Source organism: Abrus precatorius, unplaced genomic scaffold, assembly GCF_003935025.1.
Source record: "Abrus precatorius isolate BTA unplaced genomic scaffold, Abrus_2018 Scaffold7, whole genome shotgun sequence".
NCBI lineage: Eukaryota > Viridiplantae > Streptophyta > Magnoliopsida > Fabales > Fabaceae > Abrus > Abrus precatorius.
In genome coordinates this window covers 4,192,512-4,264,600 of record NW_020874417.1, presented here as the reverse complement: position 1 = coordinate 4,264,600, position 72,089 = coordinate 4,192,512, and the positions used below count along the sequence as shown (strand labels likewise).

The 72,089-nt window shown below is 29.0% G+C and overlaps 4 protein-coding genes and 1 pseudogene across 7 annotated transcripts; 4 read left to right on the top strand and 1 right to left on the bottom strand.

The window, feature by feature from the left end:
- The first annotated feature begins 12,983 nt into the window (after positions 1-12,983).
- On the top strand, positions 12,984-15,786 carry LOC113870803. Its single transcript, XM_027507271.1, has 6 exons — positions 12,984-13,320; positions 13,470-13,553; positions 13,665-14,078; positions 14,191-14,319; positions 14,425-14,865; positions 14,954-15,786. Exons 1-6 carry the CDS (start codon positions 12,984-12,986, stop codon positions 15,784-15,786), a joined length of 2,238 nt encoding a protein of 745 aa, XP_027363072.1.
- Positions 15,787-30,291: 14,505 nt separating this feature from the next.
- Positions 30,292-34,702, top strand: LOC113871274 (cytokinin riboside 5'-monophosphate phosphoribohydrolase LOG3). Of its 2 annotated transcripts, XM_027508265.1 has the most exons (8): positions 30,298-30,652; positions 31,408-31,505; positions 31,680-31,710; positions 32,290-32,389; positions 33,591-33,624; positions 33,709-33,823; positions 34,059-34,202; positions 34,328-34,657. In XM_027508265.1, exons 1-8 carry the CDS (start codon positions 30,533-30,535, stop codon positions 34,421-34,423), a joined length of 738 nt encoding a protein of 245 aa, XP_027364066.1. In that variant the 5' UTR covers positions 30,298-30,532; the 3' UTR covers positions 34,424-34,657. The 2 variants fall into 2 exon arrangements, with proteins under 2 accessions (XP_027364067.1, XP_027364066.1); XM_027508266.1 differs by lacking the exon at positions 33,591-33,624 and having other exon boundaries at positions 30,292-30,652; positions 33,753-33,823; positions 34,328-34,702.
- Positions 34,703-42,058: 7,356 nt separating this feature from the next.
- Positions 42,059-45,555, bottom strand: LOC113873627 (BTB/POZ domain-containing protein At5g03250-like). Its single transcript, XM_027511830.1, has 4 exons — positions 45,497-45,555; positions 44,654-44,723; positions 43,250-44,464; positions 42,059-42,469 (listed from the first exon to the last, which is right to left on the bottom strand). The coding sequence occupies exons 1-4, from the start codon at positions 45,553-45,555 to the stop codon at positions 42,059-42,061; spliced, it is 1,755 nt and encodes a 584-aa protein (XP_027367631.1).
- Positions 45,556-46,889: 1,334 nt separating this feature from the next.
- Positions 46,890-51,577, top strand: LOC113872845 (annotated as a pseudogene).
- Positions 51,578-63,873: 12,296 nt separating this feature from the next.
- LOC113871174 (auxin response factor 18-like) lies at positions 63,874-67,938 on the top strand. 3 transcript variants are annotated; one of them, XM_027508048.1, is made up of 4 exons: positions 63,874-64,736; positions 64,864-65,998; positions 66,373-67,292; positions 67,384-67,938. In XM_027508048.1, the coding sequence occupies exons 2-4, from the start codon at positions 64,892-64,894 to the stop codon at positions 67,451-67,453; spliced, it is 2,097 nt and encodes a 698-aa protein (XP_027363849.1). In that variant the 5' UTR covers positions 63,874-64,736; positions 64,864-64,891; the 3' UTR covers positions 67,454-67,938. The 3 variants fall into 3 exon arrangements, with proteins under 3 accessions (XP_027363849.1, XP_027363850.1, XP_027363848.1); XM_027508049.1 differs by having other exon boundaries at positions 63,901-64,736; positions 64,823-65,998; XM_027508047.1 differs by having other exon boundaries at positions 63,950-64,736; positions 64,875-65,998.
- Positions 67,939-72,089: the final 4,151 nt, after the last annotated feature.

Sequence of the window (72,089 nt, the reverse complement as noted above, 5' to 3'; positions counted from 1 at the left end):
GAGAGAAAATTGAATGTTCGAGTTACATCGGTGCCGGCCAAGTAGGGCACAAAAATTAACCAACATTATGAGTATCGCGAATTGAACGTTAATCCAAGAGAGGACAGAAAACGACCCCTCCTATATTTGAGAATCTTCTCCAGAAAAGATAGAAAAGACCTCCATTTTTCTTTGATGCAGCATCAGGGTCCTCTCACCCAATCTACAAAAGTTAGTGTGTTAGTACAATCCAAAAACGCATGCTAGATAATTACGAAGAAAGAGACACTTGTATTGAGATTATATGATTATATATATGTTTCATAAGTGTATTACAAGTACATCAATTGTGCAAAATAAGGTGAATAGATAGTGTTGCTTTAAATAATTTGTGACCCGACTGGATACCAATTTCACAAATTCATCACTATTTAAACTTTATTTTATAGTGAGAGATCATATTATAATGGCTAAAACTAGGCTAACTTAAAGCAAAATGATATAGAATCCTCAAAAGAGAAATCAAAGTACGCATGGGAACAAAAAAAAAAAGGAATTTAAAATGCATAATACGTTAGGGTTTAAGTATTTTACCCTTATTCAAGCAATTAAGATTTTTAAAAACAAATTTGAAAATCGAATTCACGGTGCTAATTGAAATTCAATATTAGTTAATAGTCAACCTTTTTCTCCAGTTAAGAATCGTATTTTCATAGAAAATTCCAATAAAAATAAGCATAAGGACCAAGAATCCATTAAAATATCATAATTGACAATATTATTAGAGTATCATTAATGATGTTGTTTTAACTTCATCTTCAATCCTAATTTAAATTTTTATTGAGATTAAAGATCAAACATCGTCTATGAGTGACTAATGATGTGAAAAACAAAATTAATATTCAATAAAATCAAATGAACTTGAATTGATGTGAGATCCACGATTGCACAGAATTTAGGTTATGATTTCTTACCCTCTAACAAGAAAACAATCAAAACCTCATAATGAGAATAGAGAAAAGAAGACAAATACAAAACTTACATGATGAGTTCATGGAGAGATTGATGCTCCAAGATCTTGTTTCCACAATATTCAAACTGTAATGAGAGAAAAAAAAAAAAACCTTTAACAATTATAAATCCTCCATAAAAAATTAGTTATTACAGCTTACATATGCATTTATCTAAGCATGTTCCGACCGTAGTTAAAGTGACATAAAAACACCCGCAAGTTAGAAACAAAGCATTCGTCAACTCAACGAAGTCTAATTACATTATGTTCTGGGTGACATTCCGCTATGGCTCAAACAGCTGACTTCTTCTCTTGGCCATTCAGTGTGGCATATTCATAATATACATTGAGATACTACGACAAAGATAAATCCAGTCATCCAATCATTAGAAAAGGTACTATAGTTAAGTTTAAGTATTCATAAAGATTTGAATATATACACAATAGATAAAGATATTTCAAAATGACAGTGTCTGCCAAAAGCCAACAAATTCTATGCAGGTATTGGCAACAATATTATCAACATTCAACCATCCCCTTAGGATGATATGGCTTCAAAGTGCTCAAGTAGGTAATTGCCTGAAATGTTAGAACAATATTATCAAAGCGCTCAACTAGTATAATTCTAAAAACTTTCTTACATTTAATATAAATCTTTTATTTAACTTACATTTAACAGGATATAATTTATATATGTGTTATAGTATTTAAATTTTTTTTATAGGTACACTACCTAATAAATTTATACCAATTAAAAAGAAACACGTAGCAAGTTAAAAATATTATTATATATAATTTATTTAAAATTATATTTATATTATTTGCTATATGATCTTATTATATATATATATATATATATATATATTTATTGTATATTAATTTTTTTATTTTTCTATTATTTTTATAAATTTTTAGTTTTAAATAAAATATAATTTATATTTAAGTAATTTCTATTTATTATAAAAAATTATAAATATTATATTAATTTAATAGTTAAATATTAATAATAAAAATCTATTAAAATAATATTATTTTTTTAAAATTTTAATTTATTTAATTTTGACTTAAATACTTTTCAACTTATTTAAATGTAATAAATATAATAATTTATTATTAAATAAATTTATTATTTAAATACGTATTGAAATATTATTGGTTAAAATTTTTTATGTACGATACCCTAAAAAAAATTTATGGGTACCATAGAATTTACGTATAATTTATTACTTCATTGAATGTTAGATATAAGTTAAATGAAAGAGTTAGATTAAGTATAAGAGTTTTTAGACTTATACTAGTGTGAGAAGATCATCTCATATATATATAAAGATAATAAAAAAATGATAAAGAGTGTTTTCAAGACTTTTAAGTTAATTTTTAACTTGTTTAACTAATTTAAAAACTTATTTGACAGATTTAAGAGTGTGTGAGATAAGCTTGTAGGCAAGCTAGTTAAAAAAACATTAAAAAAATAAAATAGTTGATTGATTAAAAATATTTAATATATTAATTGTTTAAGTATCTGATAAGTATAAGTGACATGAATAATGGACATTAAAATAGAAATTATAAAAAATATTAGAGATAAAATTTGAAAAATAAAAGATCTTATAAGGTCCAATACTATATGAAATAGTTTTTCAAAAAAATGCAGTCAAAACACTATAAACTAATAAAAAATTTATCTCTACCAAAGAAAGGAAATTTAATCAAACATAAGTCTATTTTAGCCAAATAAGTTGAAAGCTAAATTGAAAGTATGCCAAACATACTCTAACCCTCGTTCGTAAAGGAACTAATTTTAATATCTTGCGGCATTTCGATATTATTATTATTATTATTATTATTTAAAATAGTAATTCATGTAGTTGGACTACAAGTTACTATCTTCTTTTATATTTTTCTCTCACTATCTTATTATTATTATTTTATGTTATTTTATATTTCTCATCTATTTCACTAGTTAATTTTATTAAATATTTTTAATCAATCAACAAATTTATTAATTTTTACTTTTAGTTAATTTTTCAATATTTAACTAATTATTTGTTTGCCTTGTTAAACATACTCACAAAATTACTTTTGAGAAAAAAGATAAAAATAAAATAAAAAGATAAAACTTAAAAACAACAATAGTTAAACCAAATAATAATAAAAGAGATACTTACAAAACTAAAGTTTTTTTTTAAATCTAAAATAAAAAATTTACGAAACAAAATAGAGTTTACAAAACAAGATATTCGACCCAATTCGGACCAGCCTACTGTGGACAACGAATTTTACTGAGTAATATAAAAAAATTTAATTTAATTTAGCTTTGCAAGAATAATATTTGAGTTTTATTTATTTTTCTGTTTAGTTTACCTATATTATGATTCAATTGGACTAAAACATAATTTAATTTAAACTTTAAAAATTAAAGTTTTAATCTTATATTTTATTGGAGAAGTTAGAGTGTAGGTCCACTTTACAGTTCTAAGAAAGATGCATGAAGAAAACTAAATTATAAACCAAATAATCTAATGTTTGCAATTTTGATTGTGTTTTGTTTTGTACATTTTTAATTGTGTCAAAATGTTAATATTGTATTTTCAATATTAATATTGAAACTGAAGTTTAGAGTTATAATATATGATTTATAGTTTGTTAACTGAATTTCTTCAACATTTGAATTTAATTTTCCAATAAAAATATGTAGTTTATTGAAGTAAATATATTTTATATTGTCTTACAATAATTAAAATCAATGAAAATAAAAAAAAACACTTTTAAAATACTATAAACATAAATATAATATAATTAAAAGTTATATATAATAATAGCTCTTTTTCTATTTTTTTTAAATTACAAAAGTATGAGTTTTTTTTTTTATTAACTTATAGACATGAATTTTTGGCACTTTTTAGTATTTTAAAAGCATTTTTTATTTTAAAAATTGTTATTAGTAATTTTTGAGTTTTTAAAAATTTTTTAATATATTTTTTTGTAAAATAGTAATTGATTTTTGAAATTTTACTATATTTTTTATCTTAAGATTTTTGTACTTACACTAAAAATTACCAATGATTATTTTTAAATTTCATATTAATTTTTATAATTTTTCAAAAATACCAATATCAGCATGTATTATTTCTAAATATCATGTATAAAAAATAATTTTCTAATAATATTAAAATTAATATACATTTATAAATATTTAAACGTGAAACAAATGTTATTGAAAGAATAGGAATGAAAGTAGGTTAGACTTTGCATAAATAAGCGTAATTTATTTAATAATTTTAAAGTTTAAACTTGATGTATTACTTGTAATATATTTTTTATTAAATTTAGTCGGACCTTTTTAAAAGTCTGATTTAATCTATTAACTTTTTTAATAGCCTACTTCATATCGTAACATTTAACAGGTGAATAAGCTTCTTATAAATATACTATTAAACTATTTAAATAGATATGTCTTTTAAAAATTATAAGATTTCTATCAAAATAAAATATTTAAAAAAATAATTCAACACTTTGAATATATATAATAAAATTATATATTAATATTTATTACTTTCAAACCACATATTAATAAAATTACTACACATACAAAAAATACAATAAAATAAATATTAATTTATAAATTATTAAGCAAATCTAGTAGTATAAAGTCTTATACATTAAATCAACAAATATAATATAATTAAATAAGTTTTAGACCTAAAATTAGCAAATGCAATAAACAAAAATCTAAAATGCACAAATAATAATAATTTTTTACAAAAGATATACAAAAAACTCCACAAATCTCCCTCTCTCTTAGAGAATATGTAATAGAGACATTATTCAATTTTAACAAAAAAATTAGACTAGTTAATTTAAGATTTTATTATTTTAAAATTCAATTGATTTAATGTATTATTATACTATAATTTTTATATAAAATTATTTAATATACTATTATAAATTTTAAATAAATTATTTTAATAGATCTAATAGACTTTTTTTTTAAATTTAAATTTGACTTATTTAATTAATTAAACTTTTAAAAAAATCTAAATTATACCTATTAAATAAATAGTCTGAGCGAAGTTAAGTTTTAAAAAAATTGATTATAAACCCTTGTCAGACTGACCTATTTTTATCCATAAGGAAGAATGCATTATTTTATTATGTCTATGAAATATATTTAGAGACATTTTGACATCGGAGATCATTTATTATTTTAACCATAATTTGACAGTTTTAATACGTAGTTACGTGGGACAAGACTTGTATATTTACTTATGAAATAAGAAAGTAAAAACATTAAAATTATAACTAATAGCATTAAAATAAATATAAGTTTATAAATATTTATATGTAAAACAAACATGTTATGGAAGGTAATTATAAGGATAAAACTCATATAAAATAAGCTGATTTATAAAATAAGAAAATTATAAACTATTAAATTAATTTAAAATATACGATATATTAATTCAAAACATTTAAAGATAAAAAATATTTTAATTGTCGCTTTATAAACAAATTTACTTTAAAGAAGTGTTGCATAAATTTTCACATTATATCATGGGGATGGAGTACACCAACCACAGCTACCATAATCAGATCATAATAGCCTTTTCAATTATATTGAGATATTAGTCGTAACCGGTTTGGTTTATAATAATATTAAACTTTTTAATGTTGAGATTAATTTACATACATATTTTATTTAATTTTAATAATTTAAAAATAATTTTATGGAAATTAATTTAATTAAAATATAAAAAATAGACACTACATCATCCACCTCTAGCTCTACTCACTCTCTGTGACGACAGATTATATGACTGAATTTTACTTATATGAGATTTGAAATTTAATAAGAGCATCGTATACTTGAAAAAACGTATTAATAGTGTATTCTCTTCTCTAACATGTTCTTCATTATAGGTTAAATATATTAAAAATTATGTAAATTCTACTTATTTTATTTTAATTTAAAGATTTTTATTCATATTTTTTATATATTTTTAATAAATTTTAACTAATAAATAAGAATTTTTAAAAAGAGCTTCTAACGTTACTCCTACTTGTATTAAGGTAGACATTTAAATAAGCATCATCATTTCAATCCCTGCAATTCACCAAAGGAGAGATGGATGGCCGATGCATGAGTCTGTGGTTGAAGTAATGGCATTGCATTAGGCAATGGAGCTTGTGGCTGCTTTAATTTATGTTTCTTTTGAGCTGAGTTATTTTTAGTTTCTGCTACTATTTTAAGGATTGAAACTAATTTGAGTGAACCTACCATACTTTCATTGTTTGGTTGAGAATTTCAAAGACAAAGCAAAGCTTTTACATTCTGAGTTGATTGTTCGGCAAAGTTAGCTTTTTACATAGGTATGAGATTGTTGTTGATGGATTCAGGATTTTCTTCATCAGCTTTCTTTCTTTCTGTCGCATGACTCTTCTTGCGATGTTAATATTAACTATTTCATTTTAACTCATTCTCAACTTCAAATGGTAATAATGATAATAATAATAATAATAATAAAATCTCATGCACTTTGCATTCCAACGCTAGATACTCAGCACCTTTTTTTTTTCCATAAAAATAAACAAGTTTTTAAACTTAGTCCCCACATTAATGTTGTTTTTTTTCTTTGGCTACTTTAATCGAAATAATCTAGCTCTGTTCCACTCATCATCTTGACTCCTCCCCCTTCACAAAAATATATAGATCATATGTAATATTCTTTGTTTAGAATTACGCTCTTGATCTAATATTTTTGTGAATCTCGTCTTTTGTTGCATGCGCATCAAGAATATTTTCAGTTAACATTAAAAAATTACTCGCTTTCACGACCAAAAATTGTTGAAGTAATTTTTATAAGCTTTTTTGGGTTAAAATTAAACTCTGATTTACTTAAAGAATTTAATTATTTAAAATCTGTTGTAAGCTTAGTTGGTTTGAGAATATCATCTTCGTCATAGTAAAAATTAATTCAAATAATCATGAGTTCAACGCATCAAATGGATCGCTTAGAACAACTCTAATGACAGTAATTTAAGTTACTTTTATCATTAGGAACCATACTTTCTCAATTAGAGCATTTGAGTTAAATTTCTAAAGATTCACACGTTATAAACAGTAGTTCCTTAAATAGCTACGATTACTTCTTCAAAATTAGAACAACTTGTGAGATAAATAGATAAATATTGATGGTATATTAAAATAAGACGTATATGATATTTATATCAGGATAAGGGATTAAGGTTCACATAAAATAGAAGGTTAAACAACTTTATTAGATTACACCACTAGTTAGAGATGTTAGTAGTATATGTAGAGCGTAATTAACAATGAAATTAATCAAAGTTGTATTAGTTGATCATAATCTGTGGATCATTTTCTTTTATTTTCTACAAAATCAGATAACTTTCTTCTCTAGCATTATAATTCTATAAATTTTACTAAATGAGTCTGATAAACAATCCTATTGCTTTAATTTTCTTTTCTAAAAACTTATGTGTATCTTAAATTTGAAACAATAACCTAGTTTTCATTTTTTACTATGACATTCTTTTGTTTGAAACCAAGCAAGGAGCCAAAGTTAAAATGTTCCTACAGTGACACGACGTAAAGTTATAACTAAAACAAAGAGGCGAGAGAATTAAAATGAAAAAGAGATTTTAAAGAAAGAAGATTGTCCTTTTGGTCATTGTCGTCGACTAGAGAAAGCTTGATAACTAACTACCGTGTCTCCCTTCAGCCACATTTGAAAACCCTTTTATTAATCACTTTGTACAATTTCATAGTGAGAGTGAGAACAGAGAAGCAAAAACAACTTTCGAAAAAACAATGACCCTAACTTATCCAACATCACTTTCCTAGTTAGTTTGCTTTTAAACTTGATTGGATGTTAAAACTTGAAAAAAAAAACTTGCTTATTGGTTCGGAACAAGGTCAAAAGGCACCAAATGACTCAATTAAACAAGAACCATGACTTTTATTAGTGAGCATTATCAAGACAATTTTACTCCTAATGTTTGCTTTATTAACGGAACAGACACAATTAGGAAGGCCTTTCTGTGGCTCCAACTTTATGCGACCACGCAAAAAGAAAATCATAATGAAAGACAAAAATGATCATTGCAAAATAATAATTTTATTTTGCATGATATTGTATACATATTATATAATATTTTTATTTATCATTTTAAGATTAGGTAAAATATTTTTATTAAAATTATCATTGCATTAAAACTTTTACACACCTCAACTTCTCTTTCTTTTTTCTATCTTTTTGCTTAGTTCACCATTTTTTTATTGATTAATGTACTTAAATACTCAAGCATTCAGATAAATTTTATTAAATCATCTTCAAGAATTTAAATTAATTAATTAACAGCAATTATTCTATCTTAATTTATAATCTCATTTTGAATATCAGTTAATATGATATACACTCAAAGAGATTGATGTAGTATCTAATTCGAATAAAATTATTTTTAATAAAAGATATAATTACAAAAACATATTAAATGACTCTTTCAATATATATATATAATGAGAGTATATACACACACGATAAATGAATAATAGTTTTTTTTTTATTACTGAATAAATAATAGTATATCGTAAAAAAAATAAAATTATAACAATAAAAAAATAAACATTATATCACCTAAAATTAAAAAATAAATATAATAGTACAGTAATAAAAAAATTTGTCTATGGTCAAAGGCCACGTGCTGTCCCCACAGCCAAAAAGCACAAAACTAATCCTTTTTTACGATTTGTAGCTAATGTTGGCTCCAAAAAATTTTTGCATACGGTTAAGTTTAGACACAACACTTTAAGCTAAATAAATTGATCACATACATATAAATGCAATAAAAAATAAAAAATAAAATATTTAGAAGATAATATCTCAAATGTGACAATATATAACATACATTTTTGTTAAAAATATAAATATTGACCATATTGCAAAAATTAAAAGAAAGGAAAAACATTTCACCAATTTAATAAAAAAATTGTTGTTGTTGTTGTTATTATTCACATAAAATTATTAGAAATATCTTTAAATATGAAAAAAATATAAAATTAATTAATCCTAACATTCAATGATTTTTTTTTATGTTGTAAATATTTAAAAACTAAAATTTAATTGTATAAATATAACAAAACTAATTAAATTGTTTAATTTAAATGACTAAATTAATATGTAAAGAATATATATATATATATGTCTTGTGCGTTCCATGCATTCAAAGTCTAGTTTTGTATTAAACTTCTTTATTTCTTTTATTAATTAATTATTTTTATTTTAATATAGTAATATAATCAACAAAAAGAATTAATATAATGTCTTAAAATTTTAAAAATAACATAAATAAAATAATTGTTAAAAGTGAAAAAGAAAAAAAAATAGAAAGCATCTTTATTTTATATAATTTGAACTACTGATATTTTAAAGAGGTCACAATTAACAAGATAAAGCTTATTAACTATTTAAATAAAAAACAAATTAGAAAGAAAAAGGAAGAGAAAAAAAAAGAGAGTAAAATCTTTAGCGTAACCAAAACACATCCCTTCTTGTTCGGAGCAAGAAGTGGCCAATCCAAAGCAAATTACAAATGCATGGAATTTGCAATTCAGCCATTGTGCTGTGTTTGTTCGTTTCTCAACCAAAGTAATGGTAATCTAAACTCTAAAGTGTTTTTAATGGATTGATTTTATTTTTTTTACAGTTTTAATAAAATGATTTTGAGTTAGAGTTATTTTAAATAGTTAGAAAGAGAGTTTGCCACTTACTAATGAATTTGAAGCAATTATGAGAAGTGGTTTTAGAAAAGAGTGTTTCCTCTCCGAACAATAATGGATAATATTGATCGAACAGAAAAACGATGTAGCAACCTAGAAATAGCGAAGGTAGGGCGACGTGTCAAGAAGGCATAAGCTAAAAAGGTGATTATGGAGAAAAGTAGGTGACGGGGCAGAGCAGCACAATGCGACAGACACCAATGAATGCATCTGAATCTGAAGGAACATTAACTTTTACCTGTTGTTACTTCCTGTCTCATTCAATGCTCATGAGTATGCATCATTACAACCTACTCCCAAAACACTTTCACAATCACAATTCATTACAAACAAACCCTGTTTTTAGTTTTTACTTCTCAGCTGTGCAACTTATTTTGTGAACGTATATCTTACTTACAAGTTTTATTTTATAATTAATTAGTTAAATCGTATATATTAATATCAATTATTTTAAAATTTTAAATATAAATCTATAATGATGGTTAATTTTTATTAAATTGAATATTATTTTAAGTAAATTTTAAATTTTTCACTAAATAATACTACAAACTCTTAATGAGTTAAAAATTTTTACTATCAAACACCTTTTTAATTTATTTTTTTATTAATACAAAATTATTTTAATAACTGATTATATTTATAGTTAATTATCATGGTAATTGATTATATAAAATAAATTTTATATTTTTATGTGTTAAATGAAAGGTTATTTTAAAATGATTTATTTCATTTGATTTATATAAAAAATTATTTTTTGAGTAAAATTATAAAAAAAAGATATAAAGTTGTGTATAATGGTAATTTATCGTTTAAATTATTAATACTAAACAAAATAATAAAATAAATATATAATTTTTAATCATAAACTTAAAAAATTTCTTATGTGAAATAAATTTTTTGTAAAAATGATAAAAAAAATTATAAGTTAATTTATAAAATTTACCCAACAAAATTAAATAGTGATTTTTTTTTCCAAACATTCAACCAATATAATTTAATCCAAACGCACAATTAAAGTGAGTATAGAGTTATTATTATTTACAACTATCAATTATTTTAATCCTGGTTTAATAAAACTATCATTCTATTTTTAAAAATTTTAAAACTATTTAATTTTATCATTGTATGAATGGCTATAAAAATTTAAATAAAAATAATTAAAATGAATCCGTTTTTGTAATATTAAAAATAAAATATAAATTAGGTTAAATTTATATAAAAAAGAGAGAATGAATAAACCTAAAAAAAATGTATTTTATCCTATTTATTAGGCATCAATGTTTGTTTGTTTACTTGTTATAAAATGATATTTTTTTATTCACGAGAAAATTATAAGGAAATTATTGGTAGGTAAGCATTATGTGTGTGTGTGTGTATGTGTAAGGTACAGAACAAATATTGCAAGAATAAATATCACAATAATAAAAATGGAATAAATAGGGGTAATATTTTAGTAGAGATAGAAAGAATAGAACAAATGAAGTGTATATTAAAAGAATAATCTTCCTAAGGTAAAAATAAAAGGTGGAACAAAAAGTTAATAATGAGTGTAGCTAACTTTTATCCTTTTTTTCTATCAAAATCATGCTACTTAATTACTAAATAATTACAATGAAATAACTAATAAGGGTAATGTTCTAAAAGAAATAGCAAAAGATATAAAACAGATGAAGGATATAATGAAATAAATAATATCTTCTTAAGGTGAAAATAAAGATAAAAGAAAATAAATAAATAATAGATGAATAATCTTTTATACATAACTAATATTTGTTGGTTTAGATTATAAAAAGTTTGGTTTTTTAATAGAATTTTATCTCTAAAGTGGAGCCTATTATGTTCGACGAAAATTATTAGTCGAGAATCTAAAGTTACATTTGAATGTCAATATCTCATTAAGACGGTGTTTGAAAGATTTCTAGAAAACTTATTTGAACTTATTTTATTTTATAAGAACTTAAGTAATGTTTGGTTAAATTTATGATAATGATTTATAATTTCTTATAAACTTGTTTAGTTCATTTTAATAAATTTTACTATACTTATACAGGTCCCAGCTAGTACTCATTTCCCATGTTATTTGTTTTCTTTGTAACAAACGATCTAATTATTGAATTATGTGCCTTCATTAGGTGCTGTTTTATTTAATAAATATTTAATTAAAATGTTTGCATAAATACATTTTAAGTCATTTAATCATTAAAGAAAATAGAAATAGTTTCCTTTTATTTTAACTGTTACGTCATAACATGTTGCTTTTTAACAAAATTTATAAATAAAATTAAATATATTTAGTTTTACTTTCTCAAATAAATACAAATAAAGGTACAAACCATAAAATAGTAAACAAATTATACTGAGAAGGAAGAGACTGAAACACGTTCAGAGTAATAATTTGAGTGGCTGTCTCTACTTACCCTATAAAACTTTTGAATGGTGTATATATACGGCTTTTTTGCCCTTTAAGGGTTAATTTAAAAAAAATTTATGTAAATAAGGTTTCATGGAAACAAATTCTTGGTATGGGGTTGCGAGCTATGTGGCAAGAGAATCGTCTTTGTTCTAGACGACACAGGTGCTGACGTGTCGAAATAAGAGAGTGTCGTCTCCTAATGGGACGACACTCACCAGATCGCGCCACGTGTCATGGGAGGAACTAATGTCGTCTTATTTGGGACGATTTTAGTAGTGCTCACTGCAGAGCCGATTTTACTGCGACCAGTAGATAAAAATTTTGATACATTCTTTTATCCAAGATAGAAACCCTATAAATATGACCATGGAGCTCGGGAAAAAATTGCATTGGCTTGGGAAGAGATAGGAAGTGTGTAGCAGGGATAGAAATCACAATCATAGCTCAATCAAGTTAGTTTTTAAGCATTACAAATATATAATTTATTTTTAATGGTTATTAAGAATTTTTACTTTGCATAATAATATTTAAAATATTTATTTAATGGCTATTAAGTGTTAAAGTTGTAATTTAATTTTTTTGTGTTATTTAAAAATTAAATATGTAAATATTTGTAATTCAAAATGAACTTATAAATATAATTTATTATATTATAAATTAATTTTGAAATGAGCTTCAGTTATTTTTAATGCAGGATGAATGAAATTGTTGTTATATTATATTCAAATGGTAGAATATATGAAGGAAATGAGGGTATAATTTTTGAAGGGGAGAAAAAGATGATTAAGATAGAACGTGGGATCACATTTGAGATGTTTAAAAGGAAGATCCAGACAAAACTGAAACTGTCTAGTTGTCACGTAATTTCTAGATTAATTGCACGAATTTTAGTTGGAACAAATGGTCGATATCATACAGCTCTAGATGTATGTGACGATGAAGATATAGATTGCATGATAAGTGCTTGTCAACAACAACATCATAGGAATGTAGTTGAGATATATGTGGATGTTGCGGTTGGTGAAACATCTTCTGTTGTAGCACGTCCGTTAGAAGTGAATTTATCATTCTCACATATTCATGGAAGTGATGATGATGATTATGCCACAAGAGAAGGTAATATGAATTTATTTAATTTAAATTTTTAAAATTGATGCTGCAATATTAATTAATAATATAAGTTTACAATGTACAATTTACAGATGAAGATGATGAAGATGATGAATATGAAGATGAAGAAGATATTTCATTAAATAATTTGTCAGATACTGAGACAGATGATGATTGTGATTCAATGATCAATATGAAAGGTATTGTAAGAGTTAGTTCAACACAACAACAACAAGGAGGTATGATTTTAGATAGTGATGCCAATTATATATTTTCATTACTTATATTTGTAGTAATGTATAAATTGTTAATTAGGGTATAAGTTTGACGAATGAATTGTTGTAATACAGAAGCAACATTGCCCTTTTGGAATATAAGTCCACATTACAGTTATATTAATTGGGAACACTCTGATCAAGAATTAGATTTTGTTGGTATGAATGACGCGCAATCATGGAAGGAAGGAGATGCATTATATGTTGGACAACTATTTGACACTAAAGAAGATGTAAGAATGGCTGTAAAACATTACGCCATGAGGAAACATCAAACTTTTTTTGTGGTGGAGTCAAAAGCAACAACATATGTTGTGAAGTGTGTCAATCACAATAGTGGATGTCCTTGGAGAGTTCGAGCATCCTTGCCAAAAAATGCAGACAAGTGGAAAATTATAAAGTGGGGTGGTGCCCATACATGCGTAAATGTTTCAATCTCTCAAGACCACCAAAAGTTGGATTCCAAATTTATTTGCTCATGCATTCTTGGTATGTCTAATCTTGTATTAAATTTTATTATTTTGAAATAGAAAAAACTAACTAATTTTCACCCTATTACATCCCAACAAATTTAAAAACTCTGTCATTATATGCGATGCAGGTATGGTGAAAGAAGAACCATCAGTCCCGATTTCGTTAATTCAAGAGAGAATTAGTGGTCAATTTGGATATTCAATTTCGTACAAGAAGGCATGGAAAGCAAAACAAAAAGCAATAGTTACTGTCTTTGGTGATTGGGACGAATCTTATGCTGCATTGCCAAGATGGCTAGAGTACATGCAATTACATGCTCCTGGATCTGTATACAAAATTGAAACAAATGATTGTGTTGAAGGTCACACCGTGGATAATAGATATCGAGTTTTTCATTGGTTGTATTGGTCGTTCAAGCAATGTCATGAAGCTTTCAACTTTTGTAAGCCTATAATACAGGTAGATGAAACATTTTTGTACGGTAAGTACCGACAAACTTTGCTAATTGCTACGACTCAAGATGGTAACAATTGTGTGCTTCCCATTGCATTTGCCATTGTCGAAGGAGAAACGTTATCTGCATGGGAATGGTTTTTAGCCATGATTCGTATACATGTGACAAATAAGGCAGGGCTATGTTTGATCTCAGATCGACATCAAAGTATAAAAGGTGCAGTCTCTAATCCACATCTAGGTTGGCAACCTCCAAATGCTTATCATGTTTATTGCATTCGTCACATTGCCAGCAATTTCAATCGACGATTCAAAAATACCATGTTGAAGAAAAAACTAATTCAATTAGGTACATATTCTGCCCATTTGATTCATTTAAGTTTTAATAGATTTTGAATTTTTAACCTGTACATTATACCTTTTTCTGTTAAACGCAGGATATACACCATCAAAACAGATTTTTGAATCTAAACTTAATACGTTTCGATCACAATCACCTGAAATTCAGACTTGGATAGATAATATATCAAAGGAAAAGTGGAGCTTGGCTTATGATGATGAAGGACGTCGTTATGGACACATGACTACTAATTTGTCTGAGTCTGTAAATAAAGTTTTGAAAGGGGCAAGAAACCTTCCTATTACTGCCTTGGTCAAAGCTACGTATGCCCGATTGGTAGAATATTTTGTGAAGCGTGGTGAAACTGCAATGCATAAGGTTAACAATGGAGGAAGATATTGTCAGAAATTAATGGAAGCTATAGAAAAAAATCAACAAGTATCTTCACATCAAGTTCAGCGGTATGACATACAAAGAACAAGGTTTGAGGTTGAGGAAGCTTTTAATCCAGTGACACAAAGGGGTGGTCATAAGTGGACAGTCATATTATCAACACGTTATTGTGAATGCGGGAAATTTAAGGCTCTCCGATATCCATGCTCACATGTCATAGCTGTTTGTGCTCATATAAGTATAGACTTTTGGCAATTTGTGGATCCTGTTTATACTTTACATAATGTTGTGAATGCATATTCATCTCAGTGGTGGCCTCTTGGAAATGAAAATAATATTTTACAAAATACTGAGTGGAAGTTAGTGCCAGATGTAGAAAGAGTACGAGGTAAAGGAAGACCAAAGGCTACTAGAATTAGGAATGAAATGGATTGGGTCGAGTCACAACCACGACAAAGATGTAGGTTGTGTAGACAGCCTGGTCATAATCAACGTCAATGTCCTCAACAGAATGATCGTAATCATCACCATGTGTAAGAAGTTGTTGCATTTCACTTCAAATTGTTGTTGTTAATGTTATTAAAGTGTACTGTGATATTATGTTGTTAATGTGACCATCTGTATTAACGTATATTTTTATTAATGTCAATGAGAGTGTAACGCATATTTCCTTATTAATGTGATTAACAACACTGTTTTAGGTAATAAGTCAAGTAATATAGTATAGTAATATATCATGTGGTAGAATATTAATAAAAAGTGCAACATACTCATAAGATGGTAAATACATAAATAACAAGACATCAATCTGAATCCAAGGATTGGTCCGCATGCCCTGCCTCATGAGGTGTGAGTATGCACTGTCGACGACGATCTCGTGCTTCACGATGAGGGTTCCGACGCACTTCTTGGACCTCCGCATCAGCAGCAATTATAAAATCTGCATTAAGATCAATGTCATGCTCCTCACGTGGTTGGACTGATGATGTTTCCCACCCCTGGTCACTCTGATGAGAGTGTACAGCTGGTGCATCAGGCGTAAAGAATGATGGCTCATAAGGAGGAGGTGTCATGTAGAGACTACCGTCGGGGACATAGTATTGATCACTGCTAAATGGTGATACAGTAGGCTGTGAAGTGTACTGTGATGCGTGAAAATAGGATGTCTGAGTAGCGTGGGAAGGGTTGAAGGGAAACTGTGGTGGGACATAATATATGCCATCTCTGCGTTCTGGCAAAGGGGGAAGTGACCACTCTGTCGCCTACAATTTGTCCCACGAGAAACATTTAAGCACACAAGACATACTCATAAGATGGTAAAAAGAAATATAATAGTGTATTACCTTAACTTCTATTCGACGACGCTGTAAACCTTTTCCTTCCTTACGGTCTACAGGTTGACCAATGTCAATGTCTGGATCAGCTGGATTTCCACTCTGAATAGGAGGGTCAAACGAAGAAGCAGGCTCTAAGATGCGTTCCTGCTCATTCTGTAGTGAGAGCATGGTCTCACACAACTCGTTCATCTCCTCAAATGAAAATGAGTCTTTACCATCATTACACAAGTAATATGCTCTTTCATGAGCATCTCCCTGCAATAAGACAATATAAATCTTGATCAAATGTGAAATCAAATTTTATTCAAATAGTGTGCAATTCTGTTAATATTACTTACAAGTAATACAAATACAGCTGCATCCCTGGTCATCCATCGTATGTACCACCGCATATAGTCAGAGTTAGAACTTAACAACCCAATTTGAGGATCATTAGTCATTACCCAGGCTTCTCGCATGTCCCATAGCTCCACTATGCCTCTGAACTTGGTTGACCAATTCTCACCAGTCTTTCCTCTCAAAGTAATGTCGTGTAGCTAGTCAGGTTGGTATGGAGCACGAGGAATATGTTGAACCATCCCAAATTGCTGCATTACACGGTCAGGTTGGTGCCACTCACAAATTTGAAAACATATAAGTGGCACAACTGACCTCCAAATATTCGCTCCTTCAATGCAAATAGCAGGCAAAGAATTCATCAACTCCATACTATACGGTTGCCATACAAACTGCATTTTCAAAGTCCCTCAAATGAATAACAAAGTTGTAAATATTAATAAGTCAAGTAAAATGTTTTGTTCCACGTATATTAACAAAATACCTCATCACGTTTCATATGATCAAACTTATATCTGTAGTAAGCGAGATCTCTTTTCCCCCTCCCATAACTTCGACTCACTAACCACCTGCAAGACATACATATAAATCAAAATCAGCGTTACAGAGTTTGAACTGTATACATATATGACAAAATACAATCATTCAGAACATACCGTGCACCGTAAGGAAGCTCTAGTCGTGTGTGGACAAGATTATTAGACTGTAAAAATGGAAACCTATCCCATGCCCACATCATAAGTAATGGGGTTAATCCTCCAATACCAGAACGCTCAATATTGGTCGACATGCATAACTCTCGGTATAGGAATGCCAATGCTGCAGCTCCCCAACTATACTGTGCTGTGATAGTAAAATCCTCTAGCAATGGAAGGTACCTAACTGGGACTCTGCTAGAGGAATGATCAGCCAACATGAACCCATCTATTAGCCTCAGAATATAAGCTCTAGCAAAGCGAGTAAGCTGAAGTTCATTATGATTATGCATTGCAACATGTGTAAAGTGTTGGTCCAACCAACTCAACTTCAAACTACTCCCCATAAATGCATCAGCAGGTGGTCTAATACCAAGCAAATCTTCCACAATTTGTGTCTTATCACCTCCTACAGCTGCAATCACTGCCTTTCCATCTATACGAAGTCCTGTCTGAATAGCAATGTCCTGAAGAGTTATAGTACACTCTCCAGGAGGCATGTGGAAGGTATGTGTCTCTGGCCTCCATCTTTCAACCAAGGCTGTAATAAGATGTCGATCAATAGGAAAGCATGCCAACTGAGCTACTCCAGCAAATCCAGCTAAGGTTAGATGAGGAAGTATCTCCACTGGAACCCCTTCCAAGCCAGCCGGTATGAAGTGACTCCTTCTCACCTTTAAAACTGGGTGCTCACGTCCATCCCAAATATGCTCTGATACGTGAACAGACTGATACCTCAATAATGAACCATCCTCCGGGCCAGGATTTAAAACTCTACTTTGCGATGAAGATGATGCCATCTGAAATAAAATTTGTCAACTTCAACTGAAATTATGTACATTAAAATGAATAGATTAAATAAACATAAACATATAAGTTTATCATCTTATTTTTCATTACTACCTAATTTTTATTACAATTATTTAGCTATAACAATAACAAAATTTCAAATTAACATAAAAAAATATTTCATTTAATTATTATATTAAATAAATTTTAACAATTTAAAAACTTTTAAATATTAATTTATAATTATAATAAATAGCTATAAATGTAATTACATGTACTCAATTAATTCTGATTAACAATGTTTTATTTACTCTAAATTTAAAAAACTAATTATTATTCTTACTACATCTAATATTTTTTTGTCACAAATTCTTTATTATATCTTAATTTATCATCAAAACATAAAAATTTATTATTTCTTTAGGGTCATATAAAATTTTGCCCATTCTACTGCATTTCATATACTTTTTTCTCATTACTATGTTTTTTATTTCTTTTTTTTGAACTGTATATCTTAATATCAAATTTTCTTTCCTCTTCATTTAACAATTAATTACTATAACAATTTATCTTAATATCTTATAATTAAAATATATTATTGACTTACTAAAATTTAAATTTAATACATTCTTTAACTAACAAATTATAAATATTTAATATTATATTATACAATTTTTAATACCATTTATTTAAAATTTTAAATCATAAACTTTCAAGTAGATATGTAATGTTTTAAATATATTTGATGATATATTTATTATATTATTTATTGCTATTTTTTAATAAACTTATTTTTTAATATATATTTATAATATAACTGTATATGTTATTTTTATCAATAGTTTTAATAAAAATATTGTGTTTACACATATTCAAAAACTAAATATTATTTTTTTACTACTAACATTATTTTTTGTGTCAACAAATTTTTTTATATAGCAATCTACCATGTAAAGAACAAAATTCTTAATTAATTTCTCTTACATTTATTATTTAATATTTTTACTGCATGTGAATATATATTTTTTCATTATCATGTTTTTTATTTTTTTTAACTATATTTATTTATATATATGTTTCTTTCCTCTTAATTTATCTATTTATTACAATCAAAATTTTTCTTGTTATTTAATAATTAAACACATATTATGGATTACTATAATTTATATTTAATACATTTTTAAACAACTAATTATAAAACAATAACAATTATATTATTCAATTTTTCATAGCACTATCTAAAATTTTAGCTAACGAAATACAGAAATTAGTTTTTTAAATATTTTAAAACAAAAAAATAATTGTGCACCTGTGTTAGACTAAACACAATATATATTTTCTTCTTCAGCAACTCCACTGACCGCCACCGACCGCCACTCACTCGCCCAGAAAATGCCCTGCACCATAATCTCAATGTAAAATGCAACCAATCTCATATTTAAAAACTAAACTATATTTGATTTATTATTTCCTTTACCTTCTACTAATTTTTTCTTCCAATTTCTGAAAGCTCAGACCCAAAAACGTAGGCAATGCTATGATTTTTTCCCCAGGACCCTTTCTCCCTTTCTGCAACTGAAACGAAACGACGGAGAAGAAGGAGGAGGAAGAAGGAGCCGCGCCCAAACGGTCAAACTGCACCGCCACGTGGGCCAATCACAATTGTGTCGTCCCTGACGCAGGCGACACTAAAGTCGCCTCTGGAGCAGCCGACATTGAAGACGGCTCTGTACCAGCCGACACTGAAGACGGCTCTGGAGTAGCCGACACTGAAGTCGCCTATCTACCAGCCGACACTCCTACGATTTACATACGTGTCTCCTTTTCTTCCCCATCCGTTGATTATTTTTGAATCATTTTAACTTTTCTTTTTCATTTAATTAGTGTCGTCCAAAGAAGAGGGATGACTCTCTTGCCACGTAGATTTTCCAGCCCCAGACCGGAAATTTGTTCTCATGAAACCATATTTAGATAATTTTTTTTTAAATTAACGCTAAAAGGGCAAAAAAGCCATATATATACGTCTGTGAGTATGCAAGTTAACTGATATAAGAGATTACCAATGCAATGCAATGCAATCATATTGATTTGTAAATTAATGATGATAAAAAAAAGGACTGAGATTCCACAAGAAAGAGAAAGGGAGCGGTCTTGACTGATCAAAAGCTACCTTGTGTTAATTACCCATTAACCTCCAAATTCTCATTAGTTGAAAGGGATACTTGAAAAGAAAATAAAAATAAATAAAGTATATATTTTTTTTCTAGAGAAGAAATATCTTCACTTGAAAATTATTTTATTTAAAAGAAATGTCTTCAGTTAAAAGTAATTTTATTTTATTCAAATGTAATTATTACTGAGGATAACGTATGTATTTATAATTTTTTATTTTATTTTTTAATTTTTATATTTACTTTAATCTTCTAATACATAAAAATATTTTAAATAAATACATTTTATTAAAAATATTAACTTTATTAAAAAATTTATCATTTTTTTACTTTTCAAATCTTTAAAAAGATAAATACCTTCTCAGTGTAACTACCTTTTTCACAACCTCCTATTATTCTTTCATCAATTTTTCCTTTTTCTCCACTTCATACAAAGAATTAAATAATCTCAAAATGTTCAATATATAAAAAAGAAATAATATAAAAACATTTAAATCCTTTATTTTAAGAGAATGTTGAAGCTCTTATCACCAATTTTTATGCATTTACAATTATTGTTTTGAGCATTCAAATAAAGCATAAGCAATTAAAGAATAATAACTCATATTATAAGAGAAAATTTTGTATAAAGTTCGGTTATTGTTATCAAGCAGCTTCACAGTTTATTATAGATGCAGATACCTTAAATATTTCAATTTTAAGAATTATCTACATATTTTCTTTTTTTCTTGTATGTCCCTTTTATAAGAGCTTTTTGTTTAATATTTTTATTCAGCAAACATAGTTATTGGTCAAAACTTATTGAATTTTGAACTTATAATAAATTAAAAGTTATTCTTGTTTCTAAATATAGAATCTTGAGCATTGTACAAGGTCATGATGTAGGAGCAACCTATTACCTTTTAGATGGAATTGCCACAACATGTACATTCATTCTTGTTAACAAGAATTATTGCATTAAGATAATAGTTAGAAGGATTTGAAAATAATTATGACATTAAGATTTTTAAGGTTTAGTCAAGGTCCACTTATTGATTGTCTTCCTTAAAGACAAGTTCTCACTTCTTGTCATTGGCTTTGTTCTTCCCTCTCCCTTGCTCTTCGTCATGATTAAATCAAAACTTCTCTCTTCTTATGTATTAAGCATGAGAAGTTATAAAAGATTCTAAACTCTTGGGTGAACTTGATTTTTTTCTTGTTTTATGAAAATTCTTTCTTATCCAAATTTTCATAAAATGGGTACAAGAATCCTTTTTAAAAATGAATTATATAGAGGTGAAGTTGTTGTCATATAAATAAAAAAGGAAAAACAAGAAGAAAAGTGATAAAGGATGAAAGAAAGAAAGAAGAGGAACATATGAAGAAAATATAATTGAAGATTTAAAGAAGATAATGAAAAGTATATATGACAAAAAATAATAAAATTTTAATAAAGTTAGCATCTTTAACCAAAAAAAAATATTCATTTAAAATATTTTCGTAAGTTAGCAAGCTAAAGTAAATAAATAAAAATTGTAAGACGAAATTGAAAATTACCTTAAACTTAAAAAATCAAAAAATTAATTTTATCTTAATTTTATTTAAAAAATAAATTTAAAGTGATGTAATTTTTTAATGTTTTTTAAAAAATATAATAAAATTTAATGTATTTTTTTAATTAATATAGGAATTACAATTTATGTTAACTCAAATATAAATTAAAAAGTAAAATTAATTTTATTTAAAAATAATATAACATTATTAATTTTAAATTATATTACAATAAAATAAATGTAGTTATGTAAAAAGTTTAACATAAAGTGCAATAAATATATTACTAATTTGATTTTTTTTAACGTGATTTGTCCAATAACTTTTATATTAATACTTTTTCTTAAAGCAAAAATTAGAATAATTATTTAACCTAAACAACTTATGTAGAATTATTCTAATTTTATTTGATAGGATATGTTACTGAGTTGATTTTTTATGATAAATTAAGAGATATAGACAAAATATTTTAATTACTGATTTTATTGTTTTTAAAATTAATATAAAGCAATGTTAATGAGTGCTTCTAGTTCATTAAACAAAATACAACTAAAACAACATTAAATCAAATATGGAGTAAAGGAACACTGTTGTTAATGGAATTAAACAAAACTAATAAAAAAAAAAAAAAACCCATTACATGTTAAAAAGTTAAAAATCAAAATCAAAATTTTAAAAACCAAACTAAAAATAAAATGAGAACAAATCAACTAATTTGCCTTAGTCTTCAATCATTTATATTTTCTTAAATTCAATACAAAGTGATAAATAATTCTTGGCATTCCCCTCTGGGCCTCCCCCACATTTTTTTTCTCCATAAAGTGATAACCAAACCCCTACCGGCGAGGGAAATGATTTTTCTTGTAATATTTGTTAGGAAAATGTTACTTATATTATTAATAGTAGGTATTTAAATATGACTTCTACTTATAATTTAATTATAATTTTTTAATGTGTTTATCAAAAAAAAAATTAAAATTAAAATATACAATATTATAGATAATGTGAATAGTCGACAATGAATTTTATTTTCACGACAATAGAGTTATATTTGTTAAGCCTTTCTATTTTTTTCTTTCCAATTATCTTGCCCATCTAGGGCCCTAAAAATCCAATATTTTGTGCAATAATTGCGCTATTTTCTTGCCATGGTCAAAATCGAGTCATGCAAATGTAAATAAAAATTTAAAGTATTTTTTGAGTAGTTATAAGTTTTTAATTTTGGTTTTTAAATATATACTTTTAAAATATATTTAATTAAAATAGAGTAAAATTAATTTTAAAATACTATTCATTTAATTTTTAAAACAAAAATAATTTTAACTTTTAGTTATAAAAACAAATCATTCAATTCTCTAATCCACTATCACCTTCACTGTAAAAACACTACCATCATAATTTCATTATCACCTTCATTTTTAATGTCATTGCAACCAACAAATAAGTTCTACATTAAAGAAATAGAGTGATTGGTTTGATTGGAATATAAAATTTGATATTAAAAGTTTAAAATTAATAATCACACAAAATTAAAATTATAAAACTGAAAATTAATTTGTAAACATTTCAAAACTTATAAGTGTACAGAACAAGTTGTTAGTTTATGTTTTGGTAAAACTTCATTATTACAAATATAATTTGTAAAAGAGGTAAATTAGACTAATTTATTTTCACCATACTCTGTGCATAGCAGATAGAGGGCAGAAAGTTATGGGGACTTGAGATTTCAGAACGATGGTGCATGACAGTCCTATTGTTCGATGCCTCACTCTTTAATTAGGGCATATTTTCATGTACGGAGGATAAGGAAAGTAAAGGAATCAACGAAAAGAAAGGAAGAGAAGTGAGGGCAAATTTTGGATCAGATGGTCATTGATTGATGGATGGTTTATATTCACAAAACAAATTGCAAATTTTACGAATTCATTGCTCTTAGTTTTACTAAAAGTAGTAGTACATGCCTTCTTTTATTTACCAAACTATTCATCAAAGATAAAACCTTAAGTATAGAATTATTAATCATTTTTATATTAAAATTTATTTTGATAAAGTGCCTTGAATTTTAATGTTATTTTTTTATTATATGAATCATTAATATAAAATTTTAATTAAAAAATTTATGATATACTTATTATTGAGGAGGCATATAATGTTCTCTTTAAATGTATAAATTTATTTTTATATTTAAAGGATTTAAAAAATATGTATTTATTCATTAATTTTTAAAAATATCTATATATATATATTATTAAATGATATTAAAGGACTTTTTTTATTAAAATATTTGTTATGATAAAAAATTTGTAAAATTAGAAAATAAGTTTACAATGAAATGAGATAAATTAAACTATTAATCTCATATAATTGAAAGATTTGATAGAATTAATGATGCCAAGTTACTATTGAGTCACCTTTACAGTGTGGTATTGCTGTTACTACTAGTCTTGTCTAGTAAAACATTGAGAGAATGAAATATAAGCATAATTTGATTTGAGAATTAATTAGCATCCTCATGGGACTTTGATCCTTCACTTTAGCACTTTGGTTTCTAAATATAGATAAGATGCTTTTGAAACAAAGATAGAAAAGAGACACGAGTTGGTATAATTTGAGTATAGAGAGAGCACAGGAAACAAATATATCTTCTCATCTAATGGTGCGGTCCCTCAAAGAAGCTAAGTATAATGGAGTTAGAAGCCACTAATCCTTAGTAACCCTACTTGTCACATCATTTATCATCACTTCAACAACCCACTCCCTATATTTGTTACCACCAATCAACATTTCCCTTCACACCATTTATTACTTTTAATCAATTCTAATCAACTCCCCACTTCTTCCTAAAACTTACTTGTTTTCATAATTAAGATAAGAAAATCAAGTATTTCATTTTAAAATAAATAAAACATATTAATATATCATACTTAAAATAGTATTTTCATATATACTAAATATAAAATAAAATTGAAATATATCTTATTATATTATATTATTTTTAACTGAGTATGTTCATCAAATGAACCTAGATATCCGTTCCCACCGACACGTGAAATCCTCGTATGAGAATTTTGTTACATTCGTTAACTTAGCTAAAGCTATACTCAGTAATTTTATATTCATTATTTTGCTAAAATGTACTATCTACTTTTACTTTTTTAAATTTAATTTTAATTCATTATTAGTATAACAAGTTTTATATTGTTAATTGGTTATGTAATATAGATAAAATTAATAGATTCCTCTAATAACTCTTAATTTTTTTAATTTTTTCCCTATATTGGATCATTAATTTACAAAATTTTTAAACTAATTTTTTTTTATTTGAGATGTTAATCTATAAATATTTATTTTCTTCATTTTTATAAACTCTTATAAAAATATAATATATTTTGACAATTTTATTTCTTCTTCTTTATTTCTTTCTTCTTTTAGTACTCATTTATATTTCAATAACTCATTTTTATTCTTTCCAAAAACTTTAACAAAAACACAACGCATTTTATTTAATTTTTTGGTTAAATTTTGAGATCGTAAAAAAAGACAAAGAATGAAACTACAATGATGACACAAGTATAATTATAAATAAGCTATTAATGCTGTATTAATAAGACAAAATTTCTTATGATTTTTTTCCTCTTTAAAATATCATTTTTTTACTTATTTTCTTTTTTCTTTTGTCCTTTATCTATACTTTTTTGACTTATATTTTTTTTTCTGAATACTCTCTTAGTTAAAATTTTATTTTCTTGTATTACAATAAAATTAATAGTTGAAGTATCAATATAAGAAAAAAGTGCTGGTGATTAAAAAAAAAAAACACCTTCATACTTGTCAAAATATGTGTTTTAATCAGAATTCACAAAAAAATATAGATTGCAAAAGTATGAATAAGAGGTAAGAGATAAAAAGACAAAAAAAGAAGAAGATTGAAATGTATTATGTCTTTGTGGAAGTTTCCTAGAGAAAGAGAGACAGAGAGAAAGAGAAACATGTTATGAAAATGTAGATGAGAGCTAAGAGAATGAAGAAAAAAAAAAAAAAGAATAAAGAAAGAGAAAAAGAGAAAAAAAAGTAAAAAAACTTCTTTGAGATATAGTGTGTTTTTGTTAGAGTTTTAAAAAAAAGATAAACATTAATTTTTTTTTAACGAAATTAACGCTTTTAATAAAAATAAAATAAAATTAGAAGATCAAGTGACAAAATTAACAGTTAAGAGATCATTATACTAATTATAATTATAATATATTATATTTAACTTTTAAAATGAAAATTTAATTAAAATACTGTGATAATATAAAAGAAATTACATTATTTCCAATTATATATTATTTTAAAAAATTATATTGATGATGGTATAATAATTTATAATTAATTAACAGTATAAAAATATTTTATACTTTTGAGTTAAATTTTAGTATATTATCAATGTAAAATATTTATAGACTGTCTAAATAAATTTATTCTAAGATTAACCGAATGATGTAATGAATGACTCCAATTATACATAAATTAATTAAAATAAAATAAAATATTTTTATATTATTATTCAATCATAAATTATCATAAAAATAAAATTTATTAATATTGAATCAATTAATATAAAATTAGACCTATAATATATAATTTTTATTGACAGTGTAATATTTATTATAGTAACAATGTATTAAAATTAAATTGATTCGATAGATCCCACCCACAAAATGAGAGCTTTCTTTAGAAAAACAAATATTTTTGTTTGTTTGGTCTGCATCAGTTTTTAGTTTTATAATTCCAGTTTATTGTTTTTTCTAATTAAATAATATTGACAATTCAACAAAAGAAAACATTGTTTATCAATATTTTAAGATCCGCCATTGATTAAGTCCTCTGTTTTTGTAAGTCTAATAAATTTAACACCTAACATATAACGTATTTATACAAGTAGACCAAAACCTTAAAATTCGTGAACCCTGAAGAAAAGTTTAGAAAATCCGTGGTGTTGTGCCTTGAATTACTATCAGCATCAATGAATTAGGCTCAGTTTGACGGTAATTTCGAACTCTGTATTCTTTTATATACTGTGCCTCAAGGTTAATCATGTATATGTATTTGAAAAATCACAAACACACAAAAATATGCTATTAAACGCGCATGCAAGCATGCTGGAAGTTCACAAGAATTTTTGTAGACATAAGCTCAATCCCCATCACGAAGAAGTGATTATGAGTTTATAATCTCTAAACACGTGAGAGGGCAAGAAGTAGACAAACGTAGATGTTAATAAAAACTAAAACATGAAAGCCAGAACCAGCACCCTTGGGATTGGAGCTAGAAAACCAACATTATATAACTATATTAAATAACATAAAGGCATGGGTTCAGTTGCTGCAATCCTGACAAAACAGCTATATATAAACAATATGTGTCATCAATTAAGTAATGCATATGAATAGGGTAAAATATTTTATGGATTAAGCAACTTCTTCTAGAGATTATATTGTTTTCTATTTAACTTTTAATACATAAAATCTCATCAGTCAGTTTAAAAGAGAATGGTTTAGAATGTAAGAATGGCTTAAAAAAATACGGAATTTGATAGGTGGAGAAAGAGGGCATGAAATGAATGAGAGTGAGGATGGGTTGTAAGAGTTGTGGAGGAGAGGATATGGGTAATGGAAGAGAGCGTGTGAAATAAAAATAAAATGTTTCCTATGAGTATAACATGTGTGTCGAGTAAGGTAGGGTGGATGAGGGCACAAGAGCTATAGGGCACTACCCACTAATGTTTTCTTATTCGATCATCAATGCACATTGCTCAACAGCACTACACCACCATCTTAAGTAGCTTCTGCTATTACCCATAACTTGTTCAGCACAAACAAATTTTTTGCGACACAAATAAAATAAAATAATTGTCAGGATTGCCCATTCGCATTCACAGATTTAAAATAACAAATTTATGGGTTTTATTTGAATTTTTTTGTTTTCCTTTTATGGTGGTTTTCTTGGGGGTTCTCTTTGGCTAAGTATGTATAGTTTGGTTGGTTGGAAAGTAATGGATGAATGATTTGGTTAGTGACGAAGTCCTCTTCTAGATAGAAACCTTTTTGTGTGATTTGTTAAACACTTTTGGGTAAAGGACCAATACGAAACGGATCAAGTGGGAAGGGAAGAGATGGGAACCAAATTGGCAGTGTTGCACTTGCACACATAATTGCCACTATTATGGCTAGTGACTGGCCGTGACAACTTATTTTCTTGGATAAGCCCCAATTCCCCTCTTTCCCATTAATATCACCGCCCCAATTATATGTCTTTAGATGGTGGAATTATTAGCACCATTTCAATTTATGTCTACATGTGTTGGCTATTTCCTAGTATTCTCTCACATGTCACTAAAGCAACTCTCATTATTAAGTAAACTTCCATACAATTTTTTAACAAAATTAGCATCAAAATTAAATAAAACTTCTTTATAAATTAAAAACTCTTTTTTTTTAATTTAATTCATTACATGCAACAAACGATTTGAATAGGTAATTTGTAACTTTAGTGGTTGAAAGTCATATATAATGTTAAAGATTGGTGATACATTAAAAGGCAGGCGCAGAACTTGATTGAAGAGTTTAGAAAGGCCAAAATAAAATTTAACGTAAAAAAAATATTTAACATTGTATTATATATGTTTATAATTTAAAATACAATAAACTTAAAGTTGACCATAATTTGTGAGATAGTATGATATTTATGATGTGGTCTCAAACAAACTTAATATTTTTAACAAAGTCTATGCCCTCAACACTTTAGAAGAGGACAACTTAATAAATGTCGTGATTATAAAAAAAATATATAAAAGAAGATGAAGCTTCTCTAATAAGCTTAAAAGAAAGAAATGTATTTTACAAATTTAATAATAAATAATTAAACAAACAAAATTATCCCTAAATTGAATGAATCATCTACGAATAGCTTCAAGGAATTACTTGGGCCCATTGTCAGAAATGTAGACAACATTTAAATAACTATATTGATATGTATGGAAACGTATCAAATGCAAATATGTTTTAACATTAATGAAAGAATAAATCTTAATTATTGAACATGATTACGAATCACCATGATTAAAATATATGAGTAATGTGATTTGTTTAAAAAAATTATATGATATTTTCAATTGATCATATAATTTAAAATTACTTTAGTCTTAATCATACATGAATAATGAAAATTAAAAGTTAAATAATAATCACATAATTACTTTAAAAAAAATTTATTTATAATGTCAGACCTTTAAATAAATTTAATTAATATTATTTTTGTTTTTAACAGTAATCAGATACTCTCACTTTATTAATTTCTTACACACATACCTTTTGAAAATAGATTAGGGAGCCATGGCCCCTCTTCCCGGTCACTATAAAGGTTCACTCCTACGTGAAGGGTTACATTAACCTCTCTTAAAGGTAACATTTGTTATCTATCACTTATTGATTAGGAATTTGTATATAATATAAAGTATAACTTTTCAAATAGGAAAGGTATGTGACCCAAAAAATAAAAATGTACGTGTAATTAAAAAAAAAAACAAAGATAAAGAGATAAAAGGAAAAAAGTATCAAGGGTAACAAATTAACCTTTTAAAACTTGTTATCATTAAAAAAAATCAGATCATTCAATTATTTTTTATTAACTTGTCACTAATTAATTTTTAAAAATTACTGTCAAATTAATCCTTATAAATATAAAATATTATTATATTTACTTTAGCGAAAAAATAAATTTATGATAAAAAGTGTTTAATAGATTAATTTAATGATTAAAACCATTAGAAGACTAATATAATGAAGTATACAACATTGAAGAACTAAATTGAACAAGATTACACACATGTCGTTGCAACTATTTAAGACAAGAAAAGAACTCTTAAATTATAATTAATTAAGACTGTTCAGAAGTCCAATTAAGCCACAGTTGGTAATGTTTTATAAAAAAAAAACGTGATGATTACATTACATGTAACGGTGTTTGTTATTGGAAGAATGTTGCGAGTATGTTGATTAAGCGGAACAGAACACAAGGGGCGTAGGTTGGGACCGCAACAACAGTAGTCCGCGCGTGCTACTTAGGCACTACTCACGTGCGATGCCCAATATGGCTGATGCTGCTCTCCCTATATAAAACCCCCTTTGAGACAATAGGAGTAGTGGTGAAGCAAGCAAAGCGAGGCAACGAGTGACTGTAGTGTAGTTGATCATTTTCCCTTCACACATGTATCATTTCTTCAACAACTCACACAAAAGAAGGTTTCTTTAGTACAATAGCTGCTCAATTGTTGAAGCATTGCAACACACAGTGACACTGTGTGATTGTGATTGTGTGTGTCAATATCATATATCATAACATTTGCTAGCTTATACTAATTGTTACAACAACAAAATAAATAAAAATGGAGACACACGGTGAGATAAGGGTGTCAAAGTTCAAGAGGGTTTGTGTGTTCTGTGGTAGTAGCCCTGGCAAGAAGAGAAGCTATCAAGATGCTGCCATTGAGCTTGGCAATGAATTGGTATATTGTATATGTTCATGCTTCTTTTCTTTTTCTATGTAAAAAACACATTTTTTTTTTCTGTTTTATTGGGGGTTCAATGTTTTTTTGTTCCTGCCATGCTTTTCTTGTTTCAATATACATGAGTTCAGTTAATGGGTTAGGTGGAAATGGTTAAACTTTATAATATGACGTCTTGAATATTCCACTTCCATAGTGAATTTCAGCTGGGTGAGTTGGTTGTGTTTGTAACATGTTTGTAAGTTGTAACCTGCGGCAAATCGAAATTCACATTGATTTCCTTGAACCTGTGCTTTCTTCTCTTGGTTTAGTTATTGTGTGACATCTATTTAATGCAAAATATATGCAGTTTTCAAACGTCCAAAACCATTCTGGGAAAGGGTCACTCAATCAAAGCTGTGCCCAGTTTTTCTCACTCATGTGTTACGACATCTATGGCTCCTTTCACCTTTTTGAGCTTAGAAAGTATCCATTTTTTTGTTTCTTGAGTTTTGTTTGCCATTATCTAAGGAGTTCAGTGCCTTGAACCGAATACTTGGTACCGACTCTACAAGTGCCCTTTGTTGATTGAGCGTTGGAGAATCATTTTCAGTGCCTTTACCTTTTACTTTCAGCCTTTGGATTTCAAACAGTTAAAACATGTTCTATTGCTATTGGTTTCCAAATGGATCATCATTTTTACTTTTATAGTTTTGACATCATGTTATCTAGTCTTTCTAGGTTGTTTATATTATTGTTGTTGTTGGTTTGTGAAGGTCTCAAGGAACATTGATCTGGTGTATGGAGGAGGAAGCATTGGTTTAATGGGTTTGGTTTCACAAGCTGTTCATGATGGTGGTCGGCATGTCATTGGGTATCACTCTTTTCTCTCTCTTTTGGTAAAGATTTCTCTTTCTCTTTCTCTCCCCCCCCCCCCCCCCCCCCAAAGATGTTGGGTAAAAGCGGCATCAGAAATCAGAGCCAATTGTGTTTGTGTTGGTCTCTTTCTCTATTGACACTATGTTTGTCATGTTGTTGTCTCTTGCAGAGTTATTCCCAAGACGCTCATGCCTCGAGAGGTATGTCTGCTTCAGCCCGAAGAAAAGCTTTTAGTCTTTTTCTTTCTTCTTAGTAAGAAAGTATTGGAAGTTGTTTCTTCTTATTTTATTTGTTTTTCTTCGTCAAGGGTTGAACTTTGGTTTTGTTTCTTCCCTTTTTCCATTGATTCTATATTCTATTCTTGTATTCCCACTGGTTATGTCTTTCGTTGTTCTTTATCATTATTTTCAGTAAAGCCTTCATCGCCTCCAGGTTCATATAAGCTTCTTTTCAATTTCAAAGCCTAGTGTTTCACATTTTTTCTGTTGAAATTTCTTTAGGACACCTGTTTTTCCTTTGTAAAATGATTCTATCTTTCTATTTTCAGCTGTTCTGATCTTTGCAGTTTCTTTTGTTTTACTTCATTGGCTTTTATTGGGCTAGATTTTTTTTTCCTTTTCCGTTTCTAATGCTTTAGTTTAAATCTCTTCCCTTATAAATTTTTTAAGCATCAAATTACCAACCCTTCAACTCTCATAATTGCTTAGCTGCTTTTTCTCTCTTTGCTATTCATCTTCTCATTTTCTGTTCCATCCCCTGTGCATTGGTACCTTTTGCAGCTAACTGGTGAAACAGTGGGAGAAGTAAAGGCTGTAGCGGATATGCACCAAAGGAAGGCAGAGATGGCCAAACATTCAGATGCCTTTATTGCCTTACCAGGTTAGCCTGAACTGAGTATATTGGTTGCATAAGAAAAAGTGGAAACACCAAGGTGCTTGTAGCTTTCTAGTTTTATCATTTAGCATTGACCATATCTCAGTGTTTTATTCTTTTGAGAATATTTTAAACTATAATATTCCCTTTGATCTCCCTGTGCTTTTTTTATTCAGCATTCAACAAACTGGCTTTTCTATTCCTTGTTAAAACCCTTTTAATTAAAAATCACTAAATATAGTTTAAACTATAATATTCCCTTTGATCTCCCTGTGCTATTTTTTATTCAGCATTCAACAAACTGGCTTTTTTATTCCTTGTTAAACCCTGTTAATTTAAAATCATTAAAAGGCTTACCACGCCTAATCATGAACGCTGTTGACTGGGTATTAACTGGTATGTACTTGTCGATGTATGATTTGGAAGTTATGCACAATAACATGGACTAGTCATCTACTTTGAGTATGCACAAGTGGACAGTGATTTTATAACTTTAAGGAGTATCAAATCAAGTAACAAATGTGAGATTTTTATTCAATTAAATTTGACACTGCTGCAAACCACTTTGTGATTTTTTTTTTCATAATTAATAGTATATCCCAATGCTGTGATGAATAGAGAGCGACCCTTCAGAAGTAGCTGATTCAGACCTCCCTGAGCCCTTAACATCTGTGGCTAAAATTTTAAAACTTGTGCGGCTCTGAGCAACTGGGGTTCTGGTTGAATACCATTTTCGCCTCTACTTTCATTAGAACCATGACGTGTTTTTGTACCAAACTTCTTGCATTTGATAGCGAAGGGAAAGAAAAGCAAAAGAAGAACTGTCACAGGATAACGTTTCCAACTAGCACCCCTACCTGACATGGAATAATGCCTTACCCTTTTCAAAGACTTTTTTTATTTCTTGTAGGGTTCATTCTGTGAGTAATTGAGTGCTGAAAATTAGTGACACGCAAAGACAAAGTTGTCAATCACTCTCTATCTTGGGATCCCTTGTATGAAAGTGGATTCCTCAAGTTCCAAGAGTAAATAAGAGGGAGGGTGTGAAGACAAAAACCAATACATGTCCTTAACGACCTCTCACTTCATGCTGTAACATCCATAATGGAATTTTTTTTAACGTTCCCACCAAGCTAAGGGTGCTAAATAGTATAGACACTACATTCATGCACCCAACATGGAATAGTTAAATCCCAAACTTGTGGAGAAAAAGACAACATGGTTGAAATTAAAAGCAAACAGTGAAACAGTCTCAAGTTGTTGAAATAAATTCAATGTTTCTCTATCCACTGCCAAGGTATAGAAGTCAATATAAGTGGGGTGAGAAAAAATTCTAAATCATCATCTCAATCATGGATGTTACATGCAGGTGGTTATGGGACTCTAGAGGAGCTTCTTGAAGTCATAACCTGGGCTCAACTTGGGATCCATGACAAGCCGGTAATTGACATGAACCATATTGTTGGGGTCTAGTGCTTGTTTGGTATCACTTTTACAAAAAATAATTGTTTATTTTTTAAAAGTTTTCTTAGTAAGGTGATAAAAAAATAAGTGATTATTTTTCAAAAATAAGTTGAACCAAATACGCACCTATATTATTAATTAATTTGCATCTGGGGAGGTTACCTGTGCTGTGCTATTAGCCTAACTAGATTTGACACTCTACAATTTGCAGGTGGGATTAGTAAATGTTGATGGATACTTCAATTCATTGCTGTCATTTATTGACAAAGCTGTGGAAGAGGGATTTATTAGTCCTAATGCCCGTCACATAATTGTATCAGCACCAACATCAAAAGAGTTAGTAAAGAAATTGGAGGTAATTTTCATAGGATGACATCAATAAACACTAAGCACATTTCTATAATAAAAGATAGTTGTTTATGCAATCACTTTTCTTCTTCAGGATACCTCAAAATGATTTTTTTAATGTTTAATTCACAGGATTATGTTCCCTGTCACGAAAGTGTTGCTTCTAAGTTAAGCTGGCAGATGGAACAAGAGCTTGCTTATCCTGAAGAGTATGACATCTCAAGGTAGCTGAGTTTGCTTCATGTTAATGGAAGATGAGATTAGATAGAATTTTGGAGGTGAAAGAAGCTAGTGTGGAATATCAGTATTCTGTTTTTTGTTTTTCCCTTTTTTCAGAAAAGAAATTTCTTTTGTAAAGTACTGGGATTGACCTGAATATGTGAAATTACTTTCTTCCCTTCTTGTGAAACTGATTTCCTTTTAAGTTGTAAGTACTAGGGGCTTCTGAACTTATTACTCAATGTCAACTAATTTTACGTTTAAATGGTCTTCAATGTACCATTGACTCTATATTCTAATGCCTTTACTGAAATTTCTACTGTTATTTGCCCGAGCAAATTAGCAAACACACAAAACCACTTAATAAAGATAAATAGATATCACAATACATGACATGATTGGTGCGTGGTGGTGGTAATAAACAGACTATGGTCCAGCTTAAATAGAGTGTTAGTGTTAATTAATAATTAAGAACGGGAGAAATTATGCAACAGACATGTTCTTGAAGGAGTTGGTTTTAGAGTTCAATTAAGTCTTGGTTTGCTAAAAGACAACATATATACAAGAGACTGACCCGACCAAGAAACAATTCAATGCCGGTTTGGATTGCATTCTCTCACTCAGCTGAACAAAAGCAAACTGTGCATACCAAAATTTAACTCCAAAGTAAAAAAAAAAACTCAGGTAGGCACTGTTTACCATATCATACACATTATTCAACAATTTTGTGTAAAGACATTCTTTAGAGACAATGACATTTTTAACATGATTCATAACCTTAAAATGATAGCATAGGCATACCTATAAAATTTTCCCAGAATATACCTAAAAGAGGGGGGGGGGGGGGGGGGGAGAAGATATTTCACCTTGTAGGCCCCTCAGTTAGCCAGCAATGTGACATTGCCATGTGTTACTGAGGGCCACATTGGATTCATACTAAAAGTTAAGGATCATGTGCCACATGCAAAGATCTTAGGACAATATGATAACCCATGGGTTGGTCCCGTTATCATCTATCGATTGCCAGTGGTTGAATGAACTGCTTCGTACAGTTGGGTCTGTTGGTCAGGAGATAATTCCAGAAGCTCTGAGTGGTTTTCATAGTAATCATATATGATGCAGTGCTTTGAAATATTGCTGAAACATGGCATGGCAATGAGGAACCAAAGGAAACAGGAACCACCAAGGTAAGATTATAAGCCTTTGATAAATCCTTTAGAAAATCTTGGTATTTAGAAACAACTTTGTAGAAAGATATTTTCATCATTGTGATTTATGAAATAGAGGAGGCATTGACAAAATACACAAGATCAAGCCCCCTGCAGTGTTTTTTCCTTTTTCTTCCTTTTAAATCTTTTACTGTAAAAGGTTTGAATTAAGTCATTTAATAGTAACTTTGATGACTAGATTTCATATTGAAGGAAACAAACTATAAGTTATTACTATTCATTTTTTTGTTACTAATAGTTAAGAGGAGTTGGGTAGTGGGGACTCATTAGGGTTAGAACATGTTTTAAGGCTCACAGAGATACTTACAGATCACTCACCAATAAGATCTACATCAACAATGAAATTTGAACTCGCATTCTTATAAAAATGTGAATTCAATATTTATCAACTGGATCAACCTTGTTAAGCACTTGTTACTGTTCATCCATAAGCAGAGTGAAAATGGGAAGAAAATAGTGTGAGAAGTAAGTTGCTTTCTCCATACCACTCTACTTGTCTTGTAATTTGGAAATCAAGTATTGGCTAATAACTAAAGTATAAAAGGTTTACTGTGCTTTATGCAGTGCAAGTTTTGGCAAACATCCCCATCTTGGACCACTAACCTGTGGAGCACCTTTCAAGGACTATTTTTATGTCAAGTAACATGGTTTGGATATTATGGCTAGCATTCATTTTCTGAAGTTAAAAGGACTGGTTCTGGCACAACATTGTCAAACTTTCATTCTACATAGGACACTTCTTGATCAATGTTACTGTATGATGATGGGTAGGGGAGTTTTCCACATCAAATGTCGATCTTATCTACATGCTTCACCATATACAGAAATTAAGAAGCTTTTGAATCTGCAATTGAAATTGTCTAAAAATGTCAGAATTATTCTTTCTTTTCGCCTGTCATTTATCTTTTTCTGTTAACAGAATCATGGCCCGTCTTATTTTGATGAAAAGTCACGTGTTGATTTGTAGTTGACATCTTACTATAATGATTAATGGCTGTAAATTTAAGTGTTACATTTTCTCAAGTTGTTCAGAAATTAAACTTTTTTCATTGTTGTACGATGAGTATAGAAAAATCATTCTTGTACCCAATCCCAAATAAGTAATAATTATTAAAAAAAATTGACTTCATTATTAGTATCCCGCAAAGTGAGGGTGAGCTCATTACTTTTTTTTCGAATCAATTTTTGAATTCAAATTCAAATTAAAACCTGAATTTATCATTGTGACTGTGGGCTCAATTTTTTAAACTTCGTATCTCCGTTATTAAGAAATTGAAAATTTCTCACATATTTGCATCGTAAAGCACACAAACTCTGTTTCCTTTTATATACAAATTTTAGATGGATATTATGTTGATTATTAATCTATTCAATAATTCATTAGTAATTTATGGCGGAAGAATTAAATGAATATTTTGGTAAGTTTCATATATTTTCATTTTTTTAATGGGATTTTTGTTAAATTTTTATTTTGAAAGAAAATATCAATCTTTAAATAACTAAAGAGCAGAAATTACAAAACTTTAATAAAACCAACCCATCTAGCTAAATGATTTTTGCAAATTTAATAAATAGTTTTGTATTTGAGTTAGAAAATACAGTTGCCTTAAAATTTGATTAAAAAGAGTTTTGTCACTTTTATTGATATTGTCTAACTCAAATCTAAATAGATAAGTCAAACTTGAAGGGTTAACACTGGTGTAAAGTGTTTTTACATTCGCATCCATGTGTTTGATTTATTTGGTAATATATTTTACATGTAAAATTTTGATATTCACAAACCACAAGCAATAATTAGTCTTGGACCATATGGGCCTTGAGACATTCGTGAATTCTGATTTTTTTTTAAAAAAAATAGGCAGGTCAAATCTTGAAAAAAAAAAAACATTTTGATTTTCACACTTTTTTATCACTTTAATCATTATGGGAAGTGGTAGATGAACACTTATTTTCTTTCGGATCCAACAATAATAGAGTTATTTAATGGGATTTTCTCTTTTGGTACTAGAACTATTTTGAATTAAACTAGGAAGAACTGTGGGGCTAAAAATGTAATAGGCAATAAAGCCCAGGGCATACTCTTACATTTTTTAATTATGGTGGCACTATTTTTATCATGAACAACGAAATACTTTGCTTTATTTTTCAAATATTATTGATGGTGATGAATTGAGATTTCTAAAGAGAAATTACATGTACTTCAAGATTTTTTTCTCCCCTCAGTTCACTTTCAAATGAAAAATTCAATCATTTTTTAAAATAAAATAATTTAAAAGTATTTAATATTTCTAAACTTGAAGAATATTGTATACCTTTTTTAAATTAAGAGTTATGATTTTTTAATATATTAAAAATTAAAATATATTTATATCTTTTTCAAATAAAATACTAACTATATTATTTATTAATATAAAATTAATAGTCTTAATTGTTCAGTACTTCTCATTTTATACCATAAAATTTATTTAATTTAAATACGTATTTTCAGTTTTGTTGATGTGTCTCTATTTTTGTTTATTTTCTAAAATAATTTTTTTAAAATTTTCTTATCAAAATATTTAATATTTATTTTCATGTTATTTAATTAAATTAGTTTTTACTTTTTTATTTCTTTGTTTATAAGTTACCCTTTAAATGATATTCTATTAATTAATGTAGTTTTTATTTTTTTAAATGAAATTCTTTAAATGCATGTAGTTTAATTTATTCTTTAATTACTAGTAAAATAATACTTATCTATCTCTAATATATATTTAATTTATATTTGTTTATACTTCACATGTATTTATATAACATACGAGATATTAATTACTAATTCAAAAATTAAAAAGTTTTCTATAGTTGAATAAATAAAAATAAGAAAAATGGAAAAAAAGGTCGTGTTCCAAAACTAAAATAAACATGCTTTATTTTATTGATTTATTTTGCACAACTATTCCTTGAGCAGGTAGCAGAAGTCATTATAAAAAATAATGACAGCAAAACGGATGTTTTGGACATTGAAGGACACAAAATGAATGTCTTGGCAACCAAACAAGACAGCCAAATTCATTAAATCATCGATTACGTTTGAAAATTCCATCCAAACATGTTTCTTTCGTTTACCTACCTTCCAAGAAACCTTAGTGGGACATGTATTATTGTTTATTAGAATAATGATACTTATATAAAATTCTAAAAATGTCAAATCACTGAAAAGGAAAAATATATTGAGTAATTGTTGTCTTTAGATGATATAAATTGTAAATCATTATGTTTAGGGAGAATTGAGTTTAATTGAATTTGAAAAATATTAATTATAAATTAATTAAAAGAATTTGGATTAAGTTATCAAGTCAAAAAATGTTCATTAGAAAGCCTATTCAATATAAAATAAAATAAAATAAAAAATAATTAAAAAAAACAGGTTTGAATCAATTTAGGCCTAATTTGAATAAATTTTTAGAAGTTCTTATAAAAAAAATAGTATAAATTTCTTTTATAAGTTAAAAATATAAGAGAAGTTTTAATAAATTTCCTCATTTAACTTCTCTAAAATTTGAATAAAATAGATAAGTTATTTTTAATTTATGAAAAAAATTATTTATTTTTTATACTAATTTTTTTTATAAAAATATTTTCAGAAGTTAACCTTTTAAATTTCTCTCTAAGACTTCCGTTCAGCAAGAAATGATAAATTTTTCCTTCAGCAAAAAAGCCAATTTTAGATGCCTTAGGAAGTGTGCAATAGAGTTTTAACATACTGCAAGTGATTTCTAAATAGGCTTTTAAGATGGGTTACCAACTCAAAATTAATCTAAACTAATCGAGCTTAGAAAGTCTTTAACCAATTCAATTAGGATTTTTAGATTTTTCTGTCCACTCGAACCTATGTTAATCTCTAATTATGCCAATAAAAAAAGAGGAACTCATTATGTTTACTTTTAAACAATGTTTTCAAACCTAAATTGATTATTTAACCAATACAATTATTGATTTATGAGTCACAATCAATAATTAGTAAACATATTTTCTTAATATTATGCAATAAATAAGTAATAAAGTAACATATATTGTAACAAAATTAAGTTTCATAAACTTTAATTAATATAAAATTTATATTACATATTTTACACAATAAAAAAATATAATAGAGTTCAATAAGAATTTATACATAAACCTGTATCAGTCTTTGTTTCTTTAGAAATATTTTAAAATAAAAAAGAATTTTTCTACTGTAAAATACTAATTCAAATTGATTTGTTACCACTAGGTTTTATACCTATCTTAGTTAATTCTTAACTGATTTAACTAATTTTTTAATAAATTTTTTATTCCATAAAATTTTTAAGTTATTGAGACCGATGATTTGACTAATTTGTAATCCAACCAACAAATTTGATCCACCTTCTTAAAAACTATGCTTGTAAAAGAAATTATTGAATAAATTACATTTTTATTTTTGAGTGATGCTTAAACATATTGTAATTTCTTTTGATTTTAAAATTATACTTTCCTCTAGGCTTCAGTTAATATAAATTACACTTCAGTTAATTTTAAAATATGTAGGCTTCTTACAGATATATTTTTTGCTCTCCTTGTTATTCTTAATTGATATCTAGCTTTCAACCCATACAATCAACTTTGAAAATTAGAAGATGAAATAAAAAATATGGGTAAAATTTTAAAGTTGATAGCACATATGTTTAAAACTTAATTTTGTGTTCTGAAAAAAAAAATTTCCCCGTCTTCTACAGTACTAAAATCAGCAATTGTGTTCAAAATTAGCTACAAATGACATTAAATGTTGTCAATAACATTATTTTTTTTTTAATTTTTGAAAAAAGGTCATTTGTAATAATTTTTCATTGACTCATTGTTAAGATATTTGTTTATTTCAAAATATATTAAAGTATGACACACGTTAACTATGGTGGAAAAGATATATAATTTTAAAATTAAAAGAGAATAAAATATAATTTAAACATTCATTGAGGGTGAGGGTAGAACCCAACATTCTTTTTCACATGTACGTTGTGTTTGCTACATACATCTCTTTTTATAAAAATTTAAGTAAACTCTTATAATTACAACCTTAAGAATAAAATAAATTTGTTGTTTTTCAGGCGTGTTTTTTTTTAATTATTAAGAATGTAAGTAAATTTTGATTGATATTTCAACAATAGATGAAATACATATGTATAGTAAACACTAGGCAGAACAAAAATTTTGGCTTTATTTAGCCTTTTATATTTTGTTTGATTTTAATTTGATCATATTTGTTAATTATGAATATGTTTAATCACTATAAATGATTATTGTTTTGTTAATTATAGTATCTTTTTGTTGCTATAATTGATAAAATAATCAAATTAAAATCAAATAAAACAAAAAAAACACCAAATAAATAATAAAATTAATAGAAACAAATTACAAAACTTGCCTAACCTTAAATATAAAAGGCAAGAGATTATCAATGTGGTATAGTTATTATATCAAAACATTTTGATGTACAGATAACGTTTTTACACAATAAAAAAATATTATTTATTTTTTATTAAGAAAAATTTTAAATCATTCTAACTTTTAGGTTTATAATATTTTTGATTACTTCCTCTGATCTTATTTATAAAAAAATTGACAAAATTTAATTATAAAAAATAAAAACTTATTTTTAAATATATTATTAAATTTCTTTTATACTTAATTTACTATAAAGTTATGTTAATTAAGCATTCACTTATTTTTCATGCAACTCACCAACTTAGTCATATAATAGAATAACATTTTTGGAATAATATTAATATTTATTTTATGTTACTATTTTTATTGATATTAATGAATTAATTGCTTTTTTTTTTTAAGTAAGACTAGAAAAGTAGTATCAAATAAATAAATTATGAAATATATTTTTAAGATAATAAATACACACTTTTTTTATTTAATACTTCATAAATTAATAAGAAGCAAATTTCTGTAAATCACCTTATAAAGTAAATAACTCCATTTTAAGCAAACAAACGAAGTTTAAATGTTATAATAGAAATTGTATCAATTTTAAATTAATTTTTTATAATAACATATCATTAATTTATTTAAGATAGAGTTATTTAATCTTAAAAGATCGGTGAGTGGAGTAAAACAAGATATCACATGGAAGATGGAAGATGGAAGATGGAGTTATTTATACTATGTTCTATCAGAAAGATAATAAAAGAGTATAACAAAAAAGGATGTTAGTTATCAACTAAAAAATCACTGCTTTCAATTAAGGAAAAATGGAAGATGAACTGAGCATGATCTCCACACTTGAGTTATGATTTTCATTGAACCTTAACAAAGCTAAAGATTTGGTTTTCCATTCATATATAGACATGGAAGTTCGTGTACTTATATTGCAGCCATTTGATTCTATTGGATTAGTGAAACAGAAAGACTATGCCTTTTTTCTAAAGAAGATTCTTGGGAAAAGGCTCCAACTTTTCTTTGCTTTAGCCAGCTTTTGAAGATCCTTCCTGATACACGAACACTCTTTCTCTAGCTCTGAGACACGGTCTCTCAAGTTTTCAGCACCCTCTGTAGAGTGTAGTTGAGAAGTGCCATCATTCCTTGGGAGGCCAAGATTTCCACTGGGGTTGTGTGAGTTCTCAAGACCCTCTGAGACAAACAACCAGCTAGAAATTGATGTGCGGAGTCGAAGCTGTTCAAAAAAGAGGACTTGAACAATTACTCTCAGTGGTAATCTTTCATTTTGTGCTGCATGAGTGCTTGCTTCTAATGAGAGTTTTTGGCAGTTCATTAGCCTACAAAATTGCTCCCTCTCTGAATCTATGAGCCAAGGATGTGCCTGTACTTGTCATAAATGTGTTACATTAGAATTATCAGATTGTCATGAATGTGTTACGTTAGAATTATCAAATTGAGACATAAAAAGAAAAGAATACCACTGACATTGTAATTGATTGTGAGGTTTTGTCACCAAGAAATACTACTTCTTGTTATTATTTATATGTCCAGAAAGAGAATAAAAAAATTGTTCTTATTTATTTTTCCATGTAAAAAAGTTCAAGACGTTATTAATTATTACTCTTCCACTAATAATGTAACCTTTTGTCTATATTAGATATTTATACTGTTTGAGTAGTCTAAGAGTCAAAAGAAAATCTATTAATAAAGGATAAATTAAGATGTTGAGCCATTAATTCCAACAGAATGATTGGATTTCTTAGTCTATGTAATTTCTTCTCTCCAGACAGATAAATGGGAACAGGGGTAGTAAAAACTTATAGGTGTTTTCACTATTGGTTCTTTCATTTTAACTAATAGACTTTCTTAAGCACTGATCATCCCTTTCTCTAATAAGTAGGTTGGAATCTTATCTTTCTCTATTTAGCTATGAACAAGGCAATGATAACTTTCAAGTTTCATATCATTAATTCCAAACTTAAAACCAGAAGTATCATATTTTTTCAGAAATTTCACTGTCTTTTTTTTTTCCGAACAATATTTAGGGACTTCTCTAATCAAAACAATTATATGTCACACAACTTCTGGTTAACTGGAAACATTACACAAGAGAGCAAAGAAACAAACTTTTGCGCAAGCTAGGCTTCCAGCATGATCTTACCTTAAGATATACATCTATTGCATGATATAAATCATCTTCAAGTGGCCTAGCATAATCTGGAATTGCAGAAGCAAGGGCCTGGAACTTAGGCAACTTTAAATTAACATCTAGAGCCACCTCAGCAAGATACGAGTCTATCAAATTTGCTACCATTGTCATAGGTGAAAGTGCATCAGCCCCAGGCATCAACGGCCCCTCTTCAGTTATGCATGGAGAAGTTGATGCAGTTGCAGGCTGGTATATAGAAATAAAATGATCAATAATCCTCTGAATGCAGTCTATATCATAAAGGGTCTCAACCGAGTACCCCATGTTTGGAATGAGAAGATCCACAAGCTCAGCTTGGTCAAGTTGTAACCCAATTCTTTTCTCCAAATTTTCAATGCATGATGCACTTGCATGCAATATCATGGCTGTTCTTAGCAACCTAAGGAGATACTTGGAGGGTGTGACTCCTTTTTTATTAGGAAGCAAGCCCATAATTTCTTCAAGCAATGCCCTTTGATCTGCTTCAGAAATTGCATTAGTGGTTGTCCCGGGGTTGACACTATTTTTATCATTGAAGCTTGATTGCCTATTCATAAAGGGGACAAACTTCCTAATATAATATACGAGGGATGCAGCAACATTCTCAGTTTTCATACCCTTTGCTTCAATGGATAAAATAAGTCTTTTATATAAGGGTAAGCTTAACAAAGACAAATCCTCATACCACCATTCATCACCTGAAGGTGGTGATTTAGTCTCAGAAGAAATTCCATTCCATATAGTTGGGTTTTGGGAGCAATCATGTCCTGCCACAGGCCTATTGAACATGTTGGTATCAGAACATACCTTCATGGTCAAGGAATCAATGCATCTTGAAACAATATGCAGCTCTTCTGCATAAGGTTTAACTTCCTCACATGTTTGAAGTGCTTTTATGGAGTCTAACCAATTGCTGAAAACTTCATTGAGAAAAGCTTCTGTCCTTGAAATTAGGTTCCCTTCACCATAATTTTCGTTCATTTGTAGGTATTCTGCTGCACATCTTAGACTCACCACATTTGATGCTGTGACTTCTATTTTCACACCATAGCAAAACTTGGTTACAAGCTCAAATGTTTTGTCCCCACCAGGCACATCATCAAGTTGCAAAACACAACTTGATCCTTCCTCGTTTGAGAAGTCAGCAATGAGTTTCTTCAGTAATCCACTTCTAGAAAGCAATGGAAACTGCATCATCAAAATCATTGATGCAAAAACAAAACACAAGGTCCAGCATGAGCATGAATGCACAGTTGAGGTCTACACTTGGTAGAGACCGACAAAGATAGAAGGGGAAGAATAAAAATAACAAGTCCTAGACAGTTACTGCATACATAAAAAAATCATTTTTAACAAAAGTTCAATTCAAACATGCACCTTGTGGAGGCAAAATGATGTTTCGCCTATTTCAACAATAACATCACTTGGAAGCCCGGTTGTGCAATGCCTGGAATTAAAAAAAAATTAATATCAACGTCCAAGAAGGATAATCACTAATCAGTGGTTCAATATAAAGAAGCATTGGCCTCACAGGTGTAAATGCTTGAGTAAAGGAGGAATCCAAAATAGGAGTGTATGATAATTCTATGAAGTTAATTTCTTTGATGTTTGTTCTGTAGTTTGCAACTGTGTTTTAATAAAGTCAAATTAGTAATGTAGGACTTTAATTATATATCAGTCATTGATTATAATGCAAACATTGGAATTATAACACCTTGAATCCTCAACCAGCTTCGATATTATTTTCCTGTCTTTTCTTTTGAGCAAGTGTACTTCATGTCTGAAAAAAAATCAATAATTGACATTTTCCCAAATCCCAACTTCCCTTAAATTTTGAGAAGGGCCAATTAATTTTTTTTTCCCTTTTATCCCAGTAAATAAGGTAGTGATATGCTTTTAGCATGACATGCCCCACTTTTAATTTCCTCATTGTTGGGCATAGAAGTTGTACCACAGACTTCATGATGTAGTGATTTGACTTGTATCCAGAACACCTATGAGTTGAGACGGGACAATCTCTACATTTTTATTCTAAAATCACTAAAGATAAATCATCCGACATTGCAGATGAATAAAAATAAATAATAGGAAGCCTCCCATCTTTTTTTTAGCAAGAAAGTTCTTACAAATCAAAAAACTTAAATAATTAAAAAAATCCATCATGATTCACAAACCCCTTGGAACAATATATTGATATGATTTTGAAAATAAAATATTTACCATGTTTGGCCCTCACGATGAAATGCATCTGATTTTGATCCAAGCCTCATGAAAGCCATTTGTGGGTGATGTATGAAGAATAGAAAGAACAAATGGAAAGCATGTGAGAGAGTAGTAGAGGAGAAAGATTGGAGAAGTTGTGGAGTGAAAGATGAGAGCAGAGTGCAGTTGATGCATTGTGATTATGGTCCACAATACAAACATGTAGCGAGTCTAATGCAGATGATAACTGAAAGAAGCGAAAGACATGGTTGTGCAATCATATGCATATTATATATGACATATCCCTCCTCCTCATGATTACTATATATAAACACTTGACATTTAAGTTTCATTTTCATCCCATGAAAATCCATATCACACCTCTTGTCTCTCGCACAAAAGCCACATCATCATTTGCGATAACATAATTAAAAAAGGAAATCCATTTTTATATTCTCAGGATACAACATATATCTTCTATTCAATACCTTTCACGTGCATAAATATCAACAAGTGTATTTAAATTCTCGTTTAAAATATTGAAATTATGGTTTTTTGCAAAAATTGAAAAATAAAATTTATAATATATTTTTAAAAGTGTAAAGTGTGAAATTAAAGTCTTGAAGTCAGGATAAACTTGTCTGAAAAATTATGTAGTATCTTAATGATTTCACTCATTATAACTAAATAAATTTACATATGAGATTTTTTTTTTTGTACATAAGAGTATATTTTTGAACTATATGTACATAAAAATAAAAATAATTATATATAATGTTAGTTTATAACAATTTAAATAGAAAAACTGATTCACTTATAAATATTCAAATAAAGTAATATTCAACTGCTTTAGCATGGAGGGTCATGATGTCACGTGAACTACACAATCTCTTTTTATCACGTGCAACGCTTGCACGGATATGGAAGTTTATTTTTTAATGTAAGTTTTTATGGAACTTTGCTGCGTCATTCATATGAACTGGTATTTTATTTTATTTTTGTTATTTTTATATCTTCTGTTAACCACACCAGTTATACTTTTAAGAAAATAGGCCAGTCCAATTTGATGGGCCATTATGACCCCTTTTGTTTTAATTACATGTCGATTTTATTTTATTTTTTAAAATTGTTCAAATTGGTTGTTTCAAAAACGTTGGAGAAATGAACTGACAACGTAGCTGAGGGGGTTGAAGTTGATCTGGGACTTTACCTTGCATCTGTTCCTGTTTTGTGGCTTTGAACTTCCCTTTTGGTTAGAGCTCTCTTTTATCGATCACTTTCATAGCCTTTTCATTATTTGATATTGCTTCTGTTATTTTGTATCAAATCAATGTGTGTAGTGTATGACACCCTTTGTTTTCACAACGTCCCTCCATTGTTGTTGCCTTAGTTATGTTTTTATCATGTTATTCCTTCAATACACTCAAGCAACTAAAGAAACTGTTGATGCTCTGAATAACTTAGATTTATGATTATTTATTTATAGCAATAACGGTAGATAATTGAGATTAATAAGTTCAGTTGTTTTTCAGGAGCATTATTACCATTACCACACTTCAATGGCAGCCTCACACATCATTTATAATTCTCCTTCCCTTTCCAAAACCTTTAATCACCTAATTCTACCTCTCAAAGCTAACATTAAACCAAGGATTCTTAGGGCAGTTCTCTCCCAGAAGATTACTGCTAACCCCTCAATTCATGACTCCAATACTAAGACTTGTTTTCAGCACTGTTTTCACCAAGGGTGAAGATGTTTCTGTACTGTGAGGGCCTTAAAGTGAATGAAATTATGGAATCTGTTAAAAGAAGACCTTTCTACTTGTACAGTAAACCTCAGATTACTAGAAATGTGGAAACGTATAAGGATGCTTTGGAGGGTTTGAGGTCTATAATCGGTTATGCCATCAAGGCCAACAATAATTTGAAGATTCTGGAGCACTTGAGGCAGTTGGGTTGTGGTGCTGTGCTTGTATTTGTAAGTGGGAATGAGCTTAGACTGGCTCTTCGTGCTGGGTTTGATCCCACAAGGTTGAATTACACTTAGCCCTAGAATATGTCTACACGTATCAATCTATTTGTGTAGTTTTTAGGATCCTTTATGCCCTGGCACAACTATTATGGGGGTGTATACAGTGAGAGGTAAGAGAAGTTCATCTTGACGATGCTACTACTATACATAAATGGTCAACATTGTTTTACTTAAATCTAATCTCCACCGTCTTTTTTCATTCTATGGCCAATATCTGCTCCTCTCATGCTGTCATCTCACATCTGATATGCTTCCCAGCATTATATATGTGTATATGTTTGTGGAGGGGGATGTCTAGTGAGAGATGGGATGAGTCAATTTTGACCATCCATTATGATTGTATGATCAAGATTAGCTTCTCTCACGAGAACATGCTTTCACTTGATACGCTTCATGAATATGTAGATCTGCCATCTAACTTGCTTAGCTTTGATTCAAAATTATATTGTTTGGCATTTCTTTTAACTTGTTATTAATAATTCTTTTCTTTTCTTAAAAAAATGTGTGATTCTTAGTGCATTTGTGGGTCATTGATGAATAGGTGTATCTTTAATGGGAATGGAAAAATCTTAGAGGATTTGGTCTTGGCTGCCAAAGAAGGTGTTTTCGTCAACGTTGATAGTGAATTTGACTTGGAAAACATTGTAGCAGCTGCAAGAATTGCTCGAAAGAGGGTGAATGTTTTACTTCGGATTAATCCTGATGTGGATCCACAGGTATATAATATTGTTAGAATTTGCTTCATGAATTACAAAGTCTATACGTGTTGCATGTGTTCATTCATGGCCCTTAGCAATTTTTACGGATGAGATGTTGATGTCTTTTCAAGTTTAGCTAATTGATACACAACTGAAGTGATGACACATACAGAAGAATGCTCCTATAAAACTTACATGTTTTATTTCTACTAAAATTAAATTTTGGCTACTTGGATTTTTGAATTTTAAAACTTGTTATGAATGGGCATTGACATGAAATACAAAGTTTGGCTATTATTTTTCTACTATGAATGGGCCTTGTTATGACCAAATCCTCCTGATGTTTTGCTATTATTATTATTTTTCTCTCTTCCACTGACATTGTAATATCCTCCATTTCACTAGTAACAGTGGATTCCTTCTTTGCTATTCCTATTTAACCATGACTAAAACATGACCTTCATTGTCACCAAAACTTTATTAACTAGTTGTGAGTCTTGTGGCTGACTGATTTGTCTTTGCCCAATTCAATACCTTCAAGTTTCCAACTCTAAAGTCTAATCTTCATTTTCATAAAATATTTATGATGGAAATTTCTAACAAAATTTGATCTTTGTTATTCTTAGGTCCACCCTTATGTTGCAACAGGGAATAAGAACTCAAAATTTGGCATCAGAAATGAGAAACTGCAGTGGTTTCTAGATGCTGTAAAGGAGCATCCTAATGAGTTAAAGCTAGTAGGGGCTCACTGCCATCTTGGATCAACAATTGCCAAGGTATATTCTCAAAATCTTTGTATGTTTCTTCTTATTTCATCTTCTCCTGTTTCAACCTGGATCAAATAAATCTGGACTGAGCATAACAATAATCGATTTATTATTGCTAACCTAGTGGACTGAGCATCAAACCTAGTTGCTCCTCTTTCATCCTCTGTCTACTTTATTCTGCTTGATCATGCTTTCTAGAGTAACTGTGGACTCTTTTTTGTTGGATAGTTTTTCCTTGTCAATTTGGATTGTTTTATGTTGATTCATAATATCTATCAAAATCAAAAACATTGTTGCTTTTTATTTTTTTTCTTCAGGTAGACATTTTCAGGGATGCTGCCATTATTATGGTCAACTACATTGACCAAATCCGAGCTCAGGGTTTTGAAGTTGATTACTTGAATATTGGTGGTGGACTCGGGATAGATTATCATCATTCCGGGCCGTCCTTCCTACACCCAGAGATCTAATTGACACTGTAAGGATTTGAGCTCATGTATCTCACTTCATCTTCCCATGACTTATATGATTATGTATTATGTTTGCAATTTCTTGTAAGAAAGAATAAGGAATCACTAGTGGCTGATGAATGGGCATTCTTGATACTGCAATGTGTATTATTAAATGCAGCATTTAAGAAGCTGCAACGTGTGGAAACTAAGCCCTTTGAGAATTATAGCATTTGCACAAATTACATAAACGTATAGTGTTCGGTGTTTGAAACTAGATTACTGCCATCTTTTCAGACACATGTTGGTTGTCAATGGCAATCTTATCAGTTATCTGCTTTCTGGTTAATTTCCTTACAGTCAAAGGGCTTATCACTAGTTACTAGTGGCTGATAAAGGTCTTTGGTAAACACTTGTTATTTGTGATTAGTCTGTAGTTCATATTCATTGTCTCGATGTGATTTGTAATATGTATTATTTACTTCAAGATTGTATGTGGTATTTATTTACTTATTTAGGTTCCACATGTGATATTGAATACGTTACTAGAAAAGATGTGTGCATATATGTGTGTAAGTTTGAGACAAATACAGGAAAATCTGCTGCTTCCTAGCATTGCTAGATAATTTCACAGAATTATACATGTTCTACCACCTCTTCATCTAAATTCTTTTCACAAGCAAGATGCAGTATACTTTTCTTTAATTGTACACTTTCATAGTGTTCCTGCCAATTAATATTTTCCCATTCATGGTTGAAATAGGTAAGGGAGCTTGTTCTTCCCTGGGATCTTAATCTTATCATTGAACCAGGGAGATCACTTATTGCCAACACTTGTTGCTTAGTTAACAGGGTGACAAGTGTCAAAACCAATGGATCTAAAAACTTTATTGTGATTGATGGAAGCATGGCTGAACTTATCCGTCCTAGTCTTTATGATGCTTACCAGGTAATTATCCAGACGCTCTTGGCCTCTTTTGGCTTGTCACGATACATCAATATAGATGCAAATATATACCATGTAAGCTTTTGTATTGGAATTTTCAGTTTGATGCTTTTATCTAACATAAGATGCACTATCATAACATTATACTATCAACTGAAAATACGCCAGACATGATATGTTTGGGCTGTTTGACTGCGGTGTCATGTCAACATTGGCTTCCTATCGTCTTTGTCCCTTTTCTTCTTTCCTCATTCCGTGTCAAATCTAGAGAAAAAAACATGTAGTTTTTTTTAAACCTGGCATTCTAAATTATAATGTATTCTGAAGATATGATGTATGGTGTACCTTTGCCTTCTGCTTGGAAATTGACAGACCTTTAAAAGATAGTATATTTTAAGTTCATTCGGATTGTATGATATTATCCAGTGTCACTTGGTTGTGCCTTTTATTTTCAGGAAATTTCTTTTCCTTGAATACCGAATGACATGTCGTTGTCTGATTGTAGCACATTGAACTGGTTTCCCCTGCCCCAGCAAATGCCGAGATAGCAAACTTTGATGTAGTTGGGCCTGTCTGCGAGTCAGCAGATTCTTAGGAAAAAATAGACAACTTCCAACTCCAGCCAAGGTAATATTATAATGTATAGATTTTATATTTAATTATTTAGATCAATAAAGAACTTGTTTAAATATCTGTACAAAATCATTATGATGACAATGCCTTTTGCAGGGTACTGGCCTGGTCGTTCATGATGCTGGTGCTTATTGTATGAGCATGGCATCCACTTACAATCTAAAAATGCGGCCTCCTGAGTATTGGGTATGGAACTGCCTTTTTTCACTTGCTAATTTCCCTTCAGTTTTACATCTATAATAAAAATAAATTAAAAGATAAGAATATTGCTTACTATAATTAATACTTGGTATAAACATTGAATAACTTATGTCTTGTTGGCAATTTTTTAATTTATTAGCTTTACACCTGTTGTAAAATCCGTATTACTTTTAAGTATAGCACTACTTATAAAGAAAAATTTCATGAAAACACAACTTTAATTCATCAACCATGTGTGCAACAATAGTAATGTGTTATCTTGTAAAACATTTTAGGTTGAAGAAGCTGGATCAATAAGCAAAATCAGACACGGGGAGACATTTGAAGACCACATGCGGTTCTTTGAGGGCCTTTGAACAGTTGCCTCATTTTTGGTGGAAAAGGATGCTTTAGATTATGTTTGTAGCTCGGGTTCGGATCTCTAGCTAGAGAATGCAATTACAACTTTTTGCCCTCTTTCTCATACTTGGTGAATTCCGCTAGATTTAACGCTTCATTTCCTTTCACACTTCAGTTTCAGTTATTAGTAAATAAGTGCTCTTGAATCTGCCACTTGAAAGATGGAGCTTATGGCAGGCACATTATTTATGTTGGTTTTTGTTGGAGAGTCTTAGGTGATGCTCATAATAGGGAAAAAGATTCCTTCATGTTCAAAATCGAACATGAGAGTCATGTTGGTGTAATTTAATAAGCTCACTTGAGTGAGCAAAATTTTGCTTAAGCAAAATTATAAAATTACACCAACATGACCTTTATGTTTGATTTTGAACATGAGGGGATCAGATCCTAATAATAGTGATTAATAGCAGATAGTGAAATCACAAATCATCATTGTTAGACTATGATTAGTGAATGAGTACATTCACAACAATTTTCTTCCTCCGTATGCCTTATAATTCTGATCTTTGAAAAACGCAAATAGATAAATCTTTTACAATGCATCAAAGCAATCGGTTATGCCACTCAACTTTGTATGTATGTGAATTATTTCCAGTCGCTTGTTACTATTTTTACTTTTTTATGTTGAATTTCTAAATCATTTTTATTAGTAAATTGCATAGTACTTAGGATAATTTTAACTAATAATATTTAGATACGTGTTTAAATAATAAATTTATTTAATAATAAATTATTATATTTAAAAAAGTTAAAAAGTATTTAAGTCAAAATTAAATAAATTAAAATTTAAAATAAAATAATAATATTATTATATTAATATATTTTTTTATGTTTTTAATTTTATTATTATTAAATTAATATATTATTTATAATTTTTTATTTATAATAAATAAAAATTACTTAAATATAAATTATATTTTATTTGAAACTAAAAATTTATAAAAAAATAAAATAAAAAATTAAATATACAATAAATATATATATATATATATAATAAGATCATATAACAAATAATATATAATAATATTTTTTTAATTTGCCATGTGTCTTTTTTTATTAGTATAATTTTTTTAGATACGGTACTCAAAAAAATTTTAAAGTATCACAGCACACACTTTTTTATCATTAAATTTTATTAAAATATTATTGATTTATTATTATTTTTATAATATAAAATTATCAAATAATATGAACTAATTCATATTATATTATTTTATTTAATAAAAATTTTAAAATAAGAATAAATTAAATTTATTAGCTTTCGTGGTTATTCTGTTGCATACGTGTGGGAGATACTTACTCTACATTTTTTTTTCATCCTTACTTAATTTTAGTTTATTTATTTAATTTAAAAAATAATTTCAATGACTTTTTAAGCATACAAGCTTGACAATCTAACCAGGAAAAGGAAAAAAAAAAAGAAAAAAGCGATAGTTTTCACTCTCCGTTATGTTCTTATGATTTAACTAGCAAACCATTACGAGCAAAAGACATCTACTAGGCTTTGATTTTATCAATAAGGGTTTTGCCTAAATTTTTTCAAAAAAATTGTTAGGAAACTTGAATAGAAAAATGATTTTGGGAATAATTTTAAAATATTCATCCCAACTTAAGATATTCAATTTTTTAAAATTCATTTAAAAATTCAATCTCAATTCTACTACCACATTCGGCTTCCTATCATACTTAACTCCTCCAATCTCAACAAGAGAAAGTGCAACTTAGATGTAGTAGATTATTCCATAAAGATTAGTGGGTGTCATTTCAAGAATTGAGATTGAATTTGAAACTCAGCTAGATAGAGTGCCAGCTAAATAAGATGATGAGGACAATTAAAATGCCCACAAACTCTATAGTAGAAGTGAAATCAAAATAGAGAGGTGGCAAAACTTGATAATATGGTTTCTCAAGCCACAAAAGTCAAAACCAATCAAGTTTCAATGGAGTTCAATACCCTACAATCTTCAGAAATGGGGAAAGGAAGCACCTAAGATAGAAGATCTGGTTGGCAATGTAGGGACTATAGGGTAGGGCTTGATGTTGATTTCCAAACTTGAATGCATTTAATAGATTTGTATGAGCACCAGTTGACTTCTCAACACCAAAGAAAAAGAAAGCCCCAAGTGATTTTTATTTTTTATTTTCAAAAAAAGAGGTAAACATGAGCTACATTCATGAAACCATTAATTGTCCCTTCTTAATTTAAATAAGTTAAAACAAAGTGTTTTACGACTCTATTTGCGCCCACTAAAAACCTCCTAATGCGTGCATGTATCTAAGTATTAATTAAGAGCCTATTGAGATTATTTGAAAGTTAAGGAGGATGAGTTTATTGTAATTCTTTCTTAAATAATTTTTATATAAAATACTCTTTTTTATTGGTTAACTAGATTAATAATAAAAATATTTAATTAAAAATCCTTAAACAAGAAGTGATAATAAACACTTTGTTTATAGGAAGTTGTCTATTTTATTATTATTGTTTTTTTTTAATTTGGATTTTATTAATCTTATTCCTTAAAGCATATTCAAATAGTAATTTTTATTAAAAATAATATTTTTTTATTCAAGACAATAAATATTTTATTTTTAATATACAATATTACTTTTAATTGTTTATCTTCAGCTTTGAGATTAATATAAGATGCAATTAATTTGTTGTTAGCCTATTAATTATTTTCTAGATTCTCCTCCACCTGCTTGAAGTTAAGACAAATAGAATCGTGCATGCAAAGAGAACTTTATCCATAGTGTAGAGGACGACTTTGTGCTATCGATTTCATTTTACTTCAATCTTTGATAAGTTTTCCAATGTTTATGTGTCCCTATTGCTTGGGTTCTAAGCTCGTCCATTTTAAGAAGGGGTTTCCAAATTCGAGAGGCAACGTAAGTTTCCTCAAGGCTAGCCAAGTCGACGGTTTGTAATGCAATTATCAGAGTAGTGCAGATTTCTTCAATTTGCTTGAAAAGGCACAACAAATTATTAGATATACAAACTTGCAACAAAGCATGCGGGTGTTAAGAGAGCCAATGGCTTTTGAGGATTAAAAGTTTAGTCATAGAGCTCTTTCATCCATATTTTGAATATGTTTAGTAGTAGAAATTACATTATTATAAAGTCCGAGAAAGGGTGAGTTGGATTTGGTTGTTCAATCTTCTACATTATCTCTTGATAAACTTGAGAAGCTTGAGGAGTGACAATGACACCTTGGCTCAACTATTCTTGAGTTTGCATTGCATTGAAGTGATTCAATTAGAGGCTCAAGTCACTAGGCACCAAATCAAGGACATTATTTCTTTTTGATTGGATTGTCTAAGGCACTATGTTTTTGTTGTCATACTTGTTAACATTTATGTGATGAGATGAGGCAAACAATTTGTTCCAAAAAAAAAATAAATCAATTCACAGCAAGTTTGTTCTGTGGGGTTAAGGTGGGATGTGTCTCACTAAATATTAGGTTGACTCAAATATATTTATTAAATTTGAAGGCTTTTATCATTAAATTTAAGGTATGAATAAATTTAAACCTTTTAAACTTAGTCTGACTAAGCCCATTTCACAAGCAAGGAAAGGATTGGGTTGGACTAGGTCACATGGGCTTGCACCACTTACACATTTTTTCTACCTCAATTATATGATATTTTAGTTTAAAGTTAACTTCAATTCCATTCTTTCTTTCTTATTATAAGAAAGATTTTGTCAGGGACAATATGTTAAAAGAAGCCATTTGTAAAACATCACTGGTTGAAACAGAAAAAAATACATAACTACGTTCAATACGACGCATTTGAATATTTATTTTAAATTTATTAGATAGTTAAATAATACTTTGAATTTGAATATCATAAATCGAATGGATATTATTTTAATACTTAATAGACTAAAATAAAAATAATATTACAATGAAGTGTAAAATAAGTCGGTAGCAGAAACCTCTACCCATGAAATCAAACTTGAACCACCGATTATAAAATTTAAATAATTACAATTTCATTTCCATAGCATGGTGACAGCCCGAAGTTCAGCCATGGAAATGAAGAAATTTGGGGGCATTGTTACCATATTAGGAATAGTTATGGTTGGTCTGATTTCTGATTGGGCAACACACTTTGATTTATTGAAATGAATTCATTTACATAATTAATAAAGAGAAGGGGTCTTTGCAAAAAAGAAAAAAGAACCCTAAACGTCTACCTATAAAGAGTGAGTAGTGCATGCATTGATTCCTTTTACTATGATTCAGAGAGATAAACTGAAAATTTCTACATCTGAAGGATGATAGAGGAAGTAAGAAAGGAGCGTTTTGGTTGGGTTTGCTTGTGGTTCTGCCACTGCCAGAGTGCCAGTGGTACCTACTGTGCCCACCATGCGTACACCCTCTGCCTACACATTGGTCCACACCTTTGACTTGTTTCCTTTTACATGATTTTACAATTCACCCCCTAAATTATTCTCTATTCATACAATTTTGTCGATAAAATTATAAATATGTTCAACATATAACTTGACATATCTAAAATAAATATGAATTTTTGGAACAAGTAAAGGTATTAAAAAAGATTGAAAAATAGAAATGGGAATGGCATCAATGGGACACAACATTGGAACGCGGGGAAGATTGTTTTGTCAGAGGGTTTGATATGAACCAGAATTCTAAAAACATATCCCATCCAACAATAAAAATACAAATATGAATAAAGGAAAGAAGAAAAGGGCAACCAAATGAAACGTAGCATCTCTCCGTCCACGCACTGCCTCCCTTTGTTGTCTTGTAGTTGTCAATTTAACCCAACCGTGTCGCACTCCCACTTGTCACTTTGTTTCCATCACCTTCATTAACTCTACTAATTCTTCTTCTGTTAATTCCCTACTGTTTTTTTCAATTTCAAATCAAATTAAAAAAAATAAAGTTATAAGTCAGAAAATTATAATATACGATAAAATGTTTTATTTAAAATCTTAAAAAATTTCAATTTTTGAAAAAAAAATAGACTAGGTAGATTTAATCAATCTCAAAAAAATTTAGTTTAATATATAAAGAATAATAGAATATTATAGACAAAAGTATTTCAATAACTCGCTTGAATAATTGATTTAACCATTCATTGATATCATAAATTTAGAAAAACGAATTCTTCTAAATTTCCCTAAGTTTTGTAGGCTTCAGAAAGTTAATTATTTATATTTTTATAACTAAAGAAGTGATTAATAAGTTAAATATGACCAATGATAATAATAATAATAATAATAATAAAGTTAAACATGACAATATTTGTGCAATTCTTTGCTTTTGCTTTAGGAAGGAATAAAAATTGTATGCTCCCCTACTTGGGTGTAGCGTATAAGTGGTGGTGTACACGTGTGTAATTCTAATAAGTAAGTGTATCATATGTATTAATTTCTGGTTGAATTTTTAGAGAAACTCTCTGGTGGACATATAAAACATTGCAAGAAATGATGTAATTAATTAATGATGCTTTCAATCGTTATCTTAATTAAATATATATTAAATAGTATATAATTGGAAAATGGGTATTTGGTTCATTGAGAGGATTCCCAATTGTAATTTGATCCTGCTACCGTTTTCTTTTCAGTTCATGCATGGTTTATAAATAGAAATAAGATTTAAAGAAAAAGAAAAGAGAGGTTAGAAATAAAAGGACAGTAAAAAGATACATATGGATTGGGTTGATGGTATTACCCAGACAGGGTTTGGAGGGTGATTGGGACGCATGCATAGAGGAATTGCAGAGACAAATTCATTGCAAACAAGAAAAGAGGGGACAGAGATTCACTTCACCGTCCCCTTCTCAAGCCCTCATGCCTGGGATCAATGAAATAATGAACCTTAATCAATCAAAACAATCCACATCACATGCTCATATGACAGCTTCCCTTGTTGCCCTCCAAATTTATGACCCACTGCCCTCTTTCTCCCTTGAATATAAATATTAATATTTTTCATTTTTAAAATATATCAGTTATACAATCATGCATCCATGATTAAAATTAAAAATTAATTAACAATTATATAATTCTTTTAAAAGTTATGCACGTGCATTTATATGTTATACTTTTATAATTAACATAAAAAATTATGTTATATGTTTGGTTAAATTATTTTATAAATCCTCATAATTCATTGAATGTTCGAATAAGCTTCAACAGTTGAAAACTTTTTAATGAAATTCCCATAATTCACCCAAAATAAATCTCATTTTTCTAGCTTTTTCAATAAGTCCTTATAATGTTTATTACTTTTACTAAATTATAAAAACCTATTTAAAATTTAAATAATAAACAAAAAACTTGTTCAATCGTGCTTTCCATCAGAAAGATCTCTATATTTCATCTAAATTTTCAATTTGTTCTAGTTATTGTTTAACAAAAGTTAGCCAAGCCATAATTATTGTTATCCAACTAGAACTTTCATAATATTTCAATAAAACCATAAGGACCAAAAGTAAAATTATAAAATGAAAAAATAATCCAGAGTTCAAACGATAAATAAATATAAATTAAATAAACATTGAGTAATGCACAAGTCTTATATTGAAACAGTTGTCGAAACTTAAGATATTATATACATTCACAATTGGTAGAGAAACATTCATAATTTAACTTGAACAGGTTGCGAATTAACCGTGACCCAACCGACCAATTAATCAAAATTTTCCTCATGGCTTCACCTAGCAAAAGATTTAATTAAAAAATGGAGCCACAAACTATAATCATACATAATAGTAACCCGCTAAAACAGTTGGTGCAGATTGACCAAAACGGATACATAATAGAAGAAAAGCAAAATGAATAATAAAAAACACCTCTTAAAGAAATTGTTTTGGACATATGGGTGACAAGAAGACACATCCTCGAAGGAAGAGGAAAACTTTAGGCAATTAATTAAAATAGGGGAAAAATAAAAGCAGCGAGGCTGAAAGTTAAACTAGAAGTGTTAACGTCGATCATGAGACAAGTCATGAAGGATGTATTAAGTGTTGGGGGGCTAAGTGCTTGTAATTGGTCGTGCAAGTTTCAATCGAAAGAGGAACGACAACTTCCTAAATTTGACGTCTGCTCCATGTGTTTTCAATGTTCAACTTCAATGATGCCAGCACCTATTAGCCATTTATATGGTGTAGCTTCCATGAGATCATGACCTAACTAATCTCTAATATTATCTCTCTTACCCTATTCCCCACCACTTATATATTTCATTTATCTCTTTGGGCATTGCAGGGCTGGACCTTACCAAGCTTTTTCTGTCCTTATTTTGTTTTGTTTTTTTGGTGGTTACCCCGTCTCTTTCTTCCTTATAATTTTCATGTTTATGTTTGGTTTTAGCACCGAGTCCTTTTCCACTAGCTTTGCGTGCCCTTAGATATTGCTTTTTCGGGAGATAGAAATTGTTAGTCAAAATTAGAGAAATCAAGCATAGAATTATATAATTATAATATATAAAGATAATCGATCCTTCGTGGGTTCATAGCTTTTGGCATAACAACACACCCCTTTTCTTTATTGTTGCAATCAGACCTCAGAAATAGGCAAAATTTAGTGCCGCCACATTTGGCAATACTACTAGTTTTTAACTTCAATAGGTGGGATTGGACCATGCTATGCTACGCTTAATAGCCATATCCCACCTATGCTGTGGTGTAAATTATTACTGGCATGGTTCGCTTTTTCCTTTGTTTAAATTAGAAATCAATGTTCACAAAAAAGAACAATGATATTCTGGGTAAGTAGATTAGTGCAGGAGCACAGGCTTGACTAAAATAATACGAGTTTGCAAAAGATTATACATACGTCATATTTTAACTAGTATAATCGACATTTCGAGTGTCTTGCTGTAAGGTTCTTATAATATTTAGGGGAAAGACTATATTTGAAGAACTTATTTTTTTTCTCTTTATTGTTTAATAAAATCCGCATGGTATACACAGATATAGTAACGAGAATAAATGATATGAGTATCAAATCCCGAAACAACTGAGTCCTCGAAATGATTTTAAGTAAAAAGGCTTTCGAATTCTACGGCTAATTAATGAGTCGTTTTAAATTATTTTTCTGTAGATCCATAAACATATCTAATTCCTAGTGTTCAAAGTTTGCCCTACGTTCTGGCAGAAAAAAAGTTTGTCCTACGTAATTCCAATTGGTAAATGAGTACAAGTATCAGTAAACGTTTCAAATTAGCTTATAAATTAAGAGGCAAATCCAAAGTCGGTTAAAGTGGGAAAAAAAAATGTAGTGAAACACGTTTTCATTTTCTTTTGCCTACGTTTATTTTTTCATTGTAATCAATTATAGCTTGCATATCTCAGTATACCTAGATGAAAGATTGACTAGTAGTTTTCCTGTTTTTGGTCATTAACTAGAAGTCGCTCGTGACATCGAAATTCAACTGAAAAATAAAAATATGCTACACATTAGTAATCAATCCACCAATGTTTATCACTTGTTCACCACCTTGAAAAAATTGTAATTTTGGCTATCAATCAAATGCACACACACCCACTCATATAAGTGGGGATTTACTTGATCTACAATAATAAAGTGTTGTCAATTTTACTGTGTTTCATAACATTTTATAAATATTATATTTCATTTAATTATTAAATTAAATTTTTATTGAATAAATTAAATTTATATAATCGCACATAATTCAAAAAACAACTAATACCTCATAAGTCAATTTTATGTTAATATATGCTACATTCTTTAAAATATAAATCAATGTTAACTGTAATTAATATTATATATATATATATTTTTTTTTTAAATTTAATATATAATTCTTATGATAAATATATCTCACAGTTTAATAAATAGGTTTATTAAATTTGCAGCTTAAAAAAAGTTATCAAATGAAATGAGTATTCAAATTTCATTTTTAAAATATATCTTGTATGTTTGAGAGAAGGAAAATAGGAGAGAAGTGAGAATCTTCTTACGCCTTTCTAATTCTTAATATTCTTTTATAATTAAATATTTTTATATAAAATATATTATTTATTAATCTTTACATTAAAATTTAAAACTATTCGTTATTAAAGACATAATTAACAATTATAAAAGTAGCTTGAACTCATGTGATAAAGACATAAATCAATTACTGTTCATGTCTGTGTATACAAGTTCTTTTTCCCTCAACATTAAAAAACAAAAAAAAAAGGTTACTTGTACGAGGTCCATGACTGAAGTATGTAAGACCATGCAACTCCAAGAAAACCATAAAAAACATAGTCATGGTCAGGGTTGAGTCTTGACCGAGTCAGGTTCAAAGACCACGGAAGCGTGGACAACCCACCCATGACTTTAAGAAAAATAAAAGGTTATTATATAATATATGCATTTTTAAATGCATATAATCATATATAAATGGATATATTATTTTGTATTTGTTGAATATTATTCGCTATTTATACGATATTATCATTCCTTTGCACATTCCAAATATCACGTCTTCATTATAGCTTTTAAATTAAAATTGTATATTCGTGTAACGCAGGTTAGAGTTGTTCAATTGATTATTTGAATATTAACAATAATTGATTCAAATAATACACATTTAATTTCTTATACATAAAATCTCAAATTCAAAATTTACATATATTTTTTTATTAAGAGTAATAATTATACTATAATATAAATATTCTCAATTCAATCTTAATTACCTCTTATAAAATATTCATCCGCTAAACCAAACAAGAATTGACAATTTAAACGTGCAGCAGCTCCTAAGTCTAGAATTGGTAACTTGAATGGTTTTCACCATTAAGGTTGCACGCCTCAAAACATTCTTTTTCATTTCTTTCTCCTTATTAATTTGTGTTTTAAGATAAAAAAAATTACTTTTTACTAACAATTATAATAAAAATATATTATAATATTTTTAATTCTTTAATTAATATTCTAAAAATATTAATATTTTTTCTTTTTATATACGTCATCATCATGTTATATTCAAATCAAATAGAATTGGTATAAAGTTTTAAAAAAAAACATGAAAAATAAAAAACTTAAAATAGTCTTTTATTAAATAAAGTTAAGTACATAAAATATCTCAAACATCTAAATAAACTAAAGTAAAGAAAGATGAAGCACAACTAATGACACTGATAAAAAAAGAATTACTAACATGCTTATATAATTATCATAACTCACAATTTAAATAAGTTGGCTTAAATAGACCACACATTAATATTTTTATGTTGACAAGACTACAATAACTCAATTAAATATGAATTATGAGTGAAGTATCCATAATTTATCTAATAAGAGAGAATTGTTAACAATAGTATAGACCCTGTTACTTACATTTGAAGTTCTAAATTCTAGTCGTACAAGGTAACAAAATATTTGATAAACAAAATAACACAATTAAGGGGGCAAATAAAATGATGGACAGAGAATATATTAGAAGGAGACTCAGAAACGTAAAAAACATTATTAATAAAAAAAAATAGTGTTAATATCATTAGGTTGTACTTAGGAACTACTACTCATAGTGTAATGGGGGTAAAGAATAAAAAAAGAAAGGGTAGAGAAAGAGATTTATGGTACCAATAATATAATCGGTCTCATAATCAAGAACTCAAGAATTAAGAGAAGAAAAATGAAAGATGATAAAAAGGAAATTACTAATTTGCACAACTAATATTGTGGAATGAAAACAAATTTTGCACCACTTTAAAAAATCATAAGAAGGGACATATAACATTTGAGGAGCATGTGGTAGGCAAATAGAGCCAAATGAGGAGGGTGATCATAAAAAATATAGCAGTGATCTATGGGATGACTATGCTAATGACAATGGTTACACTTAAGATGAAAATTTTTAAGTTTATAAATGTGAGTATAAACATACGAATGAGACATTAGAGTAAAGGAGTCTCAAGAAGAGAAAAAATAACTTTGATAGATATTTTAATGAAAACACAAAGTAAGGTGAACTAATGTTATGTTTAATAAAAGTAGTTAGTAACTTATTTAGAAGCTTGTAACTTATTAACTTGGTTAATAAACTTATAGAAATGTTTGATAAGTAAAAAGTAAAATAAATTTGTAGCTTTTGAAAACTAGCTTTCAAAACTATTTAAAATAATATTTAACTTTCAGCAGTTAACTACCAATATTTTTCTTATATTTTTATTACTTTTTTTTAATTAAAACTTGATATACATGCATTAATTTTATTATCTTTTGTTCCATTTTTACTAACAATAGTCTCATTCAAATTTTTTCTTATTTTTTTAATCTAATTTTCTATCTCTTCTTTTCAAATATATTTCATATTAAAAAATATATGATTTGAAATATTTTATGTTTAAATATATATGAATTTTTTAGATAATTAATTAAGTAATTATAAATAAATAAAATAAATGATAATTAATTTTAATATTATATTAACGTAACATTACATATTTTTAAAGTTATTTAACATAAATAAATTAGTTACACGATTAATTTGTTAAACAATTTTAATTTTATAAAAATTTAACTAATTTCACAATTAAAAGCTTATAACTTTTAGCTTATTTTATCAAATAATTACTGTGTATAGACTCAGAATAGCAAAATAATTTAAAATCAAATCGTAAATACGCCAAATATATATACAAACAAAATAATTTTTTTTTAAAAGTACGCTCATAAATAATTGCCCATGAAGCATTTTCAAATTAGAATCATCCTTTCGTTGAACTCTAAATATCATATTGAAAAAGAAAGAAAAAAATATAAAAAAAAAACCAATTGGTGTATAATAGTTACTTGATATTATATTATCTAAAATTAAACTAATTCCATAGTTATTTTATTTACATAATTACCTTATTTATATATATTAATCTCGACATCACGGATAAATAGAAAAAATCACCTTAAACTTTGTAAGAAAAAAAATGATCAGTTCCTTCACTAGAAATTTAGAAACATATCAGTTCAATAATTTTGAAAGCACGCCACACAACACAGCTCAGCTTCCTTAACATATCTTTGTTGTTTTGCTAGCTTCGCAAGATACGGAGTTTACTTTCTCAGATCCGACGAAAAAGGCGAAAACAAACTTACAAATATCAGGTTAAAAAAAGCATTTTCTTTTTCTTTTTTAATATTTAATACAATAAATAAAAATGCAATAGAAAAATGAGAGAAAAGGTTGCAAGAAAAACAGAACTGTATTTTCAAAAAATATTTATTGAAAAAAAGGAAACAGTGGCACAGTATTATTATTACCAAGTCCACTACGCAGTGATATTAGTTTGGTGTGTTGTGTCATGGTGCGTGTGCTTTTGGAGTCTTGCATTGCATTGCATCATCCATAGCCAAAAAAACAAAATCCCTCTCTCTGCTCTGCAAAGAGTGTGGGTCTGTTCCTGCCCTTTTATCTCTGCATCCATGTCGCCCACACACTTCGTGGCTTTCAACTCCAAAGATTCACTTTTGTTCTAAATTCCCTTTTTTTCTACTCTTCTTTTTCGCGGGTCTTTCTTCCTCCACAATTTCCTGCTTCAATTTTGGAGCTTCAGCAGATCTTTTTGCAGAGATTCTTGTGTAGGCAGTTATAGATTTTTCCTTTTTCTTTTTAAAATTTTTCCTTTGGTTATGTCTTTCTATTTTTATTTTTTTTTACCCGAGACAAGACAGCGACTGAGACTGTTGGTTGTAGATCTTGAACTTGGTTTTTTTAACGTGTTCATGTTTTTCCAATGATTCACTTCCAACCTTATCACTGTCTCCCCAACTCTTTCTTCCAATTCTCTGTTTTAACCATCCTCTGCTAACTGAGCAAATATAAAAAAAACTTGGTGGGTTTGAACTGTTTGCTTGAAATTTCAAATTTTGGAACACATGTTCCATGAAAGCTACCTCCAATTGTTAAAGACATTAGGGTTTTTTGGGTGTTAAAGTTGTGAAGACAGAGTTTAGAGAGAGAGAAGCTTTTGAAGTTTGAATTGGTCAGTCAGCAAAATTGGGACTCAGAAAAACTGTGGGTGACTGGGATTCTCTTTCTCAGTGGAAATATAATTTGCAAAGTGAGGTTCTCTGAATTGTGTTGGACACGTGGCAGTTAATTTTTCTTCTGGTTCCAGCTTTGCTGTGATCATATATGCCTTTTAAGGTAAGATAAAAACTCATAAAAATGTGAATTTATTCATCTATTAATTTATAAATGAATGTTTTTTCTGCACCCCCCATAATTCTCAGTCCTCAATATGCTAAATTTGGGAAAAATTACACGGATGCAGCAATCTTGCAGTGAAAAAGTTGTGTGAGATGATTACATTCATGGATTCAAAGGAGAAATCAAAAGAGGTGGAGAGGTGTTTGGATCCTCAGCTATGGCATGCGTGTGCAGGAGGGATGGTGCAGATGCCAGCAGTGAATACTAAAGTGTATTACTTTCCTCAGGGCCATGCTGAGCATGCATGTGGACCAGTTAACTTCAGGGCTTGTCCCAAGGTTCCACCTTTGGTTCCATGCAAAGTGGTAGCTATCAAATACCTGGCTGATCCTGAGACTGATGAGGTCTATGCTAAACTCAGGCTTGTTCCTATGAATACTAATGATGTTGATTATGACCGTGATGCTGTTGGGCCTGAAACTCAGGAAAAGCCTGCTTCATTTGCAAAGACCTTGACCCAATCTGATGCTAACAATGGTGGGGGGTTTTCTGTTCCTAGATATTGTGCCGAGACAATTTTCCCTCGTTTGGATTACTCCGCTGACCCTCCTGTTCAGAACATCCTCGCCAAGGATGTTCATGGTGAAACATGGAAATTCAGGCACATTTATAGGGGCACGCCGAGGCGGCATCTATTGACTACTGGATGGAGTACTTTTGTGAATCACAAGAAGCTTGTTGCTGGGGACTCAATTGTGTTTCTGAGAGCTGAAAATGGGGATCTATGTGTTGGGATTCGCCGAGCGAAGAAGGGTATTGGTGGTGGACCTGAGGCTTCTTCAGGGTGGAACCCTGCAGGTGGAAATTGTGCCGGGCCTTATGGTGGGTTTTCGCCCTTTTTGAGGGAGGATGAGAGCAGGATCCTCAGAAATGGTAACAGCAATGGGATGAATCCAAGTGTGAGCATGATGGGGAGGGGAAAAGTGAGGCCAGAAGCTGTAATTGAAGCAGCAACTCTTGCCGCCAATAAGCAGCCCTTTGAGGTTGTTTACTTCCCTCGGGCTAGTACTCCCGAGTTTTGTGTGAAGGCCCCATTAATTGAAACAGCACTGCAGATAAGGTGGTGTTCTGGAATAAGGTTCAAGATGGCCTTTGAGACAGAGGACTCTTCGCGAATAAGTTGGTTTATGGGAACGATATCTTCAGTTCAGGTTGCTGATCCTCTTAACTGGCCTAACTCACCTTGGAGGCTTCTCCAGGTAACATCATATTTATTGAAAACATATTGCTAGTTTGCTAGTTTGCTAGTTTGTTTATCCTGAAATTCCTTAGCATCAATGATATGCTCGGTTATTATGAGAATTTGGTAGAAATGTGATGGTGTCATTTTTTTTGTACCCTTTATGCCAATGTTGTTAGTTGATGTGAAAATATGTTAGAATTCAGAAACTATTAGCCTTTGTAGTTGCTAATTAAATTTACTTCTGGAGATTTAGAGTATTGATTAAGATTGGGCTCTGGTTTTTAACTAATTGCATTTTGCATGTTTAACTCAAGTAAAACCAGGTCTACTTAAAGTTTAGTTTCTCTATTTTATGTCAACTCTGACTAATTTACTGAAGTATATTTGTAGGTTACATGGGATGAACCAGATTTACTTCAGAATGTAAGAAGAGTGAGCCCATGGCTGGTTGAATTGGTATCAAGCATGCCTGCCATTCATGCTTCCCCTTTCTCACCACCACGGAAGAAACTGAGATTGCCTCAACACCCGGATTTCCCCCTTGATGGCCAGATTCCTGTTCCAACATTTCCCGGCAACCTTCTAGGTCCCAGCAACACCAATCCATTTGGTTGTCTACCCGAAAGTACTCCTGCTGGCATGCAGGGAGCCAGGCATGCTCATTATGGTCTATCCTTATCAGATCACCTCAATAAAGTGCAGTCAGGTCTACTTCCAGTTGGGTTCCCGCCTCTTGATCATGCTGCTATGCGGATGAGGGTCTCCAATAACCTCATATTGCAAAAGCCCAGGATGAGTGAGAATATCTCTTGCTTACTATCTATGGCAAATTCGACGCAGTCTTCAAAGCAACTGAATGATGGGAAGACAACCGAGCTTGTGCTTTTCGGCCAAAAAATTCTCACAGGGCAACCGATCTCTCAGAGCAGCTCTGGTGATACAGTCTCCCCAGTTCCTACTGGAAACTGTTCATCAGATGGAAATGCTGATAAAGTGACTAATTTTTCTGATGGTTCTGGATCTGCTCTTCATCAACAAGGCCAACACGAACGCTCCTCTTGTGATAGGTTCCAGTGGTATAGGGATAACTGCCAAGAAACTGAGACTAGTTTGGAGACTGGTCACTGTAAAGTTTTTATGGAATCAGAAGACGTTGGGCGGACTATGGACCTCTCGTTGCTCAGGTCATACGATGAACTGAACAGAAAGCTGGCAGACATGTTTGGCCTAGAAAAATCTGAGATGTTAAGTCATGTGCTCTATCGGGATGTAACTGGGGTCGTAAAGCACATTGGCGATGAACCTTTCAGGTAGGAATCGCAATCACAATCATTACTCTTGAATTGCAGAATGTAGTCCATCTTAGAGCTTGACATGTTTATCTCTTTGATGCTGTTGCAGTGACTTCACAAGAACAGCAAAGAGGTTGACAATTCTAATGGATTCCGGAAGCGACAATGTAAGAGTTTAGTGAAGCAAAAAAATAAGCCATTCTTTCAATTGTACAGATGGTTCATGAAGTCATCTATTCCCGTTTCTGACCCTTTACACCCTTCCTGGAGCAATGGAAGGAGGCAGTCTCATCTAATTTTTGAATATCAAACTCTCCAGATAAATGTTTCTAGTCTATCTCAAAGGGGATGTTTGGATTTTGAAATTTTGGTTGGAGTGATCATAACTTGTGTTTTTCCTTTTTTTTTTTTGGTTTTAAATTTTATTTTATCCTTTGTCTACACGAGTTTTCTTTTTAAATTTTGTTGGGAGGAAAAGGTGGTAGAGGAGGATTGGGTTGTATGTAGTAAAAATACAAAAGTATTCAATTTGAATCTTGCTCCTGTATTTGCCTGTTCAGGTTGTACCATTTTCTTCTTGTTGCGGCCTATAAAGTTTTTACAGTTACAATTTAATCTTGCATTAAATGTAATTCTATGGCTGAAAATTTATGTACATCTCTCCTAAAGTTATAGCCCATGGCAACAAAAATAATGGATGGGGTCTGAGTTCTATTTTGGTTGGTAGGAAATTGGCGCATGGTTGGATATTTCTTTGTATGACATTAACAATGACAATGAGATAGAAAACTGAACAAGTTTCTATTTCAGCGACACATTTTGTTTGTTAATGCACCCTCAATCTTCCCAAACAATCTTTTCTTGCTTGACCCGGAAAATCGATTAGGATAAGAAAATGTAAAATATTAATACGCATATATATATATATATATATATATATATATATATATATATATATATATATATAATAAAAGCAAGATAAAGTTAGTTGAAAGTGTAATCACGGGGTAGAAACATAGGATTAGGAGGAGTTGACTTTATGATCGGTTAAGGGATCAATGTTTCACACGGCAAGAGATTCGAGTAGATCATGATTCCAAGCTAGTAAAAAAGTGCCACATGGAAGACAATGGCATGAAACAAGAAGAAAGAGATGACAAACATAAACATGGGAACTTTGCTAACCCAAAAATAAAGATGGAAAATTCAACGAAACATAGGTCCCATGCTGATGCCGCAAAGTGTGGCGGGATAATTAATAGTCGAATTAATTAATGAAACAATAATATTATAATAAGTTATGGGTTATTGGGATTGCAAAACCAGAGTTGTCTAACACAAAGTCAATAATGTGTTAGATTCGGAGCGTGACACCCATAAAATATTGTTAACAAGAAAGAAAGAGCTGGAAAGCAATGGAAGACACATTCCTATTTGACTCCACACAAGAACAAAAAATTTGGATATTATATTATTTATTAATTATATATATTAACAGGCCGCACGTGAGAACGTGGGGCCTTGTATCGCATGGTAAAGTAAAGGTAAAGGGAAAAGTGATAATAGGTTCACGTGTGGCTGACGTCAATCACGTCATCGACGGTGCCTTTACGCATCTGTTGCGGCGTGTTGGCGACCGCGCTGGTTTACTGTTGCCTCTTCTCTTTCCCTACGCTCAAATCAGATATGAGATAAAATATTAAATATATAAATGATGTAATGTCATTAGAAAATAAGGTAAAAAATAATGTATGAATATGTAAATATTATTGCTGGGAAAATAAAACCAATTATGTAACTGCTGTTAACTAACTATGTATAGTGCATGTGTATGTAGAAAGTGTTATGTGATGACTTATGACATGATAGAGAATGTCATCATCAGTAGACCCACTGTCATTTGTTTCTTGATGCACTATATTTGATGGATTTAGTACTGGGATTCTATTTTATTTTTTGGACAGAAAAACTTTAAATGATGAATGCACAGAAAGAGAGAGATCAAATAAGAGAGTAATTGGTCTCCTAAACAGTGGTTAGAAAGTTCTCAATGATAATTAAAGAATTGATAAAGAAACACTTTATTAAAATTATATTTAATAAGTTGCATGTTTGAGTTCCTGTTTTTCTTTTTAGGTGGTGAGTGCTTAATATTTACATGTTTATTTTTTATGTTCGAGTTAAGTAAAGTTACTATAAGCAACAAAGGAGGTTATAATTTGTCCAAAAAGAAAAAGAAAAGGCAACGTGAAGATGTATGGACCTTATTATCAATTTATCACTGTTCTAAGCTTATCTTGTCTTTTCTGATTAGGCTATCCATTTTTAGACTTTATGGTTTCTCACGAGATTTGATTTACGTACAGAGAAGGAATTGAGGAATCTCTCTCTAAGAAAATGTTCAATTTTTTTATATATGATTTAATTTGGATCTTCACCAGCTACAAACATTTGCAAGTGAAGCGTGCGGAAACATGTACAACCTTGTTTAATTATCATGGTATTTATTCGTGATCACATGGCACAAGGTCTTTCAATTAGTGTCACAGAGTTTTGCTATAAAAAAGAGGTCCATGGAACCAAGCAGGGTTGAAGTTTCCATGCATGTTCATGGCATTTAGGGAAGACAGAATCCGAAACACGAGGATCCCCATAAGTGATGCGATCTTGGGTTGGATCATGTGACATGAAATCGTATTATCAACGACATCTCTTTTAGTTATGTGATATATACATACGAGACATAACATAGACACAAAGCTTTTATATTCGTTATAAAATTCAGGACTCAACTGTGATATTTCCTATTTTATGCAGCTACATAGAAAGCACTTTAGATGGTTTCTAAGAAATTATCGTAGTTGACGAGGGAAAAAAAATTCATCAACAACACTACCTATACGTTTAGTTATTAATTCAAATTTATTAAGAATTATAAAAATCATGTGAGTTATACTTTTTTTCACATTTAATTTAATGTTTTTTATATTTTTAAATTTTTTAGCTAATAACTAAAAGTGTGTTAAATAATGTATTGCTGATTTTTTTTTAATATGTTATTTTATCATAAACATAAAAAAAATAGTATTTTTAACTTTTAAGGACATAAAGTCATAAAAAAAGTATTTAATAAAAATATAACATTAAAATGAACTTTTTTTAATTTCATTTTGTTATAAATTTTTAACAAGTGTTTTAACTATATTCATTACACTAAAAAATCAAATTTTATATTGGTAGTTTCTTTGGAGCTTTGAAAGCATAATTTGTCAATAACCAAAGAAAAAAGTCAATAAAATAAAATACTAAATTTTTTAACAAACACGTTAGATAAATTTTAATCCTTTTATTTTTTGTTTTGTTTAAAGCTATATAGAAAAGTAATTAAATGATGTATGGTTTTATTATATTTTGACTAAATTATCTTCATTTAAATTGTACCTATTTCATTTATTATTCCTTAATTTCACATACTCGCCGTTTAATAAGTTAAAAAAGAAAGTAAATAACTAAAATTAAGATATAATTTTAATGTATATTTAATTGAAATTATTATCTATATATAGGGGTACAGTTTTCAAAAATTAAAATAAACTTATATTTATGAAAAACCTAAAATTTAAAACATAAATAAAAAAAAGGCAATAGAAGAAAAAAAGTCAAGGTAGTAAGTGAGTTCTGTTGAATAGAGTATATCCAATTGCTTTAATGGAATCCACATTAAATTCTTCATCTAATTATTTGAAAAAAAACGTGTAAAACGTGCGTTGATTATTACAAGCATATATTACTCCAAACTACAAAAGGATATAATTCTCATATACACATTTTTATAAATATAATTAATAAAATTTTATTTATTAAATAATAAAGTTCAGTTTAAGATTAGTAATAAAATTATTTGAATATTATCTTAAATTTTTAGAACTTGTTTATTAACATAATACAATAAAAAGATAGAAAATTAGATAAGAATTTGATAAGATAAACATAAAATATGCTCTTAATATATTTTATATTTTATGTAAATCAAAATGATAAATACACATATTATGTTATTTTATTCTATTTATTTCTAGCTCAAGTCATATAAAAAATAAAATTTATATAAAAAAAATATGATAATTTCATAATATAATATTATCTCGCCATCTTAAATAAATGTTAGAAATAAAATATGATAGAAAAAACTATATCATTTTTTAACTATCCTATCTACTAAATAAGATTTAACCATGACAATGGCTATTATGTATGGAATAAAAGGATTTTTCACATTTTTCATCCTAAGAAGAAGGCATATATTTAGAGTGGTTGGACACTATTACCTATGTTTATGAACTTTTAGCATAATTTTGATTTTTATAAGTCTTTTCTTGGATAAAATTATGAAATCTCTCCATTATAAATTTTTGTATGGATAAAATTGTAAATTCTCTCGCAAAATACATAATTCATAAGAATATATGTTATGGTAAGAAAGCTTATATATAATAAATTATTAAATAATCGCGTATACTTCATTCATTTACAGTCACATTTCTTCATTTTGCAATAATTTTTCTTTTAATCTTATTATTCTACTACAATCTTCTTTTATTGTATAATCTATAAGGAGCAAGATTTTTCTTCAACTGGCAAAAGAAATGACAATGCAGTATCAATTACTTCTTTTTTATTTCTTCTCATCTTTGAGTCTAAAGCTCATTCTAATGCCAATTGTTAAGGAGAAGAAGAGACATAAATTCTCTATCCCTAAAAACACATGCACAAATATTTAACCTAGTTTGACACTTCTTGCTTATGTTCATTAAG

Bases quoted from the DNA above. Each gene is read 5' to 3' on its own strand.
- LOC113870803 (XM_027507271.1), top strand. From the start codon at position 12,984: ATGATTAAGATAGAACGTGGGATCACATTTGAGATGTTTAAAAGGAAG. The intron at 13,321-13,469 runs GTAATATGAATT...ATAATTTGTCAG, and splicing joins TGATTATGCCACAAGAGAAG to ATACTGAGACAGATGATGAT. The intron at 14,866-14,953 runs GTACATATTCTG...TGTTAAACGCAG, and splicing joins GAAAAAACTAATTCAATTAG to GATATACACCATCAAAACAG.
- LOC113871274 (XM_027508265.1), top strand. From the start codon at position 30,533: ATGGAGACACACGGTGAGATAAGGGTGTCAAAGTTCAAGAGGGTTTGT. The intron at 32,390-33,590 runs GTTAGCCTGAAC...AAACTTGTGGAG, and splicing joins TGCCTTTATTGCCTTACCAG to AAAAAGACAACATGGTTGAA. The intron at 34,203-34,327 runs GTAATTTTCATA...TTTAATTCACAG, and splicing joins AGTTAGTAAAGAAATTGGAG to GATTATGTTCCCTGTCACGA.
- LOC113873627 (XM_027511830.1), bottom strand. From the start codon at position 45,555: ATGGCTTTCATGAGGCTTGGATCAAAATCAGATGCATTTCATCGTGAG. The intron at 44,465-44,653 runs GTGCATGTTTGA...TTGATGATGCAG, and splicing joins CATCATTTTGCCTCCACAAG to TTTCCATTGCTTTCTAGAAG. The intron at 42,470-43,249 runs GTAAGATCATGC...TGACAAGTACAG, and splicing joins CAATAGATGTATATCTTAAG to GCACATCCTTGGCTCATAGA.
- LOC113871174 (XM_027508048.1), top strand. From the start codon at position 64,892: ATGATTACATTCATGGATTCAAAGGAGAAATCAAAAGAGGTGGAGAGG. The intron at 65,999-66,372 runs GTAACATCATAT...GTATATTTGTAG, and splicing joins CACCTTGGAGGCTTCTCCAG to GTTACATGGGATGAACCAGA. The intron at 67,293-67,383 runs GTAGGAATCGCA...ATGCTGTTGCAG, and splicing joins ATTGGCGATGAACCTTTCAG to TGACTTCACAAGAACAGCAA.